A 72,089-nucleotide genomic window follows, 5' to 3' on the forward strand; every position below is an offset into this window, starting at 1 on the left:
TTTGTAGTACATCTTGAAATTTGTGATTATGATACCTCCAGCTTTGCTCTTTCTCAAGATGGATTGGCTATTTAGGGTGTTTTGTGGTTCCATATAAATTTTAGTATTATTTGTTCTAGTTCTGTGAAAATTACTGTTGATATTTTGATAGGGATTGCATTGACTCTGTGATTGAATCTGTGATTTCTTTGTGTGGTATGGACGTTTTAACAATGTTAATTCTTCTAATCCTTGATCACAGAATATCTTTCCATTTGTTTGTATCATCTTAAGTTTCTTTCATCAGTACTTTAGAGTTTACTTAGAGTACAGATCTTTCACCTCTTTGGTTAAGTTTATTCCTCGGTATTTTATTCTTTTTGGTGCAATTATAAATAGGATTACTTTCTTAATTTCTTTTTCTGCCACTTTGTTATTAGTGTATAGAAATGCAACAGATTTCTGTATGTTTATTTTGTGTCCTGCAACTTTACTGAATTTATCTATTATTTCTAATAGTTTTTGGTGGAGTCTTTAGGGTTTTCTTTGTGTGGTATCATATTATCTGCAAATTATTCTCACTTTTTTCTGTGCAATACCACTGTTTCTTATCTCTGCCCATCCTCTATCAAGAGTTTCTCAAAATCTACAGTGAGATGCTCTTTCATTCTGATAATTTCCAGAATTTTATCTTATTCTTTTCACATTAGCCCTAGATGATCTCACCCTTTTTCTTGGCTTCAATTATAATATACACATGCTAATAAAGTCAGTGCTTGATTTTTTTTCTCTAGCTCAAATCTATATATTTTACATCCTACTTGATATTTCCATTTGACACATAAGTACAGGTTTCTATGTTAAAGTTGAGCTCATCCTCCTCCTCCATAAAATATTCTGTTATTCCTTATATCAGAAAGAAACATCACTTTTTACTTAATTGTCCACATTAGAGATCCAGATACCATTCTCCACTCTTCATTCTCTCCCACCTATTCAGCCATTGAAAAACCACCTAACATAAGAAGTAGGAAGATCGGTAGGAAAAGAAAGGGAAGAAGAAAGGGGGAGGGTAAAAAGAAGGGGGAATGAACCATGAGAGACTATGGGCTCTGACAAACAAACTGAGGGCTTCAGAGGGGAGGGGGGTGGGGGAATGGGATAGGCTGGTGGTGGGTAGTAAGGAGGGCATGTATTGCATGGTGCACTGGGTGTTATATGCAAGTAATGAATCATGGAACTTCACATCAAAAACTAGGGATGTACTGTATGGTGACTAACATAATATAATAAAAAATATTATTTAAAAAAAAGAAAACAGAAAAAAAAAAAAAGAAAAGCCACCTGACCATGTGCAAGTCACTGACTATGATACTTACTTCAAAGTATTTCAACTATTCTTTACCATCCCAGTCTCAATAGTCTTGCGGGAGAGGTGTTGAATATCATTAGTTATCAGATACGGGAGATTACACATCCAAAGTTGTCTCTATCTAATAATTGGGAGGTAAATTAGAAGTATGTCTGTTTTAGAATAAATATTTAGAATTTTGGAAAATTTGAGGTGTATGTTTATTAAACCTTGGTGTATGGATTTTAAAAATTTGACGCTTGAGAAATTCCATATTATATTCAATGTTGGGCTTTATGGATATAATTTTTTTTAAATTGTGAAATTGACAAATTATAACACTGCTTAACTGAAATAGGTGTCCTTGATGGTATTTAAATCTAAAAAAATGTAAATAGAACAATGTAAAAATTAATAAAATTATGCAAAAGGAGAAGATGAAAAGAACAATGATCAATAATTTAAATTTAAATTTCACCATCTTGCATTCACAGTGTTTTTGTTCCTACTTAGGGAAAGAAAAGAATATAAGAAGAAGCAAAATAAATTTTTAATGTGTTTTTCTTCATTTTTTTATTATTTTCTTTTATTTTTCAAATATAAATATGTATTAGTTTACTATTGAGAGGTGTGTTATATTTGATAATAATGAAAACTAATAATAACATCTAGATGATTCTATTGTTCAATAAAAATTCTAACTTTGTATAGTTTCCTTTTTTCTATAGAAATTTAATTAAAAAAACAAGAAGATGTATAGAAAGGAGGAAGCATAGCAGTGAATATTTTGTCAATTTCTTTATTATATTAGTATATAATAGCTCATTTATAATATAAAAAGTGTTTAAATCACCATTTTTTAATGATAGGCTTATTTTCAAAATCTTGAGGTATATGTTGAATTTAACAAGACATAACCTTACAGCTCAGTAAAAATGTATCTGTAAGATGAGACTTTTTTTTTTACATTTCTTTGAAGTTTCTTTAACAATAGAGTAGGTGGTAAGAATAAACAAAGAAATTAGCATTATAAAAATTATCATTATGAAAATATCACCAAAGTATAGAAAGCAATAGATGATTATAAAAATGTAAAAATCATTTAGTGAAAAAATGTTTAGAAAATATTCACTTGTACTAAACAACAAAAGAAAATTGAAGTCAAAATCTATCAATACCAGCAAAAAAAAAAAAAAAAAAAGATGGGCAACACCCAATCCTCACTCCATTTAAAGCACTAAAAAAGGAATTCCCATCCCAATCAGAACATTTTAAAAGGCTACTGGGGACTTCTATGGCCTTCACAAAACTGTGGCAAGCTAATAGTCATTGGTAGACTTGACTTTGAAATCATGCATGGCAGAAACACTCATGTTTTCTCTGTTTCATTCTTTTACTGTTATTTTCATTGTCCTAGTGGTCTTTTTGATCACTGATTTGCTTGAGAATGTCTTCATCCTCTGTTCCCGGTGCAGAGCTCCTAAAACCCTTATAATTTCCTGAGTAATAGTAGTCAGTGTGGCATCTTTCATTTTTCATAACAAGCTCCTTCCAAACATACCTGAGTTTGTACTAATGAAGTGACTCTCAGAAGATGGTATTGGTGACCTGAGGTACCAACCAGGTAATTTCAGGGTTAGAACTTTCGACCCCACCCCTAACTTCCAGGGATGGGAGAGAGGCTGAGATTTTACTTAATCACCAATGGTCAATAACTTAATCAATCATGTCCACATAATGGAATCTCTATTAAAAACCCTAAAGAAGGGGTTTGGAAAGCTTCCAAATTAGTGAACACATCTATATGCTGGGAGGGTGCCATACCCTTGCAGACCTCACTTTATGTACTTCTTATCTGATCATTCATCTTTACCCTTTATAATAGATTGATAAATATAAGTAAAATGTTTTTGAGTTCCATGGGCCATTATAACAAATAATTGAATGGGTGTAAGGGGGAAACCCTGACTTTATAGCCAAGTTGAATACAAGTAGGTACTTTGGGGATATGTTACTTGACTTGCTGCTGGCCTCTGAAGGGAGAGCAGTCTTTTGGGACTGAGTTCCTAAACCTGTGGGTGTGTCACTAACTCTGTGTAGATCAGATATCTCAAGTTAGGAGCAATTCTTTGCTACAGTAGATTTGAAATCATAATGCATGGGGCATAAATATATACAGTAACCTAGCATTTTGCTAGTACAGAGATAACTACTATGTTCATACAGATCTTCCGAGTTTCTTAAATTTTATTCTAATTCAACAAAGAGTCCTCAATCAGATTTTGTGATTTTTCATAATCAGCACTGGGCCCATGAATTCTGATGCTCCAACATAAAAGGATCATGTTGATGTAAAGTTTACTGAGGCCCTCCTTTTATCCATGGAGGTGTCTTCTCCTAACACCATAATGTCAACTGAACCCAGAATTTCATGGCAAACTATGTCCTAGTTGGACATTATGTTGCATACACTGGGTTGTGTATTGGTAGTTATAAAAAATTTTAAGGGAATAATATCTGTGTTTCTAAATTGATTCCAAAACACAGAAATTATTTTTGTAAATGGCTCTCTTAATCCCTTGCTACTCCAGATACTTTCTATTTCTTTGTTTTTGCTTGCTACAATGTTGTGTTTCAGCACAGTGAAGATGGCAGGATTGAATTTGATGGCATAGCTCACCATAAGGAGATGGATTGCAGAGTTCTTAAATGATTCAGCTAAGGCACATGAAGAAAGCTATGTTGTTCACCTGTACTCTATAAAACTGATGGAATCACCCCCAATGAGCACGGCAAATGCCTAGCAGTAAATGTAAACCCTCTGCCTCTTATAGAAACCCATTAAAACTTGAAGAATCCTATTGCTCTTAGAAATAGTCTTTGATGGCCCTAAAGTATCATGGAATTGCATATAAAATCTCCCAAGAACAGAGTTTAAAAATTCTCACAAGCTGACTCTCCTCCAACTGCCAGCTAGAGAAGCCAGAATGCCAACTAAACATCACCAAATTGTATTGCTTAAAAAAAAAAAAAAAAAGTCATTAGTGATAGACAACATGAAAATGAGCTAGTTCGTTGAAGCATGCTTCAGTTACAAAGAGCACCGATTCCTATCTCCTTTCTATGTGAATACAAACTTGAGATATTTGGTATCAGAACGCCAATTGAAAAACAGAACCCTATATTAAATTATGAAGAATAAATTACTTAGTGTAAATTTGCTGCATGTTTGTTACACTATAATGATAGAATATTGGTAGGGATACAGAGACATATTTTACACAGCAGCTGACCTCAAGAGGCTTACAACTTAGTACAGGAAAATTAATATGCATGCATGCATGACTAGAACACAAATATGAATGAAATTTTATAATGGAAGGGCAAGCAAAGTGCTTTGGCGGCAAAGAGGAAGGAAACTCTTTCACAAAGTAAATTTTGAGTGAAGCAGAGAAGGTTTCCGTGGATTTCACAGAGTATGGAAATCTAAGATAAAGGACTCTCATTGGCAAGAACAGAAAAAATCATGAAAGCGCACCTGGCAAACGGGGGTCTGCACATTATGTGCTTGGACCTGATCACTACAAATGCGTAAAGACGTAAAGAGAAAAGTCACGGTTAGAACAATGTATACCAAACTAGGAATATTTTCTATCGAAAGTTGAGAGTCATTGAAGATTTTTGAGGTTCAACATGTTATAAACTGAGCAAACTTTACATTTTAGGAAAAAGTAACTTTGATAATTATATAAAGAAAAGCACACGGTGTGCACTCAATAACATTCACTGAACAGACACAGGGTTGCATAGTTGTTCCGGATACGAATACAAGCTATAAGGCTGAACAGTTACATTTTTAAAAATCCTGCTCTTAAGTATTTGTAATCTAGTGAAGGAGATAAGATATTCATGTAAAACCATACATATAAATAGAGAGCTACATATGCTAAGTGTCCGATGAGCGACATGGAAAGGAAGTGGGAAAGCAGTTGAGAAGAGATGTGGTAGAATGGTGGTGAGAGCTTGGTGGACTAGGTGGGGTTTGAATTAAGTCCTGAGGACAAGATGGTGCCCAAGGTGTGGCAAGAAAGAGGAGGAACACTTTAGACAATAAAAATAAGGGGAAAAAAGTGAACAACTGGAAATGTGATTAGGATGAACATAAGAATAATTGTTAAGAGAGTACAGATGAGGACATATTTAGAGAGATAAGAAATGGCCAAAGTGCTAATAGCCAAAAATGCTTAACAGCAAACAACCAACAACAACAACAACAATGGGATATCATTTAATTGGCCATATTCCTTTTAAACGTTTAAGGAAATTGGTTTTCAAAGCAGTTTTCAGGAAGGTCAATGTGCATATTCCAAGGATATTTTCTGCTGCTGTGGTAGGATCTAGATCAAGACAGGTCAACTGGGAAAGAAAAAGGAAGGCATAGAAGTCAATAGAGAAAGGGCATGGTGATCTAATGTCTGTAGAGAGAGTGATTGAGAATGAAGTCAGGCATGACTCCAAGGTTTCAAGCTAGGACCTTGGGAGAATTATTATGTCAATGATAGAAAGAAAGCCATCTGAGATGTGAACTATATTTGGAAAAAGATAATGAATGTGTTTTTGGATAACTAGAAATTAGGTAATGGTTGAAGATCTCTGGAGAGGACCGGCTGGCTGTTGGAGACTTAGGGTGAGAGCACAGGGACCAAGTCAGGGCTGCAGATGAATGTAATAAATATATTGCAATATGTAACAAAGTTCAAAATAACATAACTAATATATATATATATATATTTATAAAATTTGAAATAGTTAAGTTCCAAGATGTACAAAAGTATAATACATTAATTCTATACATTGATTATACAAAATGATGTGAAATGTAGCTTAAAAATGATTATAATATTAATGCTAATTAAAATTTAATTAATAATATTTTCTTACTTTCTTAAAATAGAGAAGACTTTTTTTTTTTTAAAGAATTATGGTGGGGGCGCCTGCGTGGTGCAGTCGTTAAGCGTCTGCCTTCAGCTCAGGGTGTGATCCCGGCGTTCTGGGATCGAGCCCCACATCAGGCTCCTCTGCTGGGAGCCTGCTTCTTCCTCTCCCACTCCCCCTGCTGTGTTCCCTCTCTCACTGGCTGTCTCTATCTCTGTCAAATAAACAAATAAAAATAAAATCTTCAAAAAAAAAAAAGAATTATGGTGAAGAAGCATAGATTCACATATAAAAATTTGGTTAAAATTAGAAAGAGTGTTTGTGTACTTTTTTGCCCTGTATTTTTCCCCTGTAGCAAATGGCAATCATTCTATTGACGCTGAAGTTGAGCTCAGAAATAAGATCAGTCATTTCAAAAATGCCAATGGTATATGTAAATATGGAAGATTCACTGAAGAATCTGTGTTGTTGATATGTGAAAAACAAGTTTCATACTTTCTCAATTAAATTTCTTATGGCTTGGTTTCCTCATATGCTTCCTAATTAGTAATGTGACCTTGGGCAACTTCCTATGTTTCAGTTTCCTCATCTACAAACAGGCTTAAAATGATACTTGCTTCATAAATTGCTGAGATTAAAGGAGAGAGTAGATATAAAGAAACTATGACAGTGCCTGGCACAAAGTGAGAGCTCACTAATTTTTGGCTGTTATTACAAAGGAATTATATATGTATATGTTGTTTGGGAGCTTTAGAACTTTGTAGCATTAGCTAATAAAGCAACTTAGTTTTCTTGCTATCTTAGAGATTGTCAGCAGAATCACCCTTGGGTACATGAATTTGAATGAATAGATAGAAAGCTGAGAGCGGCAAAACTTTATAATCATGGAAGTCAAGTGGTCCAGTCAAAAAGCAGTGATGTGCAGAGAAAAATACAATCCATTTGACTAAGGTGTTTGAGAAAATAATATATCTTCTGTGCACTTTAAAAACAATGTGCAAGTGGACCCAAATACTGGATTACCACGACTATGATTTTAATCCCCTTTCTCTTCTATCGTCTCTAGTACTTTTTCCATAGTACCCTAAAAGAATGTCTTAGACAGTAGAAAATACATATAACAGTGAAACAAAATGTCTAACTCTATTTTTTATTGGGTATTTGGTAATGTCCCTAACCAGTAGTACCTAAGCAAATATCCATCCATTATCCACTCATTTGTTCAACAAAAATGAATTACATCTCTACTACATACCATGCATTATAGTAGGAACTGAACGTATAGGAAATGAGTTGGTTTTCCTCCTGGTAAGGAGTTTAAAGCCTGGGAGGTAGAAAAGATATTTTTAAATATTTGTAACACACTTCTGCTACATCTAATAAAAATCCATTCAAATTATAATGGCGACACAAAGGATGAAAACCTAAAATGGATCAAACAAGAGTTTAATCCCAATTGGGACCTGGTAACTGACTCAGGTGAGTAGAAGTTCCTGATGGGCTAAAAACGAAAGGGCTGTTCAAACATGGGGCAGAGCATGTGCAAAGTTGCAGAAGCCGCTAACACTCAGGGATCTCTAAGTGGTTAATTAAGATATAGGTTGTATTTGGGAAATGGAGAGCAGTTCGAGAAATAATTAAAGAGCAGAATGTCTGTAGAAAGTTAAGTATGTTAGACCTAGGAAGTTAGGAAGATATCAAACACTTTTAAAGAGCATAGTAGCAATAATCAAATCCTCTTTTCTCCAAATTTTAGTACGGATTCTTCTATTCTGTCCTTTTTCCTGGGTTCTGTTCTCTCTGATTTCCTTTTCCATTCCACATAGGTTCCACCCACGTAGAAGAACTGAGCCTCACTGAAATACCTGCTGTCACTGACGTTGCTCAATATTTGACTTTAAAACTTTGAGACATTGTGTCTCAAATACGTTTGGTCTTTTTATTGTAAATGTTATTTTTTTCTGTTTCTGTTTTCTTATGGTACAGACCGATTCCATAAATAACCTTAGGAGATGGGACCCTTCTCTAATGTGAATATGTTCACAAAATATGCCCTGTGAAGATTGCACACAAAATGTCTGCTAATTACTTTTTTTGTGGTCTTATATGAGAAAAGAACATTCGAAGTATCCACTTAGATGATTCTCCTTCATTATTTCAAAAAGCTAAAAGTCCTTATACTTTTTTCTGTCCCTCAAATATAGCCCGGCTTCAGAAGTTGGAGTGAAAAATCTTTAGTATTCCTATTTCTGGGATTTTTTAAAAATGATTTTCTTTATTTATTTGACAGAGAGAGTGAGAGTGCACAAGCAGGGGGAGTGGCAAAGGGAGAGGGAGAAGTAGGCTTCTGGTTGAGCAGAGGGCCCCATGAGGGGTTTGATACAAGGACCCTGAGATCATGACCTGAGCTGAAGGCAGCTGCTTAACCCACTGAGCCACCCAGGCGCCCCTATTTCTGGGTTTTTTAAAATCTGTTTCCTGCTTACCCCACAAGAGTTGCAACAACCCTCCTCTTAATATATACGGAAGGATCAGCCGCCCTCCATTTAATGTTATTATTTTGATGGATACAGAATTACAACTTAAAAGCCAAATAATTGACAAGTAGGAGAAAAAAAGATGCAAAAATAGTGCTTTTCTTAACAGCGATGTGATTCTTTAAACATGCCTAAAATTGAAGACTAAATATATTGATCAGCAGTTTTATATATCAGATATGAGAACAATACAGGATTTCAATTTACAAACCACCAGAATTCTTGTTTGCATAATGAATGGACTGTCTCTTAAAAGGAAAACTTCTTGTATTAATAATGGAAAAGGGGTTAGTAACAAAAAGAAATATACCCTTGTGTTATGTTCATTGTTGACTTTACATATCATATTTCATTAATTATTTCATAGCGTTGGTATTAGGATTTTAAAATTCCCAAATTACATTCCAGAAAAGTTGATTTATATATCTTTATTACTGATGGAATAGTGTGAAATGTCACAGGCTCTAAAACCACTTTCCCTTTTATATTTCACTTCACAACTTCAGGCTAATATTAAAATATTTAGTAGAGTCTGATCATTTCCTGCTGGTTGGATTGTATTAAAAATATATGGCTTTATGGCCATAGAAATTAAATATGTGAACAATCAGGCTTTGTAAAAATGTACCACATGTTAACCTGAGTAAAAGCAATAAAATATAAGCAAAATGTGAAAATTTAGAACATTCTTATAATGTACGTTCTTTTTATGAGCTAACTGCTCTGTTGTGGGTTGTACTGCAAAGAGCAGGAAAAAAGATACAAATTAAAAGATCGCATGTAGGTTTCAAAATGATAAAACTAAACTAATCTTTAGCTGTGTTTTTTAGTCATAAATCACTTTTAAGGTTAGTGGCTACCTGATGTAGTATTCTGACACTATGACAATAAAGAAGAGCTTATGACAGTCCTGGGGGTGTTTTTTTAAAGTGTTTTCCTACACTTAAACAGTAAAGCAATGACTGACAAGATTCCCAACCTGCCCCATTTTACCATGGTTACACTAAATCTACATTACAATACAAAAGGTAATTTCTCCTGATTCTCAGTGGAATAAAAGTTACTCCTAGAAATCTGCATTTGAAAATCCTGCATGAAGTCTTGTTTGCATGTAACCATGTAATTTCCAAGAGAACGCAACAACTATTTTAGTAATTGCTATTCTAGAAAAAGAAGTTGTAGGGTTGATTTTTTTCCTCTTCTTTAATGAATGCGTTTGTTCATTTGCCCAGACTTTTGGCAATAAATAAATTTAATAAATCAACCAAAATAATGAAATTGTTGTACTAATTTTGAAGGGAAATACGATGTAATACTTTTGAACATATGCTAGCCTTAACTGTGTGTATTACAGAGTAATACAATAAAGAGTATAAGAGAATTGGGACTTTATTTAGTACCTCCAAAATTACCTGATTTATCTGCAGATTCCCTACAACCTATCCATTCAACTGATTTTCTTGTAGAAAAGCTGTGACCGATTTCAAAGGAAACTGAATTATGCTCAATATTTGCAAATGTCACTCATGTAACAGTAATACCATATAGACTTTCCTGGAAAGTTTTACTGGTAAAAGAGTAAGAGTTCCCTTAAAATTTAAAGAAAAGAAAAGAAAAAAAGGAAGGAAGGAAGAGAAAGAAAGAAAGAAAGAAAGAAAGAGAGAGAAAGGAAGAGAGAATTATATTATTCTCACCTGAAAGAATTATAGAAAGACAAAGTGAAGATAGCCTTATAATACCATATTCTATAATGTCAACATATGTCCATGATATGTGAGCCAATTTTTAGAGACACGGGGTTTAGGTGTTTTCATTTCCATTTTATTTTTATTTCAGTTCATTTACAAAGCTACTATTAGTATATGGTGATCAGATTACTTTTTTTTTTTTTAAGATTTATTTATTTGGAAGAGAGAGTGTGTGTGAGCTGGAGGAGGGACAGAGGAGGAAGGAGAGGAAAGAGCCTCAAGCAGACTCCCTGCGGAGCGTGGAGCTTGACGCAGGGCTCCACTCCATGACCCTGAGACCATGACCTGAGCCAAAACCAAGAATCAGAAGCTTAATCAACTGAGCCACCCAGGCGCCCCCAGATTATCCTTTAAAGAGCATTACGTGTATTCAGTTGCTATCAGTATAAAATAAAAAGAATTGGACACAACTAATGAATCATCGAGCCTTACATCGGAAACCGGGGATGTACTGTATGGTGACTAACATAATATAATAAAAAATCATTAAAAAAAAATAAAAATAAAAATAAAAAGAATTGGAATGTACCAGTTTATGGATTGGGTTTGATATAATTGACTACGATTTTGCAAACACAGAGCAGCCTTCAAACATGAGTTAGCGTTAGAGGAGGTATGTTAGCAGAAGCCTTCTTCAGTTAGTGTCTTTATCTTTTTAGTCCCAAGGTTTAAATCGGGTCGAACATCTCCTAGGATCACAAAAGCTGCTGTTTTTCTTGGTAAGGTCTGCTGTGGACAGGTGTTACAAAAGAGGCATTGAAAATTAAATTTGTTTTAATTTTGAAATTTAATTTGCTTCTGAAATTAGAACTGAAGTAGTGTCTTAGAGTCATTTACTATGCGGGAGAGTAGGAATGCTGAAAAGCCACAGGTTCGTGCTGTCAGTGGTGGCTGCTCAGATCCCAATTTTGCCTGCATGCTGGAACAGTAACAGTATTCCATTGTAGGATATGATTGTTCTTTCATTTCTAATGCCATTTATTTGTTTGTTTATTTATTTATTTATTTAAATTACTGATAAGTGTACCTAACTCATCTGGTCCATCTTGGTAAACTGAATAACAAATTGGTGTTTGGGGGGCGATGTACCATGCAAAATGCTAATGGGATTCCTGAATGGAAGACATCCAGCATGGATCAAGACCTTGCCCATATGTGGGGTTTTTGTCTAAGCAATCTTTTTATAAGCTTTTTAATGCTTGAACAGCTACCGAAGCAAACAGAGACATATTATTTATTAATTGTGCACCGTTAATAGTGAGGTCTCACCAACTGCCAATCCATATGGACATAAAGCCCTCAGTCCTAAATCTGCTCAGATTAATTTCTTTCAACGGCATCCAACAGCGTGAGGGTAAAGTGAGAACCAGGTTTTGCTCCTGCTTTTTTATGCCATGCTCGGCAGATTAGTTGACTAGGACTTCTTTATAAGTAAGAAAAGCTGCCATGCTTCTTGGTGCTGTCCAGGCTAGAGATTTGCTAAGGATGGAGATGAAAGGACTTCAGATCTGTTGTGTTTTTCGCAGATCCTCTCCAAAGCCTGCATAATCCTTTTGTCCCACCCCCCCAAAGGAAAAGGTAATAAAAAAGATAAAAAAAACATGCTTCAACAAATGCAAATAGCTACAATTTCTAATTGTATTAAGGGGAACTCTTATTTGAAAAAGTTCAAACTTTAAAAAATAATTAGGCTTCGTTGCAGCTTCAAGATGCTTGTGCATGTGATTACCAGTTACTTCCAATAATCCAATTCTTCATGTAAAATGTAAAAACTGCCTAATCTAATCGTCAACACTCCCACACACATTGTATGCCAAATTTCATTATGTTAATGTTCTTAAATCAGGACGCATTCTGGTCTTTCCTAAATTTGCAAGCTAGCTCAATATTCCTGGCTGAGTATCAGTTCAGAGAAAGAACCCCAATTTAGCTACTTCTGGAGTTATTTCCGCTGGATGCCCACTGCCATTCTTAAAAAGCAGACCTGGTCATTTGCAGAGTTTGATTTTCCCTGCTTTCTTACTCTCTGCTGTGTGCCTGCTTCTCTTGGGTTCAGCACAAGGTGACTTTTTACTTTCCTCCCTCATGTCATCTTGCCTCAATCTGTTTAAAAGACTTATCCGTGGTGCATTTCCTCCTAGAGCCGCACACAAGATAGAAATTAGGAAGGGTTTTGTTTAACACATTAAAATGTAAAGGATGGAGCTTCCAGGTGTGTCCGTGCATGTGTGCGTTAATCACAAATTCAACCACCAACTACATCTTGTAGTCACTCTTCAGGGCAGTATCTTTTACTGCGTTAAACAGTAGTTCTGTAAATCGTTAGAAAAGCTAGCCTGCTGACCTGGTGGGACTGCTCTGTTTAAACAGGAACTCTGAATTCTGACCTCCCGTTCTGCTGGAAAGAACCAAAGCAAGGTTCCCAAAGACAGGCCAGCCTGAGAGAAGCTAGGACTCAGAGCAGCAACTCTAGATGCTTTATTTTTTAATCTAGAAGACCAGCTAGCTATTTTGATCTTTGCTAGCCAGTGCTTAAAACAGTTAAGTGGGTGCATATCCTATAAGAAATATGCTTGAAGAAGCCTATTATTCACAGATAAGAAGGAAAACAGTGTCTTTACAGTCACCTTCACTGCAAATGGTGAGCCCTTAGCCAGGGCACTTTGCCCAGTTTCTGCATGGGGCTCCGAGGGTGGGCAAGGGAATTTTCCTTAAGAAACAGCTGGCCCTTCAAGCAGGGGCTAGGCCAAAGCCTATGGAAATTACTAATTTTCCACTGAAACAATATTAAAAAAAAAAAAAAAAGTGTTTACCCTTGGCAGTGGTAATGCTCCCTTTGTATTACTTTCTGTTTTCAAACAAGTCATTTTAGAAGTAAACACGGCTTCCTGAGCAATGTTTTCACATTTAAAGTCAATTCACATGCAGTGACTTCACAAGTAAGCTCATCACAGAAGAACCTATCCAAAAAATATTTCTGTTCCTTTTCTTTCTTTATCTTTCTCTTCTTTCATCTTTAATTCTGAAATCCAGAAGGCTCAAGTAACATTTTATTAATCTTGAAGATTTCTTCTAGACCATTTGAGAAGGGTCTATTCTTTGACTTTAAGATCTCAGGCAGCAGCTTGCTGTAGATCTAATGAAAATCTGTCTGTGCATATGCACAAATTGACTAAAGAGAGTACATCAAATGTTAATTCATAGATGCAGAAGTAATATGCAAATAGAGAATCTAAACTTACTGCACCATCATTTTTAATGAAATAAGTTATTCAGCCCTTACATTTAAGGAAATAATAAAATAATGCCTTGGCTCAGTGCACTGGAATATAGTCTCTTCCTCTTAATTCACTGATTGCCAATTTGCTTCTCTTTGCCATGAGATGGATTTGAACTTATTGAACTGAAAGGATTTTTTTTTCTTTTACCTTAGTTTAGGGAAGTTTGACAGTGAAGATGCTTAGTTGTTTACAAATTATGCGCCCATATGTTTTTGTTCATATGTAAATATGCACATAAATATATATTCCTGAGAGAATGCTAATTTGATATAATGTTGATACAAATTCTGTAAATGTATTACCGCCTTTCCAAGATGAGAGCCATAAACAGATAAACCTCACTTGTACCTATACTTTAAAAATGGAATATTTATATAAAAATCATGAAATTATACCTGAATTAAAAATTAATTACATATATACATGTACCATCACCTTATTATTTTATATTATTTTCAGCTAAAATGTTTTATTTAGAGAAAGTAATTTGCTTAATAAGTTTTATAAGAATTGCAGATATTTATTATAGGTGAAAAACATTCACTAGCAAGAATTGTACAATTGATGTTCTACCGGAAAATTTTGAAATCAAAGGGACTCCCTATTGGGCAGCAGAGCATTCCTACCGAATTCTACCAAAGAGACATTTTTTCCAAAAAAGGATGTAGACCTTTCATTATTAAAACAATTCTTTTTTCTGCCTTCAAGAAACAAAATGGGATAGTATGGAAAAAAAAAAAGAAAAGAAACTGGAAAAATGATCATGGAATGAATTAGTACAAATGTTGGGTCAATTCACCCAGATTCTGTCCACTCCGTCCATCATTTCCCTGTACATGTGGACATTTATAGACTTACTTCCATTGAAGGAACTATCACTGTATAAGGGTTAGAAGAGCTTAAGAGTCAAGGAAAAATTATGTGAATATGTAATAAAACAAAAAGTAGAAGAGAAGCAAAATGTATATAATGCAGAAAGGAATAAATCTTTGAAATTTAAGAACTTATACCAGAAAATGTCAACGGGAGCAAATGAAAGAGATAAGATGCCTTCACTTTGCCGCCTAGTCACCCAGAGCTAATCAAGCTGCCCTTGACTTCGGGGGAAGGAGGACTTGCTGTGTTCATTTTCTTAAAAGAGCCAAGCTTTTGCTGTATGTGTATTAGTTACAATACATAGCACCCATAGATGATAGATGCATTAAGCTGTCTATGTTATTTATTTATCCATCCATTTATTCTTTAAATTTGAGGCTCAGAAGGCTCAGGTATCAGATACTCGTCCAGGTATATGTTTGATTGGTAGGGACAGACATGTGAATTATTCATTACATAGCGTAAGATCATTGTTAAAAAAAGCATACAACAGACAGAAATAGAAATATGTATAACTGTGAGTAATAATAATAATTCTGAGGTTATTAACATAAATTCCCTTTCTAAATGATTCCCCTGAGAATCACAATGTAGCCTTAATCTCAGTGATATAGTTAATTAGAGGGTGACTCTTATTCAAGTAAAATCCATACAAATTTTATAATTCAATATCCAAAGTATACATTTTTGTGGAGAAAACAAATAACAGCAAGGCATTGCATAAAAGCTTTTGGAAGAATGAGAATATTAAGTTAATCACTTTTTTGTCATTTAATATTGGGAGAATTTCAAAGCCTTGGTTATTGTACCCTTTTAAAAGATATTTCCATTTAAGAATAAGCTGCTTGTATATTTAGATGCATTAAAGCATAAGATATTACTGTAATAAAAGTATGAATTCTGAAGTCATGCCCTTTTCTGAGGTATTAACTTCAATTCTGTAATGGGTTTTTAGCCTGTCAAATTTAAAAACAACTGAAGTAAGAAAGATAAGTGAACAATGCACATGAATAGAAGCTTAATGGAAATTAAAAAGTGAGAAATTTTGGTCAATGGAAGAGAAAAAATAAAAGTCTTGATAGAGGAATAACTAGACCATAAGTAGTTCTTAATGGCATGCTTATGGGATGTAGCAATGTGTGTATACCCACAAAGCCAAATATAGAACACTAGGCAATTGTAATGGTCGTTTTGGAAAGGGAATGTGCTATTGTAATGTATAAACACAAAAATAGAATCTCTGACTTGTTAATGCAATATTTTATATGGTTGTGACCATTTTTAATACAATTATAATTTCCACTTAGTCCAAATATCATTTGGACTCCAGATATTACAAAGATAGTGTGTGTGTGTGTGAGAGAGAGAGAGCACAGAGAGAGAGAGAAGGAGAGAGAGAGAGAGGAGAATGTGTAAATCTACTAGGATTTGGATAGGATTATATTGACTATAGAACTAACCTGGGCAAAATTAGATCCAACAACTATTTTAAGTTTCTACATGATTCTAATGTCCATTTCTACTCCTAAGGAAGTGGTAAAACCTGTACAAAGTTGTCCTGATTTGGTCTGAATTCCTCTTGTTTCATTGTGCAGCTTTAGCTTAATCCTATTACTCACCTTCCACGCTATTCATGTACCATTCTATTCTGTCCTGGTTTGGTCATCATCCCTTTTAGGACACATATCATCAGTGTTTACTAAGTGTTCATTTTAAGACACGTTGTTATTAGCAAAGAAGCTTTGTTCCTCCCCAGCACACACCACAAAATTCCAATGGCTTGAATGCTTACTTAGTGGAAGGATAGCTTTCGTGTTACATATTCAGTCAGCCATGTTCTCAACCTGAGAAACAATGCTTGCTTTCTCTATGCTTGATTCTTTGTCAATATTCAATAAGAGAACTTGAAGTAACTCTTGGACAAAGTGTTGGATAAGTAGAAGCGATTGCCTGATTAAAATCTGTAAAAGGCATATTCTTCCATCCTAAACAAACTCTGATTTTTTTAAGATTACTCTGGTGGGTGGGCCAGGAGGCCTGGGTGGCTCAGTCGGTTAAGCATCTGCCTTTAGCTCAGGTGATGATCTCAGGGTCCTGGGATTGAGCCCCATGTCAGACTCCCTGCTCAGTAGGGAGTCCACTTCTCTCTCTTCCCCAGCCCCTCCACCCCACTCATGCTTTCTCTCTCTCTCTCTTGCTCACTCTCTCTCTCAAATAAATAAATAAAATCCTAAAAAAAAAAAAAAATTACACCCATGTCCTTCATATCTTTCATGGGAGAGGGTCACTCTCCTCTGGCCCAAGAACAGATCATTATTTGTTTAAATGGGTCACAGTAGTCTCATTCCATTTGCCAGTGATTATTTTAGGCCTGGCATGCAACAGGCTCTGGCCAATGTTACTTGGGGAGAACACTGCTGGATGTCATTTGGCAAAGGTTTTCCACTCTGATAAAAACTCTCTTTCTGATCTGAGATGTTATCATGAGAATGAAATCCACAACATCTTGCAACCAAAAGAAAAGTTAGCATAATGATGGTGGAGTAGAATCATGAAAAGAAAACCAAAAAACAAAAAAACCCCCAAATACCTAGGTCTGTGTACAGTTGTATACCTCTATACAATCAGAGTAGTTAACCAATCTGATAGCTGCCCAATGTCTGTCCCAAGTTCTACAGAAAGCAAGGTTAGTAAAAACATATTATCAGACCATTAGGAAGCACAGTCTACATTTTCACAAATAATGAAAGGGAGAGCAGAGTGACACATAGAGGTAGATATATGTACCTTCTTTTTTACTCTTTCCTAAGTACTTCATTTCTTTGTGGAGAAAGAAGTCCTTTCTGGTATCATATTTTGTCTTCATGAAAAACATTCCTTGTAGCACAGGCCTGCTAAAAAATTTTTCTCTCTCTCTCCTTCTTTTCTTTAAAAAAGATCTTTAATCTGTCTTCATTTTTGAAAAATCTTTCAAGTGGATATAAAATTCTGGATTGATACTACTTTCAGCACTACTAATATGTCATTTCATTGTGTCACCCAGTTTATATAGTTTCTGAAGAAGTCTGCTATAATTCTTAACTTTCCCACTACCCACCTGTATTTGTTATGTGTTATTTTTCTTTGGCTCCTTCAAAATGTTCTTTACACCTTTGCTTTTTATGAGTTTTACCCTAAAATTTCTAGAAGTCTCTTTTTGTTGTAGTGCTGGTGGTAGTTATTGCTGTTCTCTGTGTCCTATATTGTGTTCTCTGAGCTTTTTGGATTCATGACGTGTTGTATTTTATCATGTTTGCAAAATTCTCAGTCACTATTGCTTCACATATTTTATCTGCATCATTCTCTATTTCTTCTCTTTCTGTAAAACCAGATTATATTTGTGTTAGGCTACCTGGTATTGTCTTACAGCTTTTGGATTTTCTGTTTTATTTATTTACCTTTTGTTTTTCTCCTTGTGCTTTAGTTTTTGTTATTGCTACTTAACTATCTACAAGTTCATTAATTCTTTCTTCAGTTATATCAAGTCTACTGTTGGGCACAATAAAGGAATTTTTATTTGAGGCAGTGTTTTGGGTTTTTTTAGTCACTTCCGTTAGGCTCCTTATGTGACATTCCCCATCTGCTCCTGCATGTTGCCTACATTTTCCACTAGATCCTTTAGCGTTTTAATCATAGTTATTTTTTTAAAAACATTTATTTATTTATTTTGAGAAAGAGAGAAAGAGAACTAGAGAGAGAGAGAGAGCACGAGTTGGGGAGGGGACAGAGGGAGAGAATAGCCAAGCAGACTCCTGCTGAACGTGGTGACCAACATGGAGCTGAATCCCACAACCCATGAGATCAGGACCTGAGCCAAAACCAAGAGTCAAATGTTCAACTGACTAAGCCACCCAGGTGCCCCTTAATCATAGTTCTTTTAAATTTCCAACATCATAGGCATCTCTAAGTTCTAACATCTGAATCATATCTGAGTCTGATCCTATTGATTACTTGTCACCTAACAATACGCTTTTTTCTGTGTGTCTTGTAATTTTTCGTTGAATTCTAGATATTGTCTTTAGCTCTATTAAAGTGAGGTTTTAGTAGTAGTTAACCTGAATATGAGCATTTCTCTTCTTCATTCACACCATTAGACTGGGTGTTGAGTTGGTCTAATGAGAAATTGAGCTGACTTTCAGTTTTGTTGCTTCTGCAGTCGATGTCAGTATATCACAAATTTTAGTTCCTCCAGTTGTCAACTGCCATTGTGTTATGTGTATGGGAGGATGATTAGGGGTGAGTTTTTTTTTGGTGTTTTGTGTTCTATCTTCAGCTTTTACCGTCTATACACCCCAATCCACAGAAAAGGGCTCTCTCCACATTCTTCTTTTTCCCTCAATAGTTGACTGATATTGCTTGTTAATATATGCTAACTTTGTTTTTTGGGATTTTTGTTCTTGTTCTTGTTTTTGTTTTTGTAGGGGAGCAGGTTCTATGCTCTGCTATTCTGATCTCACTTTGGTCTTAGGGAGGCCATATGCACCTCGTCCTTGGGGTGGGATTTTCTGCCCATCAATACCCCACCTCCTCATGGCAGTCTAACTCAACCTTGTGTCTGTGGTTAAACTTAGGTCAAGTTCCCTACGACTACTCTAGCCATAGGAAACCTCTTTGGTGTAGGCCGAAGAGCATTTGCCCTTGCCCCAGAGGCCAATGCTTCATTATAAAGAAGAACTCTGGGAAGAGGGCAGAGCTTTACACCGATCCCCTGTGCTATTGCTTATCACTCCGGTTTCACTTGGTGGATGAGAGTGTTTGCTGCCTCTCCCCAAGCACCTTAAGGTTTTGTTTCATATGACAGAAGGGTCCACAGAAGTGCCTGTCCCCAACATCCGGCAATCATTTCCGACATGCTGTCATCATGGATGAGCTCTCTCTAGTCTCCTATCCTGCTTCTAAATTGCTACAGTGATGATGTTCTAGTTGTCCACAGCTGCAGATAGAATAGTACTCACTGGTTTAAAATTAATTTGTTAGTATCTTTCATAGTTCTTTTTGTTGACAGGCTCATCTTGGAAGTCCTTACTTGAGGTCCTCCATGTAGTTGCAATCAAAAGGAGGCTAGGGCTGAAGTCATCTGAAGGCTTAATGCCCAAGATAGCTCATTCCCATGGCTGATAGTTGACTATGGCTCTCACATAAAACTCAGATTGATTTTTTTTCAGGGAGTGGTTGCTACACTTGTGGCTTATGCTTATACTATGGTGGGTGCTTTTGAAGAAGGTAAATTCTAAGAATCAACTTCTTAAGATAACCAAGTGGAATACAAGTCTAAAACTTAGCCTCAGCTTATCATATTCACCATATTGTATTAGTCAACTGAGTCACTAAAGCCAATTCGTGTTTAGGGGGAGAGGTAATTTGACCTCTTGATGTGAGAAGAAGCAGGAATATATAACATGGAGAAATTGATGATGAGCATCTTTGAGTCTGTTCTCCACAGACTACCCGTGGAAACCATAATTTATGTCCCTTCCACATGTAACATCTACTTATTTTCCAACCAAGAGCTCAAAACTCATCTCATTGCAGTACTGGTTCTAAATCCAGGGTTTTAGCATCTAAATTTTGTTTGAGTCTGGGTCATCAGGTATGACTCCTCTCAGTCTGCAAATCTGAGAATTAGAAAAATAATTTCTTTGCTTCTTCTGCCCACCTCCTAAACTCAACATAAAATGTTGATATAGAGATAAGATAAGATAATTGAAATAGACACTCCATTTCAAAAGTGAGAGAAAAAGGATGCCTGGGTGGCTCAGTCAGTTAAGCGTCTGCCTCCAGGTCAGTCATGGGACCTGGGATCGAGCCCCACTTCGGGGTCCTTGTTCAGTGGGGAGTCTGCTTCTCCAACTCCCTCTGCCCCTCCCCCCTGCTTGTGCATGCTCTGTCTCTCTCAAATAAATAAGTAAAATGTTTCAAAAAAACTGTAAAAGTAAGAGAAAGGACAGACATTCCTTTAGGCATTATCAGTCTAGTCATTAGACTGATAATAGTTATTATCAAATAGTCTATTATCAGTCTAGAGTAATTCTGAAATCCACTTCTGTACATATTACCAGTTGCCTCATTCGTTTAAAATCTCCCTAGAAGAGATTCACCATAGTTCCTGATTCATCCTCAGGACTCTTGGTTTTGAAATCCAAGTCATCCATGAGACTGTGTGGGCAGTTAAGTAGCTTTCCTCTTGCTTTCTGCCCACAGATGGTGGGACGCCCCAAAGTCTTTCATTTTGAACTACCTCTGCCTTTTTTACTCTGAAGCATGACATTTTTGTTAATCCAATATTCCTAAGATGTTAGATATTTCTTATAAATCTTATTGAAATTCAATTTACTTGACTGAAGGCATAGTCAATAATTTCTTTGAGGGCTGAGAGTCATGGTGCTATGGCATAGTGTTATTAAAATTTTAGAAATCTTTTTGCCTAGAGAAAGAGTCTAAAAGATACATCATTATTAGACTCCCCAGCTGGAAATGTCTAGGAAGTATAACCTTAAGATTCTTAGAAGTCTTTTTATCTAGCTGAGATGGTACACAAAGCACTTCCTTAAATATTTCTGAGGTCTTAACAAAAGGTCGTATAACCACACCTTCAGTCTGAACATTGCTACCTTGAAGCCTCATTTTACTGGCAACACCTTGTATTTGATCTTAGCCTGGAGTCCATTCCTTATTTTGAAAGCTTTTTTCATCATGAAAGTCCAAGAATGAGAAACAGTTTAATTCTGAACCAACATTTCCAGGCTTTGTTATATTTCCTCAAAAGTCTTCCTGAAACTGAACAATTCCCTTTTTATCCCCTCTCTGTATGTACTTAATCATATATGGCTTTCAAAAAGTGATTGCACTTTTATGGTGTTAGAAATATATATATATATTTTAGAGAGGGAGGGGGATGAGGATGGGAGGGGCAGAGTGAGAGGGAGAGAGAGAATCTTAAGCAGGATCTATGCCCAAAGCACAGCCCGACATGGAGCTCGAACACACAACCCTGAGATCATGACCTGAGCTGAACTCAAGAGTCAGATGCTTAATTGGCTTAGCCATCCAGGTGTCCCAATGTTGTTAGAAATCTTAATCAAAATTCATTATATGTATTTTCTATTTTCTTCCTAATCCCAAGCAACACTGGCAAACATTTGCTGCTATATAAAATGGGTCACTTTTATTCATCCTCTAACAAATTCCCTTTTTGTCTTTCAAGACTACCATAATCTCCTTGAGAGTTCCCTCAATTTGTGCCAGCCTTTCAGTTACAAAGAATGTTTTAAGCTTTTGTGATGGCAGTAGCTAACTTCTGGTACTAATTTTTGTTCCAGCTATTTATGACTGTGAAAAAAATATCCCCAAAACTCAATGGTTTGAAACAACAATTTGTTGTGATTTCCCCTGGTTGTGTAAGTTGATTGGTTTCAACTGATTGTCATTATGGATTCCTCATGAAGTGCCAATAAGCTGGAAGCTGGGACTGGAGTGAAATGAAGGTTCTACCGGGCTAGATACCTAAGGTGGCTCATTCATACTGTTGTCAGTGATGCTGTTTCCTAGGAACTCAACTTAATTGGCTACCAGAGAGTGACACATGGTCTTTCCACGTGGCTTCCACTGACTTCTCACAGCCTAGGGACTGGTTTCCAAGTGAAAACATCCCCAGAGCCACCATTCAAGAGGCCTAGATAGAAACCACAAGACTTCTTTTGATCTGATCTTTTAAGACCAGGGATGTTACTTCCACTGCATCCTGTTGGGTAAACAAGTCACCAAGGCTAGACCAGGAGCAAATGAGAATCAGCATATGCATACAGGGAGGGAAGGAAATGATGACCAACTCATTTCAAAAACTATCTACCACAGAGGGTATGTACAAATCCAGTGAAGGAATAATGCCTAAAATGGGCAGACTTGAGAAGTAGATCTTTCGTAAAGTTTCTCTCTGTATCTGTGTACCATACATTGTACATATGCACAAAAGCCATTTCACCTCAGTCCTCTACTAATTTCCTTTTCTTCATTAATTTCTATCTTACCTTTAGTAATCATGTTAGAGAAAGAAACACTATATCAATTTGTCAATTGTTAACGTTTGTTTTTATTGTTTTATAAAAAGTACCACTCATGTGAGCCTCGTTTGATGACTGCACACATACACACACAAGCACACATAACAGGAAGGCATAGATTAATGTGATGACAGATCACTCTCCTAGTATGTGCCCATATACCATACAATATAGCAGTTAACTTCTATCTAGTTCGGTTTGTATTTTCAGAGATTAATCTGCTATGGAATTTTGATTCCCAAAGACTGTTTTAACTAACCCAAATTTTTCTTTTCTTTATAGTGCGCTGATTTTAATTAACCCCCATTACTCAGTTCATCTAAATAATGACTACAATTACATATCACTAGGCCATTTTAATAGACAGGGATTGCAGTGGTTGTTAGTGATTTTTTTTTCTTTTTTACCACAAACTTGTTGGCTCTTTGCCTTCGGAATCATCAGGTTGCTAGCTTTTGAACCACATGTACATTCATAAAAATTTTAGGAGTAAATTGGACAGGTAATTTAAAATGCTTAATTAAAAATACAGTATGTAAATGTTCTGCTTTCAAGAAAATTACCTAACCTCTATGTGCCATCTTTAAAAATAGAACAAAATAATTACCCTGTATTATTTCGTTGACATGTTTTAAGGGGCTGCTTAGAGAATCTTTCAGCTCGCTGAAGGCCTTCAATATCTTATAGTTCAACATAAAAGAAAAGAAGTAAATGTATTAGCAACTCCTACTTAAAAAAAAAAAGACTCTTGGGGAGCCTAGGTGGCTTTGTTGAACATCTGCCTTCAGCTCAGGTCATGATCTCAGGGTCCTGGGATGGAACCCCTACATCAGTCTCCCTGCTCAGTGGGGAGGGTGCTTCTCCCTCTGCCCACCCCCCTTTGGTGTTCTCTTACTCTCAAGCTCTCTAAAATAAGTAAATAAAATCTAAAAACAGCAACAACAAAAAGAAAGGGTTACTTTCAAAATGCACACACACAAACTTACACATTCTAATCAAAGTTGGATAAACCCAAATGTTCATTACCCAGCGTTCATCAAGACATCAATGAATGAGCAATATATTAAAATTTGTGATTTTTTTTAAAGCAGTTATAACCACAGGAGCTAATCACAGGGATAAAAGATATATAGAAAAAAAGCATTTACATAGTCAATATAAGAAGAAAAACCACAGATTTCAGCTGATACATCTTGTAAGGAATTACTGAGTGAGTAATTATAGAGGAACACTGCAGGAACAGGTGAAGGACTTTTGTAACGATTTTTGAAAAATAGAAAATAAGATAAAGAAATTGACCACTACTCTTGGACCATCCACTTATTATCTTTGAGAATCTAACTTGTCTCCTAATTTGTAAAGTGGAAAAACAGTTGTACATTATAGAGTTATTTTCAGGATGAAACGTGTTAATGTGTCTAATGAATTTATAAGATTATATAGGACATAAAAATATTCAAAATGTTATTACTATTATTATTGTAATTTAAATTAATATTAAAAACTTGTGGTAAGTCTGTTAAGTGTCAGACACTAGTCTAATCCTTGGATATAGACAAAAATTCTTAGCTTTAATCTCTGCCTCCTGGAGCTCACATTCTAGTGGAGAAAGAGAAAATTCACATAAAAATTAATGGGTATACTGACTATTAAAAAGTTATAAATGTTACGGATGTAAGTAAGGCAGAGTAAGTGAAATAGAAACTACCTGATGAGTAGATAGTCATACCTTTAAGTGGTGTGGACAGGATAGACCTAACAGAGAAAGTTAATTTGAGTAAAGACCCAAGGGAGGTGACAGAGTGAGCCATGTCAAACACACGGTGCAAAGGTCCTGAAAACACAGATGTGCCTGAGGGGTTCAAGGAATAGCATGGAGGTCTCTGGCTAGAGAAGACGAAGTGAGGGAATGGGTGGCAGAGATGTGGTCAGAGAGGAAAAGGGGGAGCCTGTCATGTAGGGACTTACAGGTCTATGGCTTTTAATCTGTGTAAAATGAGGAGCCTTTAAAGGATTTTGAGTAGCATGATCTGATGGATCTTTTTAAAGGATCTTGTCCGCAGCTTTGCTGAGACAAGACCTTAAGAAGACAAAGGTGGAAGCAGGGAAGCCAGTTGTGGGCATATTTACCCAGATCCTCTCCATAGTAATAGTTAAAACATGGTTTTCTTTCAGCTTAGTTTATAGCAACATTGATAACAAGATAGTGGGTTCACAAGCATGATGAAGGCTATGTCTGTTTTCCTTCCCTCACTAGAGACTTGAGACAGGTTAATGAGAAAAGCTGTTTGATAATGATGAAATTAAAAACATTTTTGGAAAAAATTTAAGTTTCAAATCTGATACACAATCTAAGAAAGGCTGAGACAAAGAGGTAAGATTATAAAGAGGAAGAGTATATTCAATATACAAGTATTTCATCATGGAGACCAGAGAATAATTTTGTAAGTCAGTTTCATGACAAACATGGTACTCATAAGTATGTTGATTATAGAAATGTAAATACAAAAAGGTGTTACGCATTAGCGTTTTCACTGTATTTATAAAGCAACCAAATAGATTAAGCAGAAAATGATTTTTTTATATTCCAAAATCATTAGTTAAGTAAAGAGCAATATATAACATACATTGAAATATGGAGAAATATTTTAAAATTATTAGAAAGCAGAGAGAATTCTATGAGGGCAAGGGATTCTACAAAAGCAAAACAAACAACAACAATAAAATCTCCTTATAATACTTCTCAATTCAAATAAAATCCATAATATTTTAAAAAGCTTACTTTACTTGACTTTTAAGCATGGAAATAATCCTTAAATAATCCTGATTTACCTTAGAATGAATATTAGATTTTCCAGTCTCTTTGAGCAATGCTAATGACTTTTTGGATCTAAAGAGAAAATAAGTGAAATCAAATGAAAATTGAGGTAAAAACCTGACTCTAATTTCAATATAAAAATTATGCTAATCTTCTGAAAAAGGTTTATAACATAAACTGTCTTATTTATTGCAATGATAAATTATATTATTTAACTATAAATGTTCTAGTCATGTTATATGGTAGAAAATAAGATTTTTGAATTGCTATAATATTTTTATCTTTAAGTGCATTCCTTCAGTTTGCTAATTTAGAAGCTTTTGTCTTGACATATGCCTTACAGCAAATTTTATGTTTTCCTTTTTTAAGAATACATAATGAAAATCAGGAATCCAAATGGAATACTTTATAAACAAGCATGGCCTAACCCATCCTTGTCCATTGAGTGTGCTTTGGGGTTGTTTTTCTCACAGTGCTATTTTTTCATCTGGTCCCCTTCTTAGGAAGAAAGACAACTTGTCAGGGGTTGGGATATGAGCTGTGACCATAGATTAGCACCAAGTTAATTATTCTGTAGAAGCATCAAACCCAAGACTTTGACCTCAAGAATGTCATGCTTGAAGCAATTGGGCTAATTTGGGCACAGATAAATAAGTTAAACAAAATAGAGTTGCAGATTACCCAACATTTGAACCAGTGCTGGTTGGGTGAGGGTGGGAGTTCTTTTTTCTCAGAGTTTTGATTTTACCTTTGAATAAATGAATCCATTCCCAAAGCCTATTGCACAGTTGCTCTTCCTGTCCTTTTTGTTTACTTTTGTTGTCTCTGCTCGCAGATCTCCAAAACCTGCACAGTCCTACGAGATTTAAAGGAGAGGTTGAAACAATTCAGGCTTTCGTTATCCTTTAACTTCTAATCATCTGTACCCTTGGCTAGTCATCAACCAGTAAGTTTTTCTATCAATTGGGATAGTTTTCCTAATTTGTGTAATTTGTAGCTTAAAAGGAAAAACTCTCATTTTCAGGTTTGGAACATTGATATGTGTATTAACCCTAATCTTTTCTTCACTCCTCTTGCAAAGGAGGTTAATCAAGATGTTATGCCTATTTCCCCCTACAATTATCTCTTGGTTTTATCTGTCTCTGCCTTGAAAGGGCTTCCACTGTAGAATACTCTTTTCCATGGCTGATCCCTCACTTAATGAATGCTCTTAATGACTGACCTCCCTGACAAGACTCTATATTCTCTCCAATATATTCCACTCATAATCATTACAATATTCTCTCTCAGATCCCTGCATAATTCCTTACTTCCTGTCACCAAACATAAATTCTTCTCAGTAACCCTAGGGTGCACATCTATTTCTTATCTGCATCTAAATTAATTTTTCATTACCATCCAGTGTGCCCCATTTTCAATAAGTTATAAGTCAAAGAGATAATCAACCTCTGTTTCCCTGCTTTCAACTCACTGAATCCCCAACGGCTCTGCTTTTACCCCTCGTGCCCTTCATGGAGTTGACTCCCCATTCTGTGTGCCAGTCCGTAACCATCACACGGATAAGAACCAACTCCAAACATAGCTGAGGAACCCTGACTCCTTCTGATCAGATTTTCTTTGGCCTTCTCCAAGTACTCAGTCTATGCTGTGTCTGCTTGCACCTTTTCAAAGTTAGGTCTCCCAAATTAGAGCTAGATACAAAGCATTGGTGGGTCATCATACGTTGGGTGAGAAACGTAGAAGAGTATAGTCTGACATCATTTTTAATAGAAATGTTTAACACAAAACCAATGTTATAAATATAAATACAAATATGATAAATTTTTCATAGATCTACTAAAGCATGATGAAAGCATAAGGAGATGTATGGAAGTGATAAATCCGTAATTCAGGGATAGAGGTAACTTCTGTGTAGGAGCCAGAGGAAGAGAACTCTTTAATCACATAGAAAATGCTTTATTTCTTAAGCTGAGTGGTAAGTACATTGACATATGTTACATTGTTTCTCTTTTTTGTATATTTCATGCTTTCTGTAACTGATTCAAGGATTAGATAATATCCTTGATATTGGACCTCCAATTCATAAACATACACATGAACTTTCTCTCAACTGATCTGTAATATTAGGTGCATGATTGAGGAGGGGACTTACAAAGTTATGCATTCCAAAATCCCCTCAAATTAAGGTTCACTATCTAATACTGTAATTATTCATTTATTCAGTCATTCATTAAAAAGTTTAAAAAAAACATTTAACTAGATCTCTCTGTGATAAGCACCAGGATCTCAGTGGAAGACGCAGAAGGAAATAAAAATCTCTCTACCTACTGTGGGAATTTAGATTGTAGAGGGAGAGACAAGTCTATAAAAACATAAGTGGAATGACATATAGATGCTGAGACAGGAGGATCCAGAAGGGGTCAAAGCCTGATGATGTGAAACTGAAGGTAGTCGAGGATTTGGAGTGGGAACAAAGGTCTACAGAAGAGTAAGGTGACCTCTTAAATATTAGGATTGGTTTTCCACCCTGCTCTCTCCCACCCTATAATCATTCTCTATACATGTGATATTTATAATATAATATATTTAAGCTACGTACACAAAGAATTTAATAATATCCCCCAAAATTTCCAAGTGGTAAGATCTTATAGCATAGCTAAAATGCATAGCCTATGTCTATGAAAGTCAAGTTCAATGATGTGAGGAAAGCATCTGAAATAAAGGGAAGGATCAGCAGTAATGCTAAAATTGTAATTCTAGAAAAAATGTTGGAAACATTCCTTTTGGTTTTGGAGTTGTTTTTAAATCTTGGTTGCAGATACGGTTTTGTTCACCTGAGTGCTTACTTTCACCTTTATTTTAAGTAGCGTTTAGAAGCACAGATGTTGGCATCAGAAAGACTGTCACAGAATAGCTCTATGTCCTTAGGGAAATTTCTTAACCTAAGACCTAATTTTCTTTCACATAAAATAGAAAGGATAGGAAAATCTCTCCCATATTGTTATGAGAATTAAAATAGGTAGTTCACATAATGTTCTGAACACATTGCCTGGCACACCATAAGCACACAAAAATGTTCATTGGTTTATTATTATTATTTCAAATCGCCGATAAGGAAATGACCATATGCTTTTATCAGACATTTGAATCTCAATTGTACATAATTCCTTCCTAATTCCCTCTTAGCTCTTTGAATGTATCTTTCCTAAAATGAGACCCTTTCAACTCTATGTATATATGAGTGATACGAATAAAGTTACAAACTGGAGACTTACGCTGTGCCAATCAGGAATTGTCTATGTGCTTTTCAGCAAACATCGTCATGCATTCACTTCTTTCTATTTTCTTTAGAAAGAAACAGTTGATTTTAATTTGCAGCACAGAACAGTTGTGAGAAATTAGGGAAATTACTGCAAAAAAATATGGCACAAAATTACACACCACTAAGTGCAACATAACATGTAATGGCAATTTAAATCTTGGTTTTATCTCCAAGTGTTATAATAATTGTTTGCTAGAGAATTCAGCATAATTTGTATTTAAAATATTTGTATGCTAACACTCGTATTACCTTAGGTTATTTTGTTTTGTGAAGTTTATCTTTCTGTAATTTACAACTATGATAAAACTAATTATTAGAAAGTTGTAAGTTTTATCTGGTAGGTTTTATTCCTTAGGAAGATTTTGGAACTATAAAAGAATGATAATAGGCGGTTATTCACAAGTGATTATTCTCTTCATTCATATGTTTTTCTTGCTTCAAAATGCATTCCCCACAAATATATTTCTTATTTGTACTTGCAAAGTCTGCACAAATGGTTACTACGGAGGAAGAAATCTAAAATATTTTTATAATTTGCACAAACTCACATCTGAAGCCTTTAGCTCCTGTAGTTCTTGGGAAATAAAAATTAGGGAGGATGTAATTTTGTGAAAAGGTTAAGTGCTGTATGGAAAATTTTGCATGTACACTTATATAGAGTTATTTATGTATATGTTTTCTTTTTTGGAATATTATTATTTTGAAAGAGATCGATTTACAAACAATAGAAAGAAAATTCAATTTATTTTTAAAATGTTTCATTGATTCTTTAAAGTGCTAACAGCACCACTTTCATATACACATAGTAGGACCTCTTTAGAAATACTACATAAAAACTTCTGTAACCATTTTCCACAAATTGAGTCAACTTTAAAAAAAAAAACATATAAAATGGCATTTAAAAAAATGTGGTATTATCTTTGGTATTATTTCCTATAGGTGATTGGTATATACTAACCTTCTGTGGGAATGCAAAGTATATGACATAATCCGGTATTCTAACGTAACAGTATCTGAAATTGTGGTCAAGAGACCATTGCATGGTAAAGAATAGGCACAACCCGTTTATCTTCATTTTCTCTGTCTTTTATCGGTTAATACCTATTTAAGATTTTAAGGTGGTGGTAAATGCCATTCCCCACTTAAAAAAAATAATGCTTTGGGATGCCTGGGTGGCTCAGTCAGTTAAGTGTCTGCCTTCAGCTCAGGTCGTGATCCCAGGGTCCTGGGATCGAACCCCACATCAGGCTCCCTGCTCAATCCGGAGTCTGCTTCTCCTTCCACCTGCCTCTCCCCCTGCTTGTGCTCTCTTTCTCTCTTTCTGACAAATAAATAAATAAAATCTTTAAAAAAAAATTAAAAAATAAAAATTAAAGCTTCCTATTTCTGTTACTAAGTAAACTTTTGATTTTTAAGATAACAGGGTGAATAACCCTTATACAAAATGGCTCTACCAGGAAATCCTATGGAGGACATGGGGAATCAGGAGAGGGTAGTGGTCGTCAGTGAAGAGCCCGTGTGACTGACGGACAGATCATCGGAGAACAAGAGGACTTGTACTTATCAGAGCCTGACAGCCTCCAGGAAGGAGAAGGCCTCTGCCAGCACTCGGCCCAACACTTGACTGGTGTGTAGTTAGACACAGTACGATGATCACAGCATTGGATGCAGTCAGGATTTAATACCCTGGCAGCTGTGGAAACAGTAAGACGATCCACCTTGCTGTAGTGGGATTGAGTAACGTTCACAGGCTTCACTGGGGGTTCAGAAAAACACAGCGGTGCCTGCTCTGCAGGACTTCTTATAATTCTCTAGAAGTTTGAAATTTTTCTGTTTCTAAAGGGACATTAGCTGAAGGTCATTTCTCCTGACTGAGGTTTCAGTGATTAATTTCATTTCCCTTGTTCAGGTGGCTTGTGTATAGCTTACACAATTGTATCAACAAATTGGGTTAGTAGCCTATTAGGCTGAGAAAAATAAAATTATTGCTCCCCATCTTCTCTGTGTACTACCTACGGTCGCACAAGTGTGTCTCCCTAGGTCTTGGACATCTTCCCATGATAAGATGAACTTTAATAGAAAAGTCGTAAGTAAGCAGAATCCTGCTGATCCGATTTTCCTTGGGTACGAGTAATTAGAAACTGGGGAAATAGGCATTATTTTATTTTCTGGATCCCTATATGATAGTTTAGGAATCCAGCAATGCCTTGTGTTTTCTAGGTTTTTTTTTTTAATCGAGTTATGATCAACATATAACATCATATTAGTTTTAGGCATACAACGCAAATACTTATTATGTGTATAATATTGTAAAACGATCACCCCAATAAGTTTAGTTAACATCCATCACCACACAGTTACAAATTCTCTTTTTTTGTAATGAAAACTTTTAAGATCTATTTCCCTAGCAACTTTCAAATGTACAACACGGGATTGTTAACTAGAGTCACCACAGTGTACATTATATCCCCAAGACTTATTTATAACTGGACAACACCATTTTCTGAAGTATAGTTTTGCTCAGTTCAGTGGGACCTTGCATCTCTTCGGTTACTTGCTTTTCCTTTGAATGCGTGCAACCATTTGTTACAATGGCATTTCCATATTTTCTGTTCTGTTAGAGAATCTTACATATTTTTTCTCATAGTAATTAACACCTTTATTCTGTTCAAAACTCTAAGAAATATGTTTTAAAAATCCTACTCATTGCAACACTAGGTTCTCAGAAAGGCAGAATAAATGATCTTTATACTAGGAGGTAAAATAAACAGTAAAAAAATGGATCTCCTGGATCAGGTGGGAAGCAAATAGAAATGGATGTGGGCAGGAAACCTGTGTGTGAGGAAGTGTGGTGCGTCCTTTTGTCTATGTTTTGTTGCTGTTGGAACCTGAACTCCTTTTGCAAGAGGGAGAATACAAAGGGAGCAGGTGAGAGGTATGGGTGAGAAATTCTTCAGAGGAATAAATGAAGAAAAACAGAGCTATGTGAAAGTTGGTGGAAAACTATTAAAAAAGAAAAATAAGCAGCTGTTAAAAAAAAAAAATCTTGGGCTGCCATTTCAAAGAACTTTTGTCTTCCCATCAGTAAGCACAGCAATTAATTTTTCTTTAACCTTTTCTGGCAAAATTAGAAGTATAAGATATGTGGATTTTTTTTAAAAGATTTGTTTGATATGTTGGGCGTCCTGGAATTTGGGACTGGTGATTTGGTTGTTCCTAAATGAGCCTTGTGGTTTCATGGCAGAGAGCTGAAGTGGGAGGGACGCTGTTTCAGAGGCCAGTGAGACCCTCATGACTAACAGGGATATTTACTTCTTGTTCCAATGTGAGGTTTCTTAGAGTGTCTTTCTGTAACATTTGGGGTTTTTGCTGGGCATAGAAATCAATGCTTCCCGAAGGACTCCTTTTACAAAGGAGACATCGCAGGCAGAAAGAAACAGATACAAATTACTAGTCATTTATGTTGACTTAGATAAAGAAAGTTTTTTTCGTGGTGGCGGGTTGTTTTTGTTCACTGGAGATTATATTAATTTGATTGTTTGCTCTCAGACCTGGATATTGTTTACACATACATTCTCCATGCAAGTGTCAGCAATCTTTTTTTCTAAAGGGTTATATGTATATTTTTATTTTACTTTATGGGCCACATACAGCCTCTGTCTTGTCTGCTGCTTCTCCCTTTGCTTCCCTTCTTTTCTTCCCCTTCCCCCAATTCCACCCCCCCCTCCCCACCCCATCCTGTCCTCCTAAAATGCCCAAACTGGTCCATCCATGCAATAAAGTAAGGCAGCACCAAGGAACCACTTATTCAAGAGCATTAGAAGGATACTAACCACAGGATCTTGGGCCATTATTACTGGAAATGACCTTAAGATCATTTAACACCGATTTGTTTCTCAAGTTGTTTTATTTTCCTGGTGAGGAAACTTACTCAGAGAAGAAAGTGACTGTATGTTACCTTCTATAATTCTCTACTAAGATACCAGGTAGGTTTTAAGTCACCAACTTTAAATCAATGCCAGTTCTCTTTTTCCAAGATTTCTCAAGTGTTTGCATCTCCCTGCAGTTCTGACTCTGTAGATGTCATTAATAATAAGGTTGGAAGGTAGATGATGGTGTGTCAAAGCAGCATCTAACGACATGTTCACACAGTACAAATCGTAACTAGTGCCTACGTTAAATACCTGTTATCTTTCAAGGAACGTGTTATGAAGGGTCTTCTTTCTTCCTAACTCCAGAAATGTCCTTATCCGACAAACTGAGGATTCATTTTTCATGGGCTTTCCATGGTTCTGTCTCCATCATCTTCCTTTTCTACTTTTCACAGATTTCTTGAGTGTTCTCATCAACACTAATAATTTATATCTAACTTCCCATGTCCCTAGCTTTGTCATTTCAGTCTTGACTTCTAATTTCTCTCTTGATCCATCTATCCGAATGCCGGTTAGACATCCCCCCCCCCGGGGGGGGGGCTACCAATGCGTCGTAAGTGCTACATGCTCAAAATAGAACTAACTCCTTTCCTCCAAACCTCCTCTGTCTGTATAAAATATCAGTTCCACCCTGTTCCCCAGGCCTGAATGCTGGGCGTCCTGCTCCGTTTATCTAACCCCCTGCCTCTCATCCCCATGCCAAGCCACTTAGTGAATTCTGTTGATTCTATCTCTTTTGTATCTTTTATATCCATCTCGTTTCCATTTCCACCACTCCTGACTTAGTGCAGGACCTCATTATCCTGGCTTATACTGGTTCAATAATCTCCCTGCCAGCAGCCCTGACCCTCTCTAATCCATACCTGACACTGCAGCTAGAGTAATCTTTTAAAATGCAAATTTAATCATCTTATTTCCCTGTTTAAATCCTTCAAATGGTTTCTCATTTCCTATGGGTTAAAGTCCAAATGCTTCTATATGGCATACAAGGCTCTTCAATGATCTCACACCCAGACTCATCTCTTGCCTCTGCACCCTCCTTCCACTCATACTAACCCCCGGCCTTGATGCTCACACCGAGTCTCTTGGAGTTTCCACACAACCCAATTCTAATGTCTCCTATTCTCCTTTCTCTTCTTATGTAGTCCTTTACCGCTTCACCTACTTCTCAAACTCCTACTTACTTTAATATTCAGAGGAAGTGGTACACTCTGTATTAGGGTCCTCAAGAGAAACAGAACCAATTCTATAGAGATACAGATGTAGTTTACATATATAAGAGAACTGGCTCATGCAATTATGAGGCTGGTAAGTCCAAAATCTGCAGAGTGGGCCAGCTATACAGGAGACCCAGACAGAGCTGATTTCCTGTTCAAAGGCCATCAGGCAGAAAGAGCCAGTGTTGCAGATGAAGTCTGAAGGCAGTCAGATGGGAGATTCTCCCTTACTTGGGGGAAGGTTGTCTTTTTGTTCTGTTCAGATCTTTGCATGAGGACCTCCCACCATGGGGAGGGCAATCTGTTTTACTCAAATCCACTGATTTAAATACTAATCTTATTCAAAAATACCCTCACAGAAATAGCCAGAATAATGTTTGATCAACTATCTAGAATCTTGTGGCCCAGCCAAATGGATGCATAAAATGAACCATCGCACTCTCTAGGAAGTAATTTCTCACCCCTCCAGAAGGAGCTAGTTGATTATCCCTCAATGTGGCATTAACATCTATTACATGCCTCTGTTTCTGTTTACCTTTTTTTTTTCATATTTATCTATATCAATGTCTCCTACCAGATATGAGATCCATGAGGAAAGGAACAGTGGGTGACATATATATGACAAATTCAGTCTATGATAAATGCATGAATGAAGGGATAATGCAAAAGATATATTTGAGAACTATACATGAAGAAAATATGTTAATAATTATTTTGATGAAATCAGATTGCACTGACCAATCGTAATGTTTATGAAGATGATAATGAGACCAGACATAGTAGAGCTCTCCTTGTTCAAATTCTGTTAGCTCCTTTGAGCCTCACATTAATCATGCTTCTATACAATGGCTGGTTTTTTTCCATCTGATAGATATGACAACGGGGGCTTAAAGAAAATGTGGATTTGACCAATGTCACAGCATTAGCCACTGTCAGTGCCAAGACTTCTGGATTCTATCTGTTTAGCGCTCCCCCCCCAACCAACAGTCAGGTTTTAATAAAAGCCTGTCTTAGTCTCTTATTTTGTGATATTTTTTTTAGCTAAATGTCTTTTACTTGGTTATTAATTTTCAGACTCTCACTGTACATGGTGCAGCGATATGCCGTTACTTGGAGCAATATGTTGGAACATGCTACTGCTTGACTCATTTCCAATTTTCAATATCTGTAAAAAATGGAAGTGGTTCAAATAGCTGCAAATTAAAGCACAGTTTAAAACCACTGTATCATAGCAAACCTATCTGTGCTTTGGTTTATAAGTGCAGGCTGCCTGTGCATGGATAATCCATCACAGCTTAAAATTAGAAAAAGACTCACAGCAGGTCACTGATTTTTCTGACAACATGACCTTCTAAATACTTCTTACACTAAATAGATGTGTTTTCCTCTCAGTGTTTTCAAATCCAGATACTTTCGATGGAGGCTCATTTCTGTCTGGGAAGCCTATTCAAGTCCATCATTTAATTAAACTGGTATTTGCAGCGATAAAGCAGAAGTCACCGAGGGCAAGGGCATCTCCTCACATGTGTGCCCTCGTTGTACGACGGAGATGTGCACATCTGTCAAGGTTGTTGAAACTGAAGCCATGTGTCCTCTGATGTTGGATGGCATTCTGGACACACTGCTTTAGCTTGCCTACCGAGCAGTGTCAGATTTCACAGACCCTCAAGGGATAAAAGGAATCTGTACAGAGATGTGGTCGTATTGCATTTGGTATTTCTCATCTTCCCCTTCAAAAACCGTTTTTATTATGTTTATTTTCAGTAAATACTTAGAAAGTCTGGGGATAGCTATAAATGTAACTGTTCACAATATACACCCAATATCAAATATCCAGCTAATATCGAATACCCCGCTAACCCAAATAACCTAGCTAACATGTGGATGACTGACTGACGTTTTGCCCTTCACAAAGATATTTAGAATTGTGCAAATACAGCCTTCTTTTCTAGACTCAATATCCATGTTAGTTCATTAAACCTATTTTCCTCTCTTTGTTTACATGACTGACATCCCGGATGATATTTTCCTCGGCGTGCATTATTGTATACAACCACTTCCCCAGATTTGCATCTTCCCTGCCCCCCGGACTCAAAACAATTTTACATTTTTATAACATTAAGTTAAAGACATAGTGGGTGATACTGTTATAAGACATTGGGGGCTTCTGGCAGGAAGAGAGTAGTGATATTTCTTTTAGCCGGGATCACCGTATCCTCAGCTATGAATGGAAGATTGCTTCTTTAGGGTACAAGGTAGGTGTCCCAGTCTGCCTGTGGTAGGGAGGATTTAAAATTGCGCAGCTGAAGGAGGAAGCTTTAGTCTTGTTATTGGGAGCTATTCCAGGAAGTTGTGCAGCTGAGAGTGAGAATATATTAGTGGGCTTCTCATCACAGGGAGGTAGTGTAAAAATGAGAGATTGGAAAGTGGAATGGGGGGTGGGGTGGGGTTGGAGCCTGCCACAGCTGCGGGGAATTGCAGATTTCTTTTTGGTTAATGAGAGGGATCTAGAAGAAGCATCTGGTGGCAGGGAGGGGGCTATGTTTTATTATAGGCAAGAACAGAAGATAAAAGAATATAGTAGCTGCAATACATGCACTTTCGTAAAGCATTTGATACCGTGACTGGTGCAATTGCTCTTTAAAATACTTCTAGTAGGTATACCTATCCAAGCAGACGAGAAGCACATGAGAACCGCACGTAAAGGCAAGGGCATCCTAACCAGGCACGGCTGCTGTGGCTTGGAGGACTCTGTGCCCGCTCTGCGGACGCTCCGAGGACCAGAAAGAGGACTGGGGGGGTTTGCATGTAATTCATGGACGATGCTGAGCTGGGACATCATATGTACACCTATAAATTCTACAACAGGACTTAAGTAACTAATATATCTCAGATATATAACTAAGGGATATCTATCTATCTCAGAGCCCAGAAGGTCACGGGAAGTAGGATTTGTGCTCTTCCTCTGTCTGAACAGAGCCGGGTTCCCTCCTGGGATTCCACAGCCGTTCATTTCGCCCAAAGTGTCACAATCCATCCTGAATAAAGACTCGTTTTTGTTAATCCATCTTGACAAAAATAGCAAAAGCCAATAATAGCAAGTGGAAACTGCTACTTCTTTAGTAGGAAAAACAAAATAAACTGAAATAAATAAAAAATAAATACAGTTCGTATGAAAATAAAAGCCACAGAAATGTAAATTTACATATAAAATATGATAAGTCATCGTCACGTTACAGAATAAAAGTTATTTGTTCTATTTTTAAATTGTTAATGTGAAAATTATACATAGTAACCAGAATATCTTCTGATTAATAAAGGAAAAGACACAAAACTGAATTTAAGTGAACAGAAATTGTATTTTTAAGGTTTTGTGACGGTACTAATAATTTAAAATGCAAAGATAATTGTAACCTTGAATAACTGCAGAGTATTTTTCATACAAAGAATAAGTCAGTATATGCTAATGAATGAGATAGGGAGTGATAAGATATTTCGATAGCTTCACAAAGGCCATATGGCAAAATCAATGTATATCTCAGTTTTGAAATCTTGTTATGTTTAAAAGTGATTTTAAAAATCGTTTGTCTAATAAAAAAACACATGTTCCTTTAATGGAAAGCAGTGGGCATCTGAGCACAATCTGTGACTTTAATCTGATTGCTAATAAGAAAAATACTTTATATAAATACAAGGCAAGTAATTAATGAGAGGGAGAGAGAGAGGAGTAAATCTAACACAAGATTTCTTCTCCTTTAGCCCTGGACAAGAAAAGATGCAGAAGTTATCAAGCTGCATGGAAAATGTTAGAAAGGCAGAGTAAGGCTTTATCTCTAATTTACAGAAAGCTGTCATGGATGAGACTCGCACTCAAGCGAAAGAGCAAAGCAATTGATGGATATTGGCCTGAAGCCCTGGAGCAGTGCATGCACTTTGAAAACATTTTAACTTTAATTTAAAATATTCAAGATGGTTGAAAGTGCCATCTATTCAAAACAGAATGTAAACTACTACTAGAAGAGTCAGTCATTATTAACAATTGAAGATCAAAGTCAAAACGTAATGAAATTGTATATAAGTATTGGTTTATAAGTATTTGGTTTATAAGAAAGGAAAAATCTTTTCCAAGACCAGAACTATATTTTCATAGTTATGCTTACCTTTTAAAGCAAATAGTGGCCATTACTCTCCTACTACCATTCCAGAAGAGATTTATTATCTGTTAAGTATGTCTTTAGGAAAGCTTGATGTCCCAAATATTAGAGTACGCCCAGTGAACCACTGCTTTTGACATGCTCTTAGTTAGTAATTTTAGTATTGAGTTTACAACGTTAAACCTATAAATTGTGCCTAGATACAGAGGGTTTAAATTTTAACCATAGAAGGGACTTTCATGATTAAAATTATAATTGACCTTAAAAATATAATATATTCTTTTATTGTTTAAAAATTCTGTCCACTTCAGGTACGTGGTTGGCTCAGTTGGCTAAGCATCTGCCTTCAGCTCACGTCATGATCCCGGAGTCCTGGGATCGAGCCCCACATCTCGGGAGGGGTCTGCTTCTCCCTCTCCCTCCGCCCCTCCCCACTCCCCCTTCGCTCCTGCTCATGCTCTCTCTCTCTTAAATAAAATCTTTTAAAAATTCTATCTCTTTCTTCTACTTCTTTCATTCTTTCTTATGACATTTATTATTATTTTCATTATTGTCATGACTTTATCCCACCCTTATTTTGTTCTTTCACTGCTTCTGTCTCTTGATGGAAACAGCAAAGTGAACAAGTCAACTTTTGAAGTTATGTGAGGCTTGACTCAACACTGACTGAGGGCCTGGCCTGCCACTCAGACTTCTGCATCTGCTTGGGTTCTTCCGTTCCACCCTCTTACCTCCCCAATCCAGGAAACCTTCCCTGAGTCAGGAATCACACACCTAAGAGGGCTCCCTATTGCCTTTTTCTTGGCAATGATAAGGTCACATTATTACATTCATTTTTGCTTATTTTTGGTTTCCAATGTATTATTTAATAGTTCCTATGAGGATTCAAGATTTTGAGAGAGTGTGGTAGGAGAAGAGAGATCGTTGATATAGAAGGAGCTAAGGTCTTTCTTTTGGCCATTGTCTAGCCTAAGACTCTTCCTTGAGCTGGCAAAAAAGTCAGGTTATGCCAGGAATGATTGTTCTCAATATATTCCTCTGTTCTGGTGAAGCCCAGTCTGTGTAGACTTCTTCCTGACATCTTTATTTCTCCTATTCTGGAGCATTCCATATTCCTTTTGCAAAGGCTTAAGTATTTACATTCTAAAAGGCAAATTTAAAAAGAAATATGTTGATTATCAATTCAATTTTGCCATGGAATTTAAAATTATATAAATACAATATATATTCATATAGTAAATATTTATGTAATTTCTACTAAATAGTAGAAAATGATGTTATTGATGATAGATAAAGGTCATTATCAGTGATACATAAACTGGAAGTGAGAATACCTGGAAAGATCAGAGTAAAATAAATTATATTTTCTACTCAGATTCTACGAATTATATAGCATAATCCACATTTTAAAGATTTTTTAAAATTTATTCATTTGAGACAGAGAGACAGAAAGTGAGAGCATGAACAAGGGAGAGAGGCAGAGGGAGAGGGAGAAGCAGACTCCCCACTGAGTTGGGAGCCCAACTCGGGGCTCAATCTCAAGACCCAGAGATCATGACCTGAGCTGAAGGTAGACGCTTAACCATCTGAGCCACCCAGGTGCCCCCATCATCCACATTTTAACTGTCTTTTGCAGTGAAATGCTGAATTATCAGAAAGTAAATATATTTAATATTAGATTGCATCAATTAGTATAGGACAATATTGCTGGTATAAAATTTAAGCCCAGAATGTCAATCTGGGAAATAAATTCAATTTTGTATTCCTACTTTATTCTTGAACATATATATGTTTATATAATAAGAATTTAATGTTGTTATTTTCTAGTCATACAAGACATTTGAATCACCATTGTTAATTGCTTTAGCAATAAACTTTATGATGCTCACTATGTCCAATTGTTTTGGAAACATACTCATTGTAAGATAAAGGAATCCAGTAGAACCAGAAGTCTGTGATTTGAAAGACTCAGTGATTTTCCCATTAATTCAATAAATACTGGTATTTGTCATATACTCAACAACTGCTCAAAGTGCTAGAAATTCAAAGATAAGACATAATCTAGCAGTTAATAGTCTGGCCAGATATGGCATTTTTAGCCACTCTAGTTTACTGGGGATTAATAAAAAGGCAGCTTCAGTATTCCTTGACAAATTAAGGCCCTGGTTGGCCGTTATTTTTCCTCTTTGCATTTCATTCTTGATCCCTTCCTCTCTTATATCCTCTAGAATTGAACCCTACCATCCTAATTTATGCTTTTGATTTATCTTAAGCTTGAGCCTGAAAGACAACCATTTTTTTTTGTTTTGTTTTTGTTTTTTTAACTAACTATGGATCCTTCCAGCCAATGGTTCAAGTTCTCCTTATGGCTGTACTGTTTGGTGTTTCAGCCATCCTGAGTGAATGTTCCTCTTTGTTTGCCAGGTCTCAGCCTGGAGATTCCCCTTCTAAATACTGCACTGCTCCAAGCACTCTTTCCTCAGATCCCTCAGCACAATCTGGAGGTTAAACAAGAGAAACAGTGAAATCATACCATGGAGGATATGATTTCATAGAAGTCTATAAAGTATATTTATAGCACAGAGAGAAGAAGAAATACATCAGTTTTTTAAACAAGGTTACCAGTTTAATATCAAGCATAACTCAGGAGCAGCCAGAGGAAAGGGGGCATAGGGTGCGGTGTGGAAGAAGAGGGTGGAGTTTCCTCCCACGCTGACCCGCTGCTTTCCCAGCACCTCCATGTCTTCACCAGCCAGGAAGCTCCCGTCTGTTTTCTTAAATGTAGAAACTAAGATACTTTGCCATAATTTTTAAAAAGATTTTATTTATTTATTTGACAGAGATAGAGAGAGAGCACAAGCACAAGCAGGGGGAGAGGTAGACAGAGGGAGAGGGAGAAGCAGACTCCCCGCTGAGCAGGGAGCCCCATGTGGGACTCAATCCCGACCTGAGCCCAAGGCAGACACTTAACTGACTGAGCCACCCAGGCGCCCCAATTTGCCATAATTTTAAAGAAGTTTTGTATATCCTCTAACACAGTTTTTCCTTATCCTTACACTAAGCAAGTACTTACTTACCTACTCTAGCCCTGCGTATGCGGTTGTGAAGAGGGCCTTACCTCGCAGACGTTACAGCTTAGCAATGATGTGCGTAGGAATCACAAGGGTATTGTGTACTATGAAAAAGAAGGGCTAGGACCATCGATAATTACAGTAGGTAGCCGTTAGCTAGCCAGGTTTCTGGGAAGAAGAGAGGATCAGTGACCTCATATAATACGCCAATTTCTTGAGCACCATAATCCATTTCTATAAGCTTACCTCTAATTCACGGAGAGAAAGTGACCAACATGATCTACATTTTTATTCTCTTTTAGGACAAGGCATTTTGTTATTAAAAAGCAAATATATTTACTGTTTGATTGCATTGATTAATTTGCAAAACATTTCTTTTTTTTTTTTTAAGATTTTATTTATTTATTTGACAGAGATAGAGACAGCCAGCGAGAGAGGGAACACAAGCAGGGGGAGTGGGAGAGGAAGAAGCAGGCTCCCAGCGGAAGAGCCTGATGTGGGGCTCGATCCCAGAACGCCGGGATCACGCACTGAGCCAAAGGCAGACGCTTAACGACTGAGCTACCCAGGCGCCCCTTGCAAAACATTTCTCTTGTGGATTATCTTCTACTACCATAAGTGCTATGGCAACAAAACCAAATGAACCAAAAAATTAACGGACAAAGTACATTCAGCTCTTTGTATACATGTTCCCCCAAAGTCCTGAAGTGGTAAAGAATTTGACATCATACCTGGAGAAATCTACAGACTTTTTTTTTTTTTAATACAGATACACTTAGGAATAAGTAGATAAATTTATTCAGGTGTCCAAGATACCATATGCATAATGCATTTTTACAACAAAGAACTGAATTCCTGAAGTCCTTCCTTTTCCATTAAACCAGTACTCTGTCTGTCAATTTGAATAATTGGATCTCCAATTATTTTTATCAATTATTGTGAATCACATTTTCTCTCTGTATCAGAGTTTTTTCTCAGGTGTGGGTCAGTCTACACTGACCAGGAGGACCCTGGGCTACTGAGTTTTTACTTATTTTTCCTTTGGTTTCTCACAGGAACCCTAGCATAGTGTCTATTCTATAGTCAGTATTTAAGAAATTTTGGGTAAATTTAATGCAATGCAAAGGTAGTAAGTGAAATCTATAAAATAAGTCGTATTGGGGGCACCTGGGTGGCTCAGTTGGTTAAGCATCTGCCTTCGGCCCAGATCATGATCCCCGGGTCCTGGGATCGAGTCCCACATCAGGCTACCTGCTCAGCGGGGAGCCTGCTTTTCCCCCTGCCTGCCACCACCCCTGCTTGTGCTCTCTTTCTCTGACAAATAAATAAAATCTTAAAAAAAAAAAGTCATATTAATAGTTTTGAAGTAACTGATCTCAAAAAAAAACCACACACACACACACACACACACACACACAAACCCATGTCTGAATACTGAACAGAAGGTCCACAATTGTACAAACATCTTAACCATGATTACGATTATTTTTCTACAGAACATGGGACATGAAAACTTGAAATCCCTACATTATTTACTTCAGTTGCTTTTTTTCCACCAATCTTTTCATTAGAATTGGTAACTAATTGTCTGATTTGAGAATTTCTTTCCTCCAACTAATTTATGTTAGAAAGAGAACAACATCCGTGGAATGATTAAATACTGAAGAAACAAAAGACTTAGGCAGCCTGTAGATGACAAGGCCTGAATTATCCAGGTTCTCCTGCTAATTGCAGCCCAATTACAATAGATGGGGATGTTGCTGTGTCAGAAGGAGAAGGGTAAAAATACCAAAGATCTCAATACTAAACAGACATAGAGAACAACCAGACCATAGGGAAGACTCTTATTAATACAGTTCTTTCCCCCGGGGAAAATATGTTGGTAACCAGCATTAGTTTACAGGCAGTAGCTTCCCTAGAAGGAATAGGGATTAAAAAAATTCCCCCAACTAAGAAGGACACTAAATGTGATGAAGAGGTCATTGAGCAGAGTTCAAAGGAAGTCCACAGCTGTTCTACGCTGGTTGTCCCGGGGTGTTCTTTGATGTCTATGTAACTGTTTGGGCTAAAATCAGAGCCCTGTGGAGAAAGAGCCACTCCCATTTCTCCCATCTACTTTTACCAGTCCTGCCCAGAAGTCGAGAATTGGGTAAACACCAGGCATACTGGCGACTGAAGCATTTAGAGTTACAGGAACATTCTTATTTTGGAGGAGAAGTGTGGTAGGTAAGTAAATAGAAAGTGAACACAGCTAATTTTTTTTGACTCCCTCCACGTTAGTATAATATTCATGAGTGAGAACCTCAGAGCAGGTGAATCTGGTCCGTCTTCCAAGTGCATATGTAGTATCTTATTACTTAAGAAATGACCTGATCTTTCTCTGTATATCTTTAGACATGTTCCTAAAAATGGCGACGTTAATGTTGAACTGGATAAATTAAATATATCAGCAATCATTAATGCCGAATGTTATGATGTCCTAATGCCTTGTCTCACTAATGTTTTGTATATATACTTTTAGAACTCAGCAATGATTTCATTTGGACATATTTCTTTTGGTAATTGTCCCTAACATATAAAAGGTTTAATTGTGAGAAGAAAAGAGTGCCTACATGTGTTCAGGTTTAAGGATAAATTTAAAAATCCTCCTTTTTTTACAAAGCAGTTGAGCGCACATTTTCTAAATCTTTCACTATGGCAACAGTGCCAGTGGGTTCACTTAGACCAAAAATGACACAAATCTGGTGTCCACCGGCACATTTTCATAGCCAAAGTAATTATTGAATAACTCAAGCAAGAAACCCCTATCCCACAATTCCTTTAACTATTTGGCTAATAGGTTTCTGTCTGAAACATCCCTATTAATTACAGCGCTTCACACTTCAGTCCGACTGTGGAGACTTGCCAATTCAGTGACATTCGTCTGTCCTCCGTGCATGCAAGTGTCCCCATAGAAAAAAAAAATGTGCTTTCTAAGGAATAACTGTCTCAGGTACCTTAGAATATAAGTGAGACAATCCAAACAACAGCTTTACAAAGCAGGTCTGTTTTATTTCTGTTTAAAAGCTGGAGAGACTCAGCACCAAAGAGCCAACCTGTTTCCTCAACTGGGAAATTTCACTTAATCTCTGTGACATGAAAGGAACAGAGTATTTAGAAAGTGTCTGATTAATGGGAGCAATGAAGACCTCCGATACAGACCATATATGAAAGAGCCGACCCAAGTGACCAAGTTTGTAGTTTACTCCGTAACTCACTGTATCTGCATTTATACTCGACGAGCAAAGTCCGGCCGACTGGGTAGATAACACACTGACTCCTAGACAGAAGACAAAAACGGTATTTGCCTTTTGATTGAAGACCCCGAAGATAAGGAAATTAACATTTTCAATGTGGCTCTTTAAAAATCTTTCTTGCAATTCAGGCATCCTTCATGTCCTAATTGTGAATTATCAATGTCCATTTTATAACATAATTTCTAGACAGACTTTTGTTTTGAGAATAATAATAAAAGAAAAGCTTGTTGTGTTTCAGCCAGAATTTGGTTTGTTCTGTTTTCCTCAGAACGAAAGCAAAGAAACTGTAAGGTTAAACATTCATGTTTCTTAAAAGCTTTGATGCATCTCTTTCCTTTCAAGGTTTTATTTTGAGAAGTTATTTTAGGGATAGGAAAATTAATTACAATTACAGCAATTACAAAATGGAAGGGAAAAAGAAACTGTGTTAATGTATCATATACAAAGCACGGGGCCTGGTTTATGTCAGCTTTTGATAAAATATTCCTGCATTACAATCACACCATGCGAGAGTAGCTATGGAGTAGCCGGCCGAGGGGATTTGGGGATCAAGGGCATAGCCCACTGCTGTGAGGTCCCCCAAGGGGATCGGCTGCTGCAACGTTGCTTTTGTTCTTGGTTTCAAAGGGAACCCTGGCACAGAGTTGGTCCGGGAGATGGCATCGTGGTGAGACAGCAGAGTGCCCATTCTGGCCCGTGTATTCAGTGTCTCGAGTGGGAACTGACCGAATGACTCCGCCTGTGGCCTCCTCTGGTCCTGTCCACTGAACCTGTCCCCGCGGGGGCAGAAGGGGAGGACACGGAGGAGGCGTTGCCGGGGGTAGTGAAGTGCGCCTACAGAGCAAAGGGGCAAAGCAGCTCCGCGCCAGGCCAGGCATGACCCTTCCCCCCAGGCCAGGCATGACCCTTCCCCCCCGCTGTCAGTTTGGACGCTAAACACTGGTTGTAGAGGAGAAAGAGAAGCCTCAGCAAGTCGTATGCCTTCCCCTCCAAGGGAATTTATTTCCGAACGATAGCCTCATTCTTACGAAAACAGGCAAATAAAAGCTTATGCTTGGTATTCACATCTAATCAAGAACAAAATTGGCAAAAACGTGTACTGTTCTTCCAACGTTTTGTGGGGATTTCGAGCCTTTCATACACTGACGCATGGGTTTCTCCAAATGTGATACGAATACGTGTTCATATGCTCATGATTGATACTTATTTTCTAGAGGATGCATTGGAGTGATGGTTTAACCTCAGTTCTAATTCTGTTCAAAGGCAATATCGTTTTTGTTTTTGTTTTTTTTTTGGCTTCAATGTATGCTTTCTTTAAAATGTCCAAAATATAAAACAGAATTTCTCCAGATGGGTGAAAATTAAAATCTCATGTTTTAGTGAAAAGGAAATCACCACCTCATTCCATTACTTAGGGTACGTTTGGTGACAAGTTGAAGAACCCACCATATTGCAGGGCTGGGAAACATATCTGCTAACAAACCTTATTTGAATCCTCACTCGTAACCATCTCTACTTTTGAACCTCCAAAACGCAGGCCACAGTGCTGGCTCCAGGTTAATACAGTGGCCTCACTGTTTCTCTCTGGTAGTTTGGCAATACAGACTGTACCTTGATCTCCGGGACACCCATTCAGCAGAACTGCATTCAACAGAAATTTATTGAGTCCTCCTATGTGCTCAGCATTTTATGTTCCAGTCAGACTAAACTACTTGCCATTCCTCCCACACACTGCCCTTTCTCGTCTTCATTCCTTTGATCGTACCAACCCGTCTGCCCAGATTGCTCTCCCCCATTCCTTCGCCACATAGACCTCTGTTTAGATCTTGCCCGTTTTTACGGCTGGACTCCACTGCTTCGGCCTTTAGAAACTCTTTTTTCTGCCTTTCAGCCGGAAGTGATTTCACCCTATTTCATGCCCCAATAGGACCTTATCTGTATCCAGTTGCATAATTTGTGGGGTCCAGTAAAAACAGAAAATGAAATGCCCCTTGTTCAAAACTTACTAAGAATTTCGAAACAGTGACAGCAGAACATTAAACCAAGCATGGGTCCTTCGAAGCACGGGGCCCGGGAGACTGCACAGGTCATAGGCCCATGAAGCCAGCCCTGTCGTACGTCCCCAGTGTACTAATCACTATCAATTTTGTTAATGCGTGAGCTATTTTTACACACATTGACTTTTCTTTTTGAATATACTGTAGGCTCCTTCAGAACTGTGTCTGCATACATTTCCACAGTAACGAACAGAGAGAGATTCTTGCAACGTATCAGATTCTAATTCTTGCTACTAAAATGTAGTTCATGAACTGACATCACCTGGGAGCTGGCTAGAAATGCAGAATCTCAGACCCACCCAGACCAACAGAATCAAATCCGCATTTTACCAGATCTCCGTGTGATCTGTATGCATCTTCAAGTCCGAGAAGCGCTGTTGAATGACTACAAGAAGAGCTCTCTGGAGCAGAAGGCTAGTCTTCCCGTAGGAGGTGGGAAGAATTACCTATGAAGAGTATTACTTATTCTTTCACACTCTGACAGAAATGAAGTTCCTGCTTTCCTCAACAAGAGGGAAGTATTGGGTTAACAATTCCTATCCCTCTTTTCAATCCTCTTGATTTCTCTTCTCTTCGAGAGAAGGAGTTACTTTTACTTTTCTCATTGGCGATATATGGCAGAGCCTGGTAGCGCCTGGAAGTGTTGCCCTGTGAAAGGTAGGTATGAAAACACAGGTCTGCGGGGCGCCTGGGTGGCGCAGTCGTTAAGCATCTGCCTTCGGCTCAGGGCATGATCCCGGCGATCTGGGATCCAGTCCCAAGTCGGGCTCCCCTGCTGGGAGCCTGCTTCTTCCTCTCCCACTCCCCTCCTGTGTTCCCTTTCTTGCTGGCTGTCTCTCTGTCACATAAATAAATAAATAAATAAATCTTTAAAAAGAAAACAAAAAACACAGGTCTGGATATTCCAATCTCTTCTCTCTCTCATCTCGCTTTCTTTCTCCTGTGCTTTATGCCAATAACTCACATTATTAAATAAATGGACAAACAATTCTGCCAGTGTGACGAGTCAAAGAAACAAAAGAGGCTCATGGATTGATGGAACTCAGATTTTACCAGAAAAATTAAAAGGTGCCATGTCAATTCCAGTGCTCTGCCCTTGATTCTCTCTGATTCTAATCTGAACTTTCCTCGTTAAGACCATTTAAGAGCAGACAACATAGCAGTTGTGTGGGAAGATGGAATATTTTGGAAATTCTCTAGAAATTCCAGGTCTCTGTTTCAGGAGATCCTGGATATACTTCCTTGGAAAGGTCTTAAGTAGAATTGTGCAATCATACAGATCACTCTCCCATGACGGCAACGCCATGATTTGGGCTTTCAAGAAAACGGTAAATAAATAAATAAATAAATAAATAAATAAATAAGAAATGGGGTAGAAAACAATCAATTTAACTATATTAAAACTATACTAGAGAATCTAAATTTACCAATTTTGGGGGAAGGATATTCTATTAAATAAGTAGTTGTTTCAAAGAAGTCAAAAAAAGCCATGATTTATAAGCTCACATTCTCTTTCTGCTACTACTTGCTTCCTTGCTCCCCAAATAGTTTGTTTTAGCAGGATTAGATTTTAGGTCTCTGAATTCTCAGATACATAATCAAAGTTTAGAAGCTCAATACACATGAACTTTAAGAAAATTCAAAGGCCTTTGTAAAATTTCAACTCCCCAAATCAGTGTATGTAATAGTATATTTGTGCATAAAAGTCCTCTAGGGGAAACTTCTAGCAATTTTTTACCCGGATAGCCCTGAAATTTTTCAGCCCTTATTTCATTTGTTCTTGTTCTCAGAAGTGAAGTTTCTTTGCAATTACTTTTCAGAACCTGTTTGTGTTTTAAAGATAGTAATTGCGGGTTACACAATAGTGAGTTCTACTCAAATTCCAAAATACTAAATAAAATCACATAATGGCAGACTGAAAATATAAGGGGCAAAGCCTGAGATGGTAGGTAGAGTTTACAAAGAAGAGATAGCTTTATTCAAGTCCTTCATGGTGGTGATCGTAGTGGCTGGTTGGATTCAGGGAAGCTGAAAGAAGTCAAATTTTCCTTGGCTGATTCCTTGTGCGAATTGACAGAAGACAGTGATGGCTACAGTTTTATGGTAGAAACTTTGATTCCATTGTATCGTCGCTGATCCTGGTTCTACTCCTATATATTGTTATCCGTTTCTGTAAAATACACAATGCTGACATTAGCAACTTAAACCAATACCCCTTTGTTATCCTCACATTTTTGGTGGTGCCCTGTGCCTTTGCCACAAACTCTCTCAGGAGGTTGCAATCAACCTATGATTTGGAGTCTAATATGAGACTTGACCAGAGTATGATCTGATACAAATCTCATTCATGCAGAATCCCCTCTCCCCACAACAGGACAACTTCATGACCTGATGAGAAATCAAGGAGAGAGGAAAAGAAGATCGTTGAGAGAAAACCACTATCTCATTATAACCTAACTGCAGAAGTGACATCCTATCTCTTCTTCAGGTTTCTTTGGTTAGAAGTGAGTCACTAAACTGAGCCCACACTTGGGGGAAGGAGATTATACAATGGCTTGGAATCCAGGAGGGGAATCATGGGGGCCATTTTAGGAACCGCCTGTTACACTTTCCCATTCAAAAGGAAATAAGAGCTAGAAAAATATATGTAATTTCTTCTGCTTTAGCCTTCTACTGTCACTCTCTAAGGTATTTTTATTTGATCAGCCTACAGAAATTTATGTGCAACTCCCCTATCCCATCCTAGAAACATGACATACTCTATTTGGCCCACTTTTGTTTCATGAATGAAACACACTATTCACTTTGGGAGGAATGTGAAACCATTTAAAACGTATTAATCAGAACTCTTTCATTTGCAAACAACCGTAACCCAATTCAGATAAATATAAATCAAAAAAAATTTTTTGCATGCCTGAAAAATACAGAAATGTGTTTGGCTTTAGATATGGCAGAATACAGGAATTCAGCCAATTTTATCACGTCTCCCCCTCTTTCTCTCGCTCTCTCTCTTTCTCTCTTTCTGCTTTTTCTTGTATTGAACTCTTTCCCAAACAGACATCGTTGATGTGGAGAAACCTGACATTTCCAGACTCATGTCATTTTTGCAGCCAGAATTTGTTTTAGAAAGCAAGGGTTTCCCCCCCCCCCCAAATTCCAACTGACATCTTAGAATTGAGTGTCTATCATCCTGGTTGAAGTTACATTCTCCCTTTGGCCAGGAAAAGGCATGTGTAAAATATGCGAGGTGCCAGACGTGGATCGCATGTCTCTGTTTCAGGTTGGAGCGTGAGGTCAGTCTCACTCAACGTGTCCTGAATGTGAAGGAGTACTGAATCCCGAAAGACAAATTGGGTCCTAGAAGTTGGAATGGGTGCTGGTCCGGCAAAACCTTACATATGTCTCCTACAAATATTTGTCAATGACAAATATTTATTTGATGCTTATAACGTGCCAGGCACATTGATGTTGATATTAGGTGCAATTCTACTACCAACTTGTGTAATTTTCTTCAATTCATGGGTGAAAGGCACAAGAGGGCTGGTGAGATGGTAATAGAGTGCACCTTTAGTCAGTTCAGAGGTGGGAGAATCGGTCTAAGGGAATATTATGCATCATAGAAATTTCTATACCTACGTGTTTTTATATAACCACTTATATTAATATAACTAGCTTATAATTGTGATAAAATATTCCGAGGCAATATCTTAAGGTAAAAAGTAGAATCCTACACTGTCGGCATAGTGAAGGTATCAGTTCTTTTCCCACTTTCTGCCTCTTTGTTATACAGTCGTGGAAAGAGCAGAGTGACTCCTGTCCCAGTGTCACACCTGTCCCAGTGTCACACCTGTCTTGATTTGTATCGCTCTCTCTTTGAAGAACTTGAAGCCTCTTTCACAGGAACCCTATTGAGACCAGGTTGGGCTTAGAATGATCACAATGATCAAATCTTAGAGTGATTCTTTTTACCCAGGAATATAATCTTCCGGTAGATTTTTAAATCTCTAAGTCCAGTTTTGGCAAGGACGTGATGTGAAGTCATGTGATAGAGTTATAACAAGTTTTAGAGCGGTCACCTCACCCACCTTTAGAGTTCTCTTACACTTTGCTAGGGGATAAGCTCTGAAGGAACACTAGAAGGATACTAAAAGTTACCAGAATAGAAGTGTTGCTTTTCTGGTCGTAACCAACAAAATCAGACTGGGGCAGACCTGCAGGTCAGCGTCTGCATGCAGTTGTCTGGGGGAACAGACGTATGTTCATTTTTATTTGCTTCAGATTATGAGTGTTGGGTGGACCGCAGCAGTTGTAAATGATTTCCGGAATGAAACACATTCCTGCTTAGGGTACGAAGACTCTCCACTGTGCTCACAATTACGGAGATATGGTACTATTTTTAGTGGTACAGTTACACAGGAAACACATCATTATCATGAATATCATGGAATATAAACTAAGCCTCTCTCACAATGGAGATCTTGTGAAGTTATGCCTAACGGAAAAGCAGTGAGAGAACGATTGTATCTCCTTGCCGTCTATGTCTACACTTGCAAAATAAAATGATCAGCAGAGATATACATAATTTTGGTTACAGCTCTTTGTCGTGCAGGGGACCTTCATGGACACATGGTATATGGATGGCCAGTTTTCCATCTTCCTCGAAGGGTAACATCCTCTAAAAAATTGGGGGCAAAGTAGGAGTGTTTTCTCTCCACTTCCCAGCCACGCAATGGCCAGCTGCTTCTCCACCCCCATCGCCTTCCAGGCATGTTGCTCGTTTCCACTTTATTGTTCTTCCAGGTTATAACTCTGAACATTTCATGCTCTAAAGCACTGCTGATTCATGGATGTGTGTGAGACATGTATCCATTAGATGTGGATTTAGGACAATGGAGGGGGTCGTTTTCACAAAATCAGAGCTGGGGAAAATGTTCAAATCAACAGTAAGAAGTTCTTTTTCTTAAATATTCTTTAGCATTTCTGCCATGGAATCGTCACACTTATTGTCTCTTACCTTCAGGATTCAGCATCACCCCCAGACTGCAGACCTTTCCTTTTGCCCTTGACCTCTTCCCCACTCCTCCCAAGCATTCTTTCCCCCACATCTCTGTTAGTTAATGTTCTCAATGTAGGAAGTTACCATTTTGTCATGTCCTAGTCCATGGGGTTGCAGACACATTAAAGGATTTCTCTGAAACATAAATAATTAGTTGTGCTGATGCATAAAAGTAATACACACAGATAGAAAGCAAAGCTGAGTGACACAGAAAGACGCGTATATAGACACAGATAATAAGATACAGAGAGATATGCAGGCACAGACACGATATCTATACATTATATATATATATATATATATACACACACACACACACACATATACACACACACACACTCGACATATGAGGAACAAAATGAGACTAGAACAGAAAAGGGTGCTTTTATTTTGGTTGCCACTCATTCGTTTGAATCAACCTTTTTGAGGTATAGTTTATGAAAGAGTTCATGGTAATTTAGAGATAAAAAATGGAATGTTCCAGACACATAAAATGTAATGGTTACTAAATAAATGGGGATCCAGAGATCACACCGATTACTAGCTAAATAGGATTCAAGCCAGGGCAGCGATCTATGCAATCGGGGGAATACTGCTTCTGAGTGCCAAATGTGCATTTACACGATAAGCATGATAGAAGAATTTCTATAACTTAAGCCGCCATTGTCTTGTCCCAACTGCTTTTGATAACTTTGTACTGTCATTTTTCTTCTGGCTTTTGAAAACCATCATCATTCTGTGAGTTAAAAAAAGGATCCTATGAGCAAGGCAGGTTTGTCAAATATGCGCAGGAATAGGAATAAAGCTCTCTGGTTTCTTGCCCTGGTTTTATCTAGGCTGCGAGATCATAGAAGATCCACCTAATCTCTCTGTACTCATGTACTTTCCTGTTGTATAAAGTGAGACACTTGCATGTTGTTTATTATTTGTCTCACCTAAAAATTTCTATTATTCTATGGAAATGTAATTAGTCCTATTTCACACTTAGGATCACGTACGGATGATACTACTGGACATTTCATTCACAGAGGAAGTCCATCAGTAAACCGCTAATGCGTGTGAGGCTGGATAACCCTTCCAGGCAAGGGGTAGATAAATCCAGGAAGGCAGTGCCAATTCTCCTTGGTGCTACTGGGCTCTCAGGATGCTCTTTGTTATCCATGTGGATATAGAGCCAGCCAACTTAACTCCCTCAGCCTGGAAGAGCCAGCCCTGTGCAAGGTCAGCGGACTTGAGGCTGATCCAGGCATCATTTCTATGAAATTTCCTAGTTAGGATTTAAAAATTGAAACCATACACAAACAAAAACAGAACAGAGACTTGTTTAATGAGAACAATATGGCTAAAAAACCATAATCTGATTTATTAAGCTATGTTATTAGTTATATACAACTAATTCAGACATCGCTGTACGAAATACACAAATGAGTTCAATTGAGGCTGCTTGTGCGTGGCTCCTTGCTAAGGATGGAGGGAAAGACTCAGTTCTAGGACGGAGACTTCTTTTGTGTGCTTTCTCTCGCGCTAATTTCTTATATGTCACAAGTTGTCTTCATGAATCCACTTGTTCCAGCTAGCTGTTCTGTTGTCCTATTTCTTTTCCAGTTATTTTATATTGCAGGGGTTTACTTACATAAGCAGTTATAGTATTTCATTATTATCATTATTACAAATTGGTTAATATTAATAATATGAATAACCAATATATATTGAGTGCTCACTATATGCTAGCACCATTCTAAGTGCTTTATGTACATAAACTCATGCAGTCTTTGTGGCCCAATGAGGAAGGAGTGCCATCCATCAGTAGCTCCATTAAACAGTTGAAAAAACTGAGGTCCAGAGGGGTTAAGTATCTTGGCCAGGCTGACACAGCCAGTAGGGATAGCATCAGAATTTGAACCCAAGTGTGCTGGTTCTAGAGTTTATGCTCTTAACTGCTACCATACCTCTTGGTTTAATTATTTCTATTGTGTATTAGTTCAGATATCATTATTCTTGCAACGCTTTGCTCCCTTTGCTGCACATATTAATAATTTTTACTGTTTCTCTGCTTTTTTCCCTTCTCTTATATTTTTAACCCTTTTATTTTCTCTATGGGACAGACTCCCTGCAGTGATCTCTTCAAATTCTCTAGGGTCCTCATTGCTTCTTTCTGATTGCTGTCAGGGCTGTCTCTGTTTTTTTCCCTTCCCATACCACTCATCCAGCTTTAACACAAGACGACTTCCTCCCGTCTCTCTGCTGACATTTCTGTTCAATCTATGCTCTCAAGGCTGTTGGATCAAAGATTTCCTCCTCTACCCAAAATGGCTTATTCCCTGATTTATTTTGATTATATATGGTTTAAATGAGTATCTTTCCTTTAGAAAAATCCATTCCTTCAATGAAAAGATCCTTTGAGGTTTTTGTTGTTGTTGATGTTGTTTTGTTTTATTTTTATTTATTTATTTTTTAATGATTTTTTATTATATTATGTTAGTCACCATATAGTACATCCCCAGTTTCCGATGTAAAGTTCGATGATTCATTAGTTGCGTATAACACCCAGTGCACCATGCAATACGTGCCCTCCTTTCTACCCATCGCCAGTCTATCCCATTCCCCCACCCCCCTCCCCTCTGAGGCTCTCAGTTTGTTTCTCATAGTCGATAGTCTCTCATGTTTCATTCCCCTTCTGATTACCCCTCTTTCTTTAGCCCTTTCTTCCCCTACCGATGTTTTGTTTTATTTTTTAACAATGTTCCCAGAGAGAGCAATACTCTGAATTCCTTTCCATTTACTTGAAAGAGTCCTCCCCACCTAAAAAAAAATCTATATGTTAAAAATTGTCAGCTCTTTATGAATAGCAAAAGTATGACTTGAAGGCTAACCCATTTAAGATTTGATTGGCCAGTTTATTATGTGGATACAACTCTGATAGACTCTAAAGAAATGGTGCTCTGCGTGTCTTTTGACGAAGCGTACAAAGACACTGGGCAATTTACTGAATTTTACAACGGCTACTCCTACCACTCCCGAATTGAAGGCTATTGTTTTTGTTTATCAGCAAATGCATTTAAAATATCTAACTTGTTTAATGCAGATGTCAGCTAAAACTTGTTTCTTCAGATCTTTTTTTTTTTTTTTCTTTTAGAGAGGGAGAGAGAGAAGAGAGCAGAGGGAGAGAAAGGAGAGAGAATCTTAAGCACGCTCCATGTCTACTGGATCCTGACACTGGGCTCAATCTCAAAACCCTGAGATCATGACCTGAGCCGAAATCAAGAGTCAGACACTTACGACTGAGCCACCCAGGTGTCCCTGTTTCTTTGGGTCTTTAATGAAATTGTTTCAAACTCTATACCACAGTTTATGGAGAATCAAATATCTTCCTCAAGATTTCTATGGATTTCTGAAGATATTTTTGCTTTGCAAGTGCTCTCTTATTTATATTTAGGGATTGACTAAGTGCCTAGATTGTCTCATCCCATTTTTAAAGGCTAACACTAAAGAGGAACTCAGCATACTTTGTATATAAAGCTTCTTTAAGGGTTAGAGGGACAGAAGTGCACAGCAAGGCTCAGAACTTAACTTCCCCAGTAGGTGGTTAGGGAAAGGGAGGGATCAACAGACAGAGCACACAGGACACCTAGACACGGAAACTACTGTTTCATACTACAATGGTGGGCACGTGCTTTCACACATTTGTCAAAATGCATACAATGTGCAAAACCCAGAGTGAACCCTCATGTGAGGAATGGCCTTTGGGTAATAAAAATGTGTCAGTGTTGCTTCATCAATTGTAACAAACATTCCAAACTGGTGTGTGAGGTGGATAGTGGTAGAGGCTGGGGCTGGGAACACCGGGCATATGCAAGCTCTCTGTACTTTTCACTGTGAACCTAAAACATAAAGCCAATTAAAAAAACAAAACAAAACAAAACAAAACAAAACAAATCTCCACATTGGAAATACTACTGCTCCTAAAGCTTCAGAGCCACTTCCTTGGTTCAGGTTTTATCCTCTCCCGCTGGACCTCTGCTCTCCAGACACCGGAAGGAACATTTCTATTCACACGCAGTGCAGGGAAGCATTACAATTGCCTTTACCAGCAGGGCTTCTACAGCCTCACCTACTACCTCCAAGGGCCTCCTTTTCCCCAAAGACAGTTCTCTTCCTAAAGTTAGAATTCTAGAGCCAGCTGTTTAGGTGATGAAATTCCAGAGCTGCACTATGCAAATTGTGACCAAGGTGTAGATGGTTTAATAGCGGCCTAGCACTCCCACACTGTCCTGACTATTTTAATTCCTCAAAGAATGATGATAAACATGCTGGGGTTCTACCCCCTCTCTTCTCATCTTGCAGTACGAAGGTGCATTCCCTGAGCCCTTTCCTTCCCTTGTGACTGTGACAAAAACGACGATTCATGAGAAATCCTGAGACATTCTCAGCCATTTAATTTTTTTTTAAAGATTTTATTTATTTATTCAACAGAGATAGAGACAGCCAGCGAGAGAGGGAACACAAGCAGGGGGAGTGGGAGAGGAAGAAGCAGGCTCCCAGCGGAGGAGCCTGATGTGGGGCTCGATCCCGGAACATGGGGATCACGCCCTGAGCCAAAGGCAGACGCTTAACCGCTTAACCGCTGTGCCACCCAGGCGCCCCTCAGCCACTTAATTTTTGAGCTTGTCTCTGTTAGAGTCAAAGCTAAACACTTCAGATTCTGAACTTGAGGTCGTTACTTCCCTTAGTCCTCTTCTGCCTCTTGAGGTTCCAAATATTCAGTGTTCTTCTGGGCAATCTGAGTCAAGAATTCCAACACCATGATTTCTATTCAATAGACATATCAAATCAGGAGAGTTATACCATAGTTTGTTTCCCATTCACCTCTATTATCTTCATATGAGTGATGCTGGCTTTTGATCCAAAGTGATATCCAAACATTGACTAAATTAGCTTTAATATTGATCTACTACCTTTTTGTCATTGACTTTTCTACTTAATACAGACTTATTTAATCCTGAAAATGTAGGTAAAATGATTCTCAGTGAATTGGTATATACAGGAACAATTCATGGTCTGTTTATTTTGGGCAGTTTCATTTTGCTTGACAGACACAGTGGTCAGGGGTACATGAATTTAAAATTAATATACTAAGATTACTATTGTCATAATTGTATGGAGCTTTGACAAAATATTTTCAAATTACGTATATGCCCACACTTTGAAGGAAAGAAATTATCATCAGTTTAAAGCAAAGCTTAAAACGTTATTCTTTCTATTTCTACTTGGTAATTAATTGTACTTAAATATAATTCACTTTTAAAAATAGTTATTATGGAAGAGTAGCTAATTATTCTATATTATGGCAGATTTGGATATAAAAAAACATAGTCAAAGAACATCGAAATATTCTGAGGAAGTAAATATTTTCCAAAGTTTGGGTAATTATTACCCTCTACTGTTGAAAATTCTATGAAATGACTCATTTTCAATATATGTGTTATTGTAAGACCAAATTAAAAATCATCGACTCATCTATATTTTATATATGGACTATAATTTTTTTCTGCTAAATATATACATTTATAAAAAATGATGATTGAAATTTCTTTGAGCTATCCAATAATGCAAATTGAATAAAAATGGGAAAAGAATGCAATAAAGCATGACTTTTTAATGACTTTAATTAAAACAGAGAAAGAGATATTGGTGAAATGCTTTTATTAGAACCGAGATCATACGTAGGAAAGGTTAAAAAATATTGTGAAAGGCTCTGTCTTGTATTTATCTTATAACACTGTTTTAGTAATTAGTGCTGCATAACAAACCACCCTAAAACTTAGTGACTTAAAACAACATTTACTCTTTTTTATTTGTCATCTTTCTGCAATTTGGGGACATCTTTTCTCTGTTCTGTGTGGCATTGTCTGCGGTAGCTTGACTAGGGCTTGAGGACCAGAGATGCTTTGCTCACATGTCTGGCACCTCAGATAGAGAAGTTAGAAGAGCTAGAGGGCTGGCTGGGACTCTTCCTGCACTCATAGTCTTTCATCACTCAGAAGTCTTGCCCACGCTTCTTTACAGGGAAGATGGATGCCAAGAGTGCCAAAACTAAAGCAAGCAGCTTTCTTAAGGCCTAGATCTGTCACTTCTGGCACATTCTGCGGGTCAAAGCAAGTCACAAGGTCAACAAAGATTGGAGAAGAGGGAAAATGGATTCCACCTCATAGGTGGAGGGTGGGATATGCGTGTAGGTGAATGTGATGAATTGTTGGCAGCCATCTTTGCAGCCATTGCCACAGTCACTATCAAGCTAGCACTTAAGGAAAGAGAAATGGTAGCTAACAGGAATTTCAGTGCGTGACATTTCAGATGTCAAGTGAAAAACCGACATTTTTTTTCACAAGGTTGCTGCCATTTAAGGATTTTGGGACTTGAAAATAAAATTTAAAAATGATAATGAACATGATGAGATGTTGGCAAAGTTAGATGCCAACTAGAAACTACTAGCTAGCACTGGTTAAACAAGTATCATGGATTCAAGCCAGTTCACTTGTGTTAGTGAACTATTCTGGGCACTCAGTATTTTTATCAGAAGGACATACAAATATTATAAGCAGTGAATGATGTGCTAATAGCCAAAATTATATGTCAATTACCACATTTTCAATTACCTACCACATTTGGCAATTAACATTTTGTTAATCATCCATTCTCCAATTTGATGTGACTTTCTAAAGTAAGTAGCTTACCCTCCACCTCTGAAAAATTACTGTTTACCATTGGTGAATATATAATCAGTTCCTAAACTTTATATTTGATTTAGAACTATCTTGTGGTAATGAATTCACCTCAAGCAGGATTTGTTGAGAGTAGTGTACATATGTGAGAGCAGACATTTGAAGCAGTTTTGTGGTTTGGATGTCCTCACTGTACAAATAGTGTGCCAAAAATGGATTCACAGACATTAAGAAAGGATTTTTAATGACATTCATTTTGACAATCAGAGCGCTTTTCATAGAAGTGTTCTCGTAGCAATGTAAGGAAAGCAGAATGTTATTTTGATCGATATGAAATCATATAAGCTGAGATTTTGAATAGTACTGCAAATGCAGTCCTGTGTGCATTTTGTCTGATGAAGTGTGCTATAGTGAAAAGTACATGGATTTAGAAAGATCTGAGTTCAGATCCTAGCTCATCCAATTTTTAGTGAATTCATCATCTATGCTACCATGCTACTTAACAAACCATCCCCAATATGATTTTCTAGTTCATGGGTCTATAGGTCAAGGCAATTTGGCCCTATGGGCTGTTCTGGGGTGGGCGGCTTTGCTTCAAGCATGGTCAGGATGGGCTTGACTTTTCACTACAGGTCAGGTTATGTACACCCTCCATGGAGCGGTGGCCACCCAGAGTATATTCTTATCATAGCAAATTACAGAAAGGCAAAAGGCAAGCTAAATGACATGACACATTTAAAGTCTCTGCTTACATAATATCCAGTTATGGATATTCCATTGCCAAAGTCATGTGGTCAGATCAAAATGAGGCATAGAATGTATTGCATTTTAAGAAGGATCAGGGACGTGAGTGAATATTGGCCGAATATTACTCCAATGTATCAAAGTAGCTTTCCACATTTGGGCACTGTCCTTATTGTCTTTGAGTTTTAGTGTTATCATCTATAAAATGGGAATAATAATATAACATGTTCAGGGCTATGTGGAAGATTAGCATGTTCCTGACACAAAGTAGATAGGATAAAAATATGCTAGCAGTGTTACTCAGTTCAACAAGGATCTGTGTGATGTAACAAAGTCAGCTGAAATCGAAAGAAGTGAAATCTTGGCTATTTTGAAATTGCTGTCACCAACTAGTAAATTGCATTTATTTCTCTTAAAGTTGAACTCAAGACGATTAGTGAAAGTTCACATAAAAACATTAAGTTCCATTTAAACTAGCCACTATTCTTTAGATGTATGGCATTGACTCTGAAATGTATCAGATAAATTAACCAACAAATCTACGTTAAATGCTCTGCAAAATTGTGAGATTGCCATTGTAGCAAAGGACTGACAACAGATATAACATAAGGGATTTCCCTTCTAGCAGCTTCCACTCTTGATATGGAAAATAAAACAGGAGAGTTTAAAACACAAATTAACGAAGCAGATAATTAGATTGTTAGAATGAGGGAGGGCAAAAATCTAGTAGCTGGATAATAATCATAAAAAAAAAAACCTCATAAGAAAGGAAAGAAAGTTGTTGTCACCTAATTGAAGGATTGGACTTGAGTAACGAAATGGTTGGGAAGTAGTAGCTGGAAGAATTTGCCAGTACTGTTGCTGTTACCACCAGCTTCCTTTATAAAGTTTCTCCCATGCCTCAAACTCCATGCAGGCACTTCACCTCCATTCATTCACTATCCGGCAAAATTGGTGGTTGTTCCCAGTGAAGGAGAGACTCAAAATCGAATAGTTTTCAGAAATGCATCATAAGAGGTAAGACTAGTGTTAAAACTACATACCCAGTCAGTTCTATACCCTAGGCATTGACTATGCAACACTCTCTCACATGATGTGACTCATTTGGCCAAAGAGGAGAATATAGTAGCATAGCTGTAAGAAATTATAATTAAAAGGGAGGCTTAGTTCATATCATAAAGAACTTTGAATATCGGGCTAAGGGATGTGGATGCTTTGTGTCAGAAAGGAGCCACTGATACATTTTGAGCAGGAGGTTTAATGCACAAGGAAGTGCTATAAACAAGCCAATATGACACAGACACACGAGACCACGCTGGAGGTGTGGAGACTAGAGAGAAGCCTCTGCAGTCGCCCAGCCCTGTGAACAAAGGGCATGCAACAGGAAAGGAGAGATGGGAAAGGGAAGAGGGACACTGTGAAGGCTGGGTTCATAGGAGCTCAAGAAACGGAGTTCTACTTTTTTGAATTATTCATTCAGTCATAGTGTTATTTTATGTAGCGTACAAGAGAAAATATTTCTTGCGATGGTCATATAATGTATAGCCATTAATATTTTCTGTGTCTATGTGTGCAAAGATGCCTGTAGCGCAGGGCCAATAAATTTGTTACCTTTCCCCTGTTAAGACATTCCATTGGCTCCCATACATTATTGTTGAAAGACAGAAGCAGATGTTAATGGAAGTGATGTTTAATGATCTGTGACCCTATATACAAAGAATACAGGCATCATAGTCATCTGCTAACCACATCCATGAAACCTGCCAGTGCGATAGAATTCATGACCTTCAGATCTCAAGCACCAGCCTCTTCCCAGTGAGTTGAAAGAACTCAGCTGGAAGAAGAATAAAAAAGTGAGTAAACATTTGAACAAGTGTGACATCCCCTTGTATTGGGGGTAAGTGATATATACACAGCCTTCCCTTTACCTCCCATTTCCCCTGCAATTAGGGCCAAGCTTGTTCTCAAGGTGCACAGCAGCTGGGGTTCACAGAAGGGCATTACCGCAGTTGGGTGCCAATCTTTAATGGTGCAGCACTGCCTGTGTACACAGACATCAAGGTCATCAGCAAATATGTGAAAAATATCACAACAAGTTTCTATTAAAAGCATCAATAATGATTCAATGACCAAAGGAAAAGATTCACTTTCTAATCAAGAAGAATCTGTAGACGTCTGAGAACATGCAGCATTGTATACGAGAGAAAGGGCGATATGTACGTCACTTAGAGAGTAAATTTCCAAAAGTGAGTTTTGTAGGTTTTGTTAATTATCATTACTGAAATGAAAGTTTCACTTTGACACTGAGAGTCACCAAGAGAGAAACAGTTCCAAATTCTTAGGCATCCTGCCATGTTATGATTAATTTTACAGTCCATGCATGGATGTTTAGTTAGAGAAGAGAACTGTAGATATCTTGTACAATCCATCAAAATAGTAGGAATAAACTGTCACTCCCAACCTGAGCCGTGAACATGTTTATTTATGAGGCACTCTGCTGAAATTGAAAAAAAGAAAATCAAGACAGCAATGCAAAGAGAGGCTTCTGAAATGTTCTCTGTTAAGCGACAGCTAGTGGAAAGCATGCAACGAAGAAAACCTGGCTTATTTTCGGTTTTCAAGAAGGTTGAGGACATTGGTTCAAGTGGTATAGGTTTCTTACTTGACCCACCTAAGACCCTTAATATCTAATATGATTGCCTTCAGAATTTGGCTTGTTATGTTTAAAAGAGAAGTGAAATCTCTTCACCAAATCTCTCATTTTAAACCTTATTAAGAAAAACAGAAAATAAATATACCAACATGGTAAGTCGTCATCTTTGTGGAACAGTACTGTAGATGATTTCATATCTTTCTGGTTATGTGTACTTTTGTTCACCTTTTTTTTTTTTTAGATTTTATTTATTTATTTCAGAGAGAGAGACGGAACGCACACACATGTGCACATGCCCAGGCCAGCAGGTGGGATGGGGGGAAGGGACAGAGGGGAAGGGAGATGGACAAGCAGACTCCATGCTGAGCACGAGTCCCAGAGCCTCACATGGGGGCTTGATCTCATGACCCTGAGATCCTGACCAAAGCTGAAATCAAGAGCCAGTAACTAACTAAGTCAGCCAGGCACCCCTTTTTCCACATTATAAATTCCATTTATAATGGCACATAAAGCCAGGATCTTCTCTTTCTTACCTTTAGCTTTGTCCTCATTTCTTGGGACAACAGCTTGTGCAAGGTAGGGGCTCAATAAATATGTTAAGTGAAGGAATGAATGAATGAATGAATTAAAGTGATATCAGGCCACTACCTCCTAAGGAACTTACTATTAAATTCCTATGAGTATAATTATAGCTATAAATAAAAGTACACACAGATTTATTTAAACTTTGAAAACTTTAGCTTAAAAAAAATCGACTTATTATTAACACCTGGAAGAAATTTCTACAAACTACTAGGCTAATCAAACTCGAAATGAATAAAAGTTAATTGGTGGCTCCAATGTGTAATACAGAAATAAGAGCCATGAAAACTTAAAAATACTTGATCCTCTTATTATGTAATATTGGATCAAAGAGAAGACTTTGATTACTGCAATACCATGTATCCAGACTTATGGGATGTCATCAAAGAGAGTTTTTGATGGGAAGACAATTTATTAGCTAAAAAATTTGATCTAAGATACCAAAAAAAAAAAAAAAAATGGGACGAGAATACCCAAAGACATAACTTAAGGAATTAAGAAGCAAAATAAAGAGTCGCTGATGATTCTTAGTCCGATCGATACTCTGTGAAAAGATGGCAACTAGCAACAGCAACACCAAAAACAGCAAACCTGGGAAACATTTTTGGAGGAAATAAAGAAAATTACTTGACAATAGTAATTAAAAAGAACTAGCAATCACAGAGGGTACATTAAAAATCATGAGAAAATATTCCATATATGATGGGAATAAATTTGAAAACAAAGATTTGTTTTACATTAAGTATTAAAATGGTAGAAAACCTAGGAGCTATCCAATGACCGGAAACAAAAATAGAAAAGATAACAAAGAAACTCCAAACCAGATACAACCAGGTTCTTAGGATTTTTCTGGCAAATGTTATGATAATAATCTTAAGCAAGTAAATAATCTTTATTTCACTGAAATTATCCAGAATGTATCCCAGAAAACAGAAAATTATAAAATTTCTCCCTATAATTTAATAATACTAGCATTATCAAATTTAAAAAATTCAGAAAAAAACCTAGAACTTTCCTGGGACTTTTGTTTCTTGCCTTGTCCCTGGAATATTCTTCCTTAAGGTGTGAATCTCTCTCATCACTAAGGCTCCAAAGGCAACTTTTCAAGGTCCTTCCCTGAACACTCCCTTGAAGACTGTGCTGCTCCAGGCACTTGCTATCCAATTCAACCAATTTTATTTTACTTGTTGAATCACAATGTGAATTTATTTTACCTTCCCCCCCTTTTAACATGATTATTGTTTATCTCTGGCCACATGGAATTTACTGGAGGGTAAACTCCACAAAGACACAGCTGAAATCTGTGTTTTGAACACTGTTGACCATGCAGTATGCACTCAACAGATATTTGTGAATTTGTTATTTCTCACTTATGAATAGACATGTAAACATCTGATAAAGTTAGATACTAATAAATAATTTCATTTGAAGCATAATAATTATACATATTTTTATATAACCATAAATTAAATAGAGTAGGGCACTAAAAGGGTAATAGATCATAAACTGAACATAATTTTTTTTTAAAGATTTTATTTATTTATTTAACGGAGATAGAGACAGCCAGCGAGAGAGGGAACACAAGCAGGGGGAGTGGGAGAGGAAGAAGCAGGCTCATAGCGGAGGAGCCTGATGTGGGGCTCGATCCCATAACGCCAGGATCACGCCCTGAGCCGAAGGCAGAAGCTTAACTGCTGTGCCAACCAGGCGCCCCTAAACTGATCATAATTTATCCATCAAAAGTAGGGATGGTTGCTTCAACATTAGTGACTCTATCATATAATTGCTCACATATGCATGTTAAAAGACAAAAATATGATTATTCGTATAGATTATTTATTTATTAAGATTTTATTTGTTTATTTAACAAGAGATAGAGACAGCCAGCGAGAGAGGGAACACAAGCACGGGGAGTGGGAGAGGAAGAAGCAGGCTCCCAGTGGAGGAGCCTGATGTGGGGCTCGATCCCAGAACGCCGGGATCACACCCTGAGCCGAAGGCAGATGCTTAATGACTGCACCACCCAGGTGCCCCTCGTATAGATATACTTAAAACATTCTATAAAATTCAGCAAATATTCGTAATTGAAACATTTAGTAAAATAGCATGTGATGATGCAGATAACTATGGAAGTAAAAGTGAGGTTTTGTGTGGTATTTTGTCGTACTCTTATGGAACATACTATAAGGTTCTGGATGTTGATGTGGTCTGGGAAACTACAAAGATTGACCATGACACTTGAGACGGAAGCTTGAATTCTAACTTGGCATGGGTATCCCTCCTTTCTGAGATTCCTGAAGTAGCTTTGCATTCTGTAAATGTTAGCAAGTGGAATCAATGGGAAAAGTTATTATTAATTAATACTCTATAATCCCCTATATAAGCTTTGTGGAAGTGTGCCAGAATGTGAGGCTTGGCTTATAGGAGTACGAGTCCCCAAACTCTATGAAAAAGCACAAGGTCCAGGGGACTCAGGCAAGGCCAAGTTTTCTACACAAATGGAAGAGAAAGAAAAAAAAAAAAGAGCAAACTATCCAGGCCTTCTGTGAGAGAGGACTTAAATTTTAAGTCCCCAAATTAAAAAATAAATTATTAATGGGAACATAAGGTGCCAATTGGTAATAATATTAAAATATTTTAAGAACCTGATGTAATTTAAAAACCAGAACAAAAGTAGAAATATAGTTTGCTAAAACAGAATTGAATCCAGAAACAGAACCAAATTTTAAAATAATATTTCAAATCTGAGGGGAAAATACAGCATTAGGATAAATGACTAGTCATTTGTGAAAAATGTTAAATTCTTACTTTATTCCTTATACCTGAATAAATTCCATATTCATTTCTAAATTAAATATGAAAATGGAATTATTAAAAGTTCTAGAAGAAAATGGAAATGGAAATAAAACACATCTTATGCATGTCAAACCCTAATACTGATCTAAAACCAGAAAAAAAGCCCCACAAAATTAATTTTAAAAATATAAACATTACTTATAGTAAAAACATGACAGCGTGTTCAACAGACAAATGACAAACTGGGAAAATGTGTAACATTTGACAGTCAACTAAACTGCTTCTACACGTCATTAAGAAAAAGTTACTGTCTAATAGAAATGGAAAAAGCATATGAACGTTTAATTTAAAAATAAATGCCTATCACCCATAATCGTTATTAACAATCAAATAGTTACAAATTATAATAAAGATATCATTTCTGTCTATAGAAGCAACTTTTCCTTTTCCCAATCATAATAATAATGACATAATGATAATAATAATGATGATGAAGGAAATCGGGCCTTTTAATTGCTATTAGAGTTTTTAACATAAATTCATAAATGTCATTTGAAACTACCATGTGGGGCCCCTGGGTGGCTCAGTTGGTTAAGCATCTGCCTTTGGCTCAGGCCATGATCTCAGGGTCCTGGGACCCAGCCCATTTTGGGCTCTCTGCTCACTGGGGAGTCAGCTTCTCCCTCTCTCTCCTCCCAACCAACCCCGCTTGTGTTAGCTCTCTCACTCTCTCTCTCTAAAATAAATGAATAAAATCTTTATATATATATATACATATACATATATATATATGTATATGTACATATATACACACACACACATATGTATATATGAAATTACCCATATATCACAATTACGAAATGGGCATATATTGAAATTCTTCTCATGGGAATTTGTATCAATTAAATAATCTGATAAGTGCGAACACATGTGCGTAAGAATATCCATAGGCGAACTGTTTTTTAATAGACAAAATAAGATGTAACTGAAACGTCCACCAGTTTGAACCACATACAGAAGTGCTGGACATGTTTGCAAGGGAATTCTATGCAGTCATGATACACAGAGCAATAAATGTGTACAGTTTCCCCTGTGCCTCTATACATACATTGCTCTTCATTTTCCTCTTTTTTATATATAGAATTTTTAACAGACAGTGATTATAATAACTGATTATGATTTACAATGACAATCTTTATGTGTAGAAAGATATATGAATATCTTTAATCAGAAAAAATAAGAGTAGCAATAAAATAGATAAGAAGACTTGTCTTCAACATATTAAATCATAATACAAAGTTTTAATTTATATAATTTAGTACTGGTAGAGTAATCAACATACAGGTCAAGCAGAAATGATATTGTTGATATTTAAATATAGAGAGTTGATATTTAGAATATGCCAAAGGACATACCACAGATCAATTAGGGGAAAAGATGGATTATTCACCAAATGGTATAGAGAAGTGTGTCAACTTTGATCCCTTTTTCTCTTTTTATCAGACACTATATACCACATTTCAGAACAATGCATTAAATCTGAAAATGCAATAACAGGAAATGGAGTGACTTTTGATCTGTTTAGAGGATTAAGAATTATTTGCTTAATATGAAAGCAGTGGAAGTTATCATAGAGGAAAATAGCAGTTTATCTAAGTACATCAAATTTTAAAGCATTGTGTGCAGAGAAACCACACTTTTAGAAATAGATTACTTTCTTTATTTAAACAATCAAATGTGAAGGCAGAAAAATGGCATTTCATTCATGAAAAAACTCACTACCCTGGTGTCTTCTGTAGGAAGATATATACTGAGGACGTATTTTTAAAGATGCATGAGTACAACAGACAAGAAGCAGTAAAAAGATCCAAGACTAAGTTGGTCTCTAGATCTACAGTGGGCCAAAAGATAAGGTTTGAGAGAAAGATGCTCCACAGGATAGTTACTATGATGGAGACTTTAGAAGAAATAAGATAATATGAAAAAGGCATAAAACACTGGGAAGAAAAAGAAGCAATCCGAAACTTCAGGAAAAACAAACAACTGTAATTGAAAGCCACAGATCAATTGTAAAGAAGCCAGGGCAAAAATACGCAAGAAGACTCTGGTGTTCAACAGAAAAATATAATGGAATGTCTGGTCATGTCTTCTGCCCATTTCTTGACTGGAGTATTTGTTTTTTGGGTGGTGAGTTTGATAAACTCTTTATAGATCTTGGATACCAGCCCTTTGTCTGTCATTTGCAAATATCTACTCCCATTCCATGGGTTACATTTTAATTTTGTTGACTGTTTCCTTTGCTGTGCAAAAGCTTTTTATCTTGATGAAGTCCCAATGGTTCATTTTTGCCTTTGTTTCTCCTGCCTTTAGAGATGTGTCTAGCAAGAAGTTGCTGCAGCTGAGGTCAAAGAGTTTCTGCCTCTGTTCTCCTCTAGGATTTTGATGGATTCCTGTCTTACATTTAGGTCTCTCATTCATTTTGAGTTTATCTTTGTGCATGGTGTAAGAAAATGGTCCAGTTTCATTCTTTTACATGTGGCTGTCCAATTTTCTCAGTACTATTTATTGAAAAGCCTGTCTTTTTTCCACTGGATATTCTTTCCTGCTTTGCTGAAGATTAGTTGACCATAAAGGATGAGATGTCCCTCGACAGATGAATGGATAAGGAAGATGTGGCATATATATACAATGGAATATTACTCAGCCACCAGAAAGCACAAATAATTACCATTTACATTGATGTGAATGGAACTGGAGGGTGTTATGCTGAGCAAAATAAGTCAATCAGAGAAAGACAAATACCATATGGTTTCACTCATATGTGGAACATGAGAAACAGGGCAGAGGACCATAGGTGAAGGGAGAGAAAATTAAATGGGAAGTCATCAGAGAGGGAGAAAAACCATGAGAGACTCTTAACTATAGGAAACAAACTGAAAGTTGCTGGAGGGGAGGTGACCAAGGGGATGGGGTAATTGGGTGATGGGCATTAAGGAGGGCACATGATGTGATGCAGCACTGTGTGTTATAGGCAACTGATAAATTATCGAACACTATTTCTGAAACTAATGATGTACTATAAGTTGGATAATTGAATTTAAATAAAAAAATAAAGTATATTGAAATTAAAAAAGAAAAATAAAATGAAGTGGTATAGTAAAAATAAAAAATAGAATTGCATTACAAACATGAATATTATGAGAGCTGTAGAATAAAAAGCATGTATTAAAAATAAAAAGCATGTATTAATTTTTTTCCCAACATAACAAAAGAAAAGCAATTAACAACTCCAGGAAAAAACTACAATTCAAGAAAAGCCTGATGCAAATATGAAAGAGAATAAACACTAAACTTTGAGGCACCCACTCGGCTTTAACAAAGACGAATATTCTGAATAACACTAGAGTTGCGACACTGAAAGTATAGAAAAGGAGGTATAGTTATCAAAAAATACATGACTTTGTAGTGAATTTTATCTATCTAGTCATAATCACATCAATGTTTATTTCATTTTTAGAACCAACATATAAAGCAAGAAACTTAATAAAGGGTGAAAAATACAGAAATGAGAGAGTGGAGAAAGAGAATGAGATGACAGAGTCCTGGACAAGTTCACTTACATGTTACAAGGGAATCAAATCACTTCTTGATTTAAGGTTTAAGGAAATGACTTAAAGGTCTAATAATAAGCAATAGAGGAAGTAAAGATGAGTTTACAGAACTAACTGCATGTTGAGATGGAGGTGGATAAATTCATAAATTAGCAAACTCTTCATTTATCAAGGAATCAATTGATGAGATTTTTTATTATGAGCAAATTATTTAGACATCTAGATGTGAATGCCTGAAGAAATAAAAATAGAACTGGCAAAATGTGATTAACTCAGAAAAGTATCCTTGAGATCTGGGAGGAATGAGCATGAAACTGTTGCTACCCAGGTTAAACATGTGAATTGCCATATTGTGATAGCCTTATGAATGAAGTAAAAATGCAAAAAGCATGCTGGAAAAATTTTGCCACACATAGGTTACTTTCAGGGTGAAAAATAGAAACATCTTCTAATTAAATAAAAAATGAATATGCCAATTTTTAAAAGAAATGAATCTATACTGATAATTAACAAAAGCAAAAATATAGACAATACATATAAAAATATTTCATCCACCAAATAAGTCAATATGTCAATCAAGCAAAAAATATGGTACTCTTTTAAAGTAATTAAGCTTTCAAAATATTTTAAAATATAAAACCAATGCTCCGGTAGGGACAGTAATGCATATATTTCTACACATTGCAGTTGGCAATATTAAGTGGTCAAAAAATAGTAATTTTATCTAGTAAGCTTGACGTAATAAATTTAGTTTTAGAAATTCACCTTACGGATCTAATACAATCCATTTGAAAATTTGTAAATGGGGTGTGGGGGACTGGGATAGGCCGGTGATGGGTATTAAGGAGGGCACGTATTGCATGGTGCACTAGGTGTTATACTCAAATAATGAATCATGGAACACTACATCAAAACTAAGGATATACTGTATGGTGACTAACATAACATAATAAAAAAATTATTATTAAAAAAAGAAAATTCGTAAATGAACATATTCATTTCAGTATTATTTATAATAGTCAATATTTGAAAATAATGTCTAACTAAATGATGAAATATGGATGAAGGCCTAATGAACATTTTCTTAGATGATATAAAAAGTGAGAAAAGCACATACAACATAAGATTGAGAAACGCTGCTTACAATCTCAATTTTAATGTGTTTCTATTACCATACATATTTAAGTAATTTATTTACATAATGTATATATTATGTATATAATTAAATTTATGTTTATGAATGTGTATATGAACTTAGGAACAATTATAAACTGCTAATTTGTCTGCGTGGCTTGTTTATAGTTAATATTTATCATGTTTATATTTCTGTGTTTCAAAATTTTTTTTAAAGATTTAATTTATTTACTTGAGAGAGAGAGATAACGAGAGAGAGAGAACATGAGCAGTGGGGAGAGGGAGAATCAGGCTCCCCACTGAGCAGGGAGCCTGATGTGGGGGCCCAATCCTGAACCCTGGGATCATGACCTGAGCTGAAGGCAGATGCTTAACTGACTGAGCCACCCAGGAGCCCTTACATTTCAAATTTTTAAATGTGTCCTTTTACAATATAAGCAGACAGAATACTTATTATTTATAATAGATAAACTAAGCTCAACTACAATAAAAATAAAGTTGTTTTTATTTCATAATGTCAAATATAAATTACCTGGTAACTTTGTACTTAGCTCAAATCATATCACTTAAACTGTAAATTATTTTCAAGGACTTTATGAGACTTACTGATAAATGACTAGATATAACTAATTCGTCATTTATGTAACAAACCCCTTATTCATAAATAAAATTGAGTGGTCTCTGAACACTTGATCAAAAAATTAGTAGATGTTAAATTAGTGACGTTTTATTGGCTCCATAGAAAGTTTTAGTTACCTATTTAGGCTTAATTACAGATAGGCAATTTCTCCAGAGACACTTGACATATATATATCCATAAATTTTAAAATTAAATACATTTATGTTGTTTTATTTTCATGAAAATTCAGCACTATGATCCTGGTAATTCTGTTTCAGCACCTATTCTGAGGAACTTATCAAGCAAAGGAAAGATAGGGTTTTTTAAAAATTCAATTTCAGTGTATCTTAATCAAATCAGCAGAATATATCAGTTATACATACATAAATATAAAAACTAAAATTCTGCTGTAATATTTGTTGGGGTAAAGAATTTTATACAGGCATATCTGTCATAAAATTCAACCAAACAGCTTTAGGTGATTGTCTCAGACCATGTACCCAGAGGGAAATATAATTTAAGTTTACCATGCACAACAAGTTCTTCTTCACGAAAAAGACAAAAGTTAGTCAGGGAACTGGAGGCATAAATAGTTGAATTATTTGAAAAATGAAGATATTACATTTTCTTCTAGTGGAAAGGGGGAGAGAAATAGAAAAAGTATCTGTAACTGAAAATTTAAAATAATGGGGGCCAATTTCAAGAGGAAATTATAAACTGTACAAGAATTTGAACACTATTTTATAGGCCAAAGGGAAATATTACGGGTTTTTTGATGGAGGTATGACAAGATTGGGTCCATGCTTTGGACAGAATATCCCACAGAGACTCTCTGTAAATGAAGCTTTCTTGATTTGAAAATTTAGGAAATGCATGCTAAGTACAGACATCCATTTGGATAATTGCAATGAATTTTATCCTAGGAAAGGCTCTGAGAAGTCCTGTGATAAAATGTAAAATTGGTTTAAGTTTGTTAAAGTCAGTTCTGGCTAAATATATTTCACCAGAAATTAGCTTTGGATAATAGCTAATCTTCTGCATCATCTTTGGACACAGCTGCTTCATCATGACATCCATGTACTCTGCAATGCAGAGTGTGATTAAACAATAGAAGTCTACATTATGCATCATTCTTTTTTTTTTTTAAGATTTTATTTTATTTATTTGACAGAGAGAGAGAGAGAGAGAGAGACAGCCAACGAGAGAGGGAACACAAGCAGGGGGAGTGGGAGAGGAAGAAGCAGGCTCCCAGCGGAGGAGCCTGATGCGGGGCTCGATCCCAGAACGCCAGGATCACGCCCTGAGCCAAAGGCAGACGCTTAACGACTGAGCCACCCAGGTGCCCCTATGCATCATTCTTGTGGTTTACCAGGGGTATTTATTTTTAGAAATTTCATACATTTCTCAATTCTTGATCACTTCTTGATCTTAATCTTGTCTTTTCACATAAAAAATTAGAAAGCCTTGTTATTAAGTATGTAAAAAAGTAAATTTCAATA

The sequence above is a fragment of the Ursus arctos genome, unplaced genomic scaffold (assembly GCF_023065955.2).
Source record: "Ursus arctos isolate Adak ecotype North America unplaced genomic scaffold, UrsArc2.0 scaffold_13, whole genome shotgun sequence".
NCBI lineage: Eukaryota > Metazoa > Chordata > Mammalia > Carnivora > Ursidae > Ursus > Ursus arctos.